The sequence below is a fragment of the Triticum dicoccoides genome, chromosome 2A (genome assembly GCF_002162155.2).
Source record: "Triticum dicoccoides isolate Atlit2015 ecotype Zavitan chromosome 2A, WEW_v2.0, whole genome shotgun sequence".
Lineage (NCBI taxonomy): Eukaryota > Viridiplantae > Streptophyta > Magnoliopsida > Poales > Poaceae > Triticum > Triticum dicoccoides.
Window position 1 is genome coordinate 429,256,644 of NC_041382.1, and position 72,089 is coordinate 429,328,732.

A 72,089-nucleotide genomic window follows, 5' to 3' on the forward strand; every position below is an offset into this window, starting at 1 on the left:
TTTGCTTATTTTAAACTTTTTTGGCACAACCCGTTTTCAACTCAGTTCCTCTCTTTCACAGTTGAACGTCGCGCGGCGCCCGTCCAGGATACGGCACAACGGAGACACAGGCGCAGACGTGCAGTAGGGACCCGTCCTAAAGGATTCCTTTTAGATAAGACCCTGCGTAAACCTTTTTTACTGTCTCTTGTTGCTACACATCCCCTGGTTTTTTTCTTTCTGATATAACCAAGGAGGAGGCTGGCGTCTTGGCATGTGGCCACGTCAGAATTTTTGCACGTACCTGGACACTTGGGGCTTTTTTAATAAAGAGTGTTGTTTCGCCCGCACTCATAAAGACCGAACACCTTAGGGAGTGTTCGACGTCGCGAGTTTTGGCATTATATGCATCAGCTCCGAATCATGTCTTTAGTCAAATGTTGGGTTGCCCGGCTCCTGAGTTCGGCTACCTTACGTTCCGCTCTATCGGCTAAGGTAGCACCAGGAGAACTACTCCGATTGTGCCCCGGTTCGGCCAGGCGAGCACCTCAGTAGAGAAAGCCGAAAACTGACTATCATGATGTAGCGTGAGACTGGTCAGCCACTCGATGACCTATCAGAATCTATCGAATTCCTCCGCTTTAACGAAGGGCCGCTTCCCGGTCAGGCACATACGCGCCCCGAACTCGGACAAGCGCAGTTGCCACCAAGGAGATACCTAAATAGTCTCATTGTCAAACTCCTATGGCTAAGTGAAAGTGTTAAAGCATTATAGTCCGGTTGCCTGGCCCGCTGCGCTATCACCTCCTTTGTAGGACCAAGACGTTGGGTTAAGCGTGAAAATGCGTCTTCTGCGAGCACCCCCGCACTATGTGCGTGGGGGCTGAAGCCAACGACTGCCATCTTTCAGATTCTATATATATATATATATATATATATATATATATATATATATATATATATATATATATATATATATATATATATATATATATATATCTTAAAACGGCCGCACAGGAGGTGTTCCCAATACTTGGAGGCTCAAGTATAAAAAATGCCACTACAGTTTATCAAAATATTACTTTATAATTACATATGCTATCATAACATAGCATCTTTCAGGCACTGCGTCTCTATTACACGAGCGCCTTCAAGAACTTCCTGAAAATAGTGCTCGGAGGGTACTCGACTTTTGTCCAAATCTCGGGACGCAACAACGGTGGTCTCCATCTCTGCCCAGTATGTCTTAACACGGGCAAGAGCCATCCTAGCGCCCTCTATGCATGCTGACCTCTTCATTGCATTTATACGCGGCACCGCGTCAAGGAATTGCTGCACCAAGCTGAAATAACTCTTCGACTCCGATCTCCCCGGCCACAGGTGACCCATGACGTACTTCATGGCGAGTCCAGACAACCTATTCAGTTTGGCCCATTGAGCCAAACGATCATCCACTGCCAATGGACGCTCTGGATTGTGGAACTGTGACCAGAAAAGCTTTTCCACTTCGCGATCTTTTAGATCTCGAAAGTGTTTGGTCGCATCAGCAGCACTTGCTGCCAAATCTAGATAGGTGTCCTCCACACTCCACATCCGGTCCAACGGAGCAAACTTCGGATCACAAAACTTCCTCCACAGCATAAAGGGCTTTCCAGCCGCAATCTGTTCGGCCTGACGCAGCTCCTCCTTCGCAGCTCTCATCACAGAGCGAGCGTCCTTGGCATCGGCAACGGCCTTCTCTAAGTCCGTCTGTCTCGCCCGGTCTTCTTTCTCAAGAAGTTTGCAACAGTCTGCAGCGCTCTTTAACTTCTCGGCCATCTCGGCCATCTCTTCTTTGCTTCGGTAGTGAGCAGCCTGTTCGGCTCTCAGCTCTTCAAGGGCCTTCTCGGTAGCCGCATCGCTTTTTCTGGCTTGCTCCTTAGCTCGGGCAAGTTCTGCCCTAAGATTTTGCACGGTGGCCGTACCATCTGCGTCAAGCACACACATTGTAAGACACTGGCATGAAGCTCCTCTTACCTGATGTCGGCATACCTTGAGCCTCATCAAGCCGCTTGTTGACAAGCGTGATGTCGGCATCTGCCACGTCCAGATGCCGCTTTAGTTCGGCCACATCATCAGTTCGGCTTGATTCTAGACACCTCGTCACCTACATTCAAAGGCGACATCTTAGACCTGGGACTATGATCCTCTGCTTGCCATCATTTCTTGACAGCGCGTAGAGTCTCAGGGGCTACTATCTACACAGGGTGAATCTTACTTATGCGCAACTGACAAAAGTGTACATTATCTAACGTACCTCAAAACCCGTCAGTAAACTTTTGACGGCCTCATGCAATCCGCTTTCTGCGGATGAAATCCTTTCAATCATCGTGCCCATCAATGCATGGTGCTCCTCTGAGATAGAAGCTCCCCCCAGCAGAATCTTTAGCTCCTCCAGCCGAGCACCAGACGGTGCCGGACTTGTCCTATGGCCTCTTTCGAAGGCCGGACGTGGAGAGCCTTGGGGGGCCACATAGCTATCTTTCGCCCCTGCCGGATTCAGAGAAACCCTCCGCGACGACACCTCAGGGTCGCCCGCCTCGCTAGGCGGTACGGCAGGGGGAGGCGTCCCGCTCTCCATCATCTCCGGAAGAAGATCCCCCGAAGACGAGCTCTACTGAGAAGGGCTGAGGTACGAGCTACAAGGTAAAATTTCGGTTAATCTTCTCAGCTATAAATCAAGGATTTCTCTCATCCCTCAAAAGGAACACCTCTCTCTACTTACGGCTCGCTGGAGGGCTGATCCCTTTGAGGGCGTAGTTTGGCCGAGGAACTCCCCGGCGTCGGACCCTCTAACAAGGATTTTCTCCCCCGCTTCGGGGCCATGGTCTCCGGGTTGTCAGAGGCGGCCCTCTTCTTCCCCTTGGGAGAGGAATTGTCGGTTCCTCCCTTCGGAGCAGCCTCCTTCGAGGAGGCCATAGTTCCCTTGTCCTTCCCCTTACTTCCCTCCAAAGGCATTATCTTCAACATCCTGACAAGCACGGGATCCAGCCTGGTTTCGGGAAGGGGAGTCGGACACCTGATCAGCTTTGCCTTCGCTATCCACTCCTGTTTAGAAGGACAACTCTTTTAGGGGCAAGTTTATGACGATTATATGGATAGTAGGTCCGGGCACAAGGTTACTTACTTGGGTATCCAGGCGATTTCAGCTTAGGCCTGCGTCCTCGGTCAAATCTGGACACATCATTTGTGATCCGAAGAACAGTTTATACATCTCCACGGGCGTTGCGCCCATAAAATGCTGGAGAGCTCGTGGTCCCTCCGGATTAAACTCCCACACACGAAGGGAGCGAAGTTTGCCAGGCAATGTTCGGCGAATCAGCATGACCTGCGTCACCTTGACCAGGTTGAGGTCTCCTTCTAAGAGATCCCTAATGCGGCCCTGCAACATGGGCACGTCTTTGGATAACCCCCAATCTAATCCTTTGTTGACCCATGACGCTAGCCGTCGTGGGGGACCCAAGCGAAAGGCAGGAGGCGCCACCCACTTGGCGCTCCTAAGAACGGTGATATAGAACCATTCTCGTTGCCACAAGCCAAGCTCCTCTTGATAGGAGCCCTCGGGCCATGGAGCATCAGCATTCTTACTTATGATAGCGCCTCCGCACTCTACGTGTCGTCCCTTGATCATCTTCGGCTCCACTCCAAAAGTCTTGATCCATAATCCGAAGTGAGGAGTAACACGGAGGAACGCTTCGCACACAACGATGAATGAGGAAATGTGGAGGATGGACTCCGGAGCTAAGTCATGAAATTCCAGCCTGTAATAAAACAGCAGCCCCCTCACGAAGGGATCCATCGGGAAGCCTAACCCCCGAAGGAAGTGACACATGAACACTACGCTCTCACCGGGCTGGGGACTGGGGATAGCCTGCCTTTGAGCAGGCAACCTGTGCGGAATTTCGGCGGTCAAGAACTTAGCCTCTCTCAACTTTAGCACGTCCTCCTCCGTGACGGTGGAGGGCATCCATCGGCCTTGAAGGTCGGAACCGGACATTGTCGAAGGTCTGAGGCGCCCGGAATCTGGAGCCTAGGGTGTTGGAACTGGAGGCAACGGGCGAACTTGTTTTGGGATTGGAGAAAAGGAGTAAGGCCCTGGTCTCTTTATAAGAGGTTGAATACAAGGAGCCCTCCCCGTAACCGTTTGGGACTCGCCTTTAATCGAGAAAACATGCTAACGGGCACGATTGGGTTACCCACGTCCGTATTGATGAGAATCCCGTAAAAGGGGGGCACACGATCTCTGCTTTGACAAGACGTGCCAAGGAAACCTCCTCGCAAAACACGCTGAGGTGGAAAAGTGAAAATGATTCGAGTGAATTACTTGGCTGTAGTGTGATGACGCACTGCGGAATACGTCAGCAGATTTGATTTGTTTTAATATTATTCTCTCTATGGCAATATGTGGAAGCTTATTTTGCAGAACCGGACACCACTCTTGGTGTTTACAATCTTCTATGAAGGACTTGGAGGAGGAACCCGCATTGCAATGCGGAAGACAATTTGTGTGCCGGACTCATCATCGTTGAAGCCTGGTTCAGGGGCTACTGAGGGAGTCCTGGATTAGGGGGTCTTCGAGTAGCCGGACTATACCTTCAGCCGGACTCCTGGACTATGAAGATACAAGATTGAAGACTTCGTCCCGTGTCCGGATGGGACTTTCCTTGGCGTGGAAGGCAAGCTTGGCGATGCGGATATTCAAGATCTCCTACCATTGTAATCGACTTTATGTAACCCTAACCCTATCCGGTGTCTATATAAACCGGAGGGTTGTAGTCCGTAGGCAATAAACTTCATATACAACAATCATACCATAGGCTAGCTTCTAGGGTTTAACCTCCTTGATCTCGTGGTAGATCTACTCTTGTACTACCCATATCATCAATATTAATCAAGCAGGACGTAGGGTTTTACCTCCATCAAGAGGGCCCGAACCTGGGTAAAACATCATGTTCCCTGCCTCTTGTTACCATCCGGCCTAGACGCATAGTTCGGGACCCCCTACCCGAGATCCGCCGGTTTTGACACCGACAGTCCCCCTTCAAATTAGCCCGCCATTGTTGGCTCCCTTCCCGCTCGATATTTGGGAAGAGGACCAGGGCCTCTATAAATAGGACCAGCCACCCGCAAGAGAGGGACACGGACAGACATATAGAGACACACACGGACAGAGAGCCGAAGGGTTCGGATAAGGAGGCTCTTGAGAGAGGGGTTTAGATCAGATAGAGAGAGGGGGGGGGGTGACTGAGCTCCTCCTAGCAGTTCATCGCCCCAGCCAAGAACAGACCCTCGCGAGGCTGTTCTTCCTTGTATTGTTCATCATCATCAGCCCAAGAGGCAATCCACCACGCCACACACTGGAGTAGGGTATTACACCACAACGGTGGCCCGAACCAGTATAAATCCTGTGTCTCTTGTGTTGTTTCTTTCCTTAGTTTAGATCCTAGCAAGGCGAAGGGGTGCAGGTAGGTAGGAGGCGAAATCTCCACGCGCACCCCAGTGTTCGAACCTCAAGGGTCTGCCGGAACCCGAAATCCGACAGGCTCGACCCTGCACATACCTCAGCCGCCATTGGGCCGACCGGATCACCAGGACGGACCAAGGAGTGAGGGGCTACGTGACCACTTAGGCTCCTGAGTCGCGATGCTCAGGAGTCCCCCTTGACGCGCAAACAGCTTACAGAAAAGGAGATCTGGGTGTAGGTATAGTGTTCTACGTCGGCAGGGCCCGACCCCGCGCATACCTCAGCCGCCATTGGGCTGACTGGATCAGCAGGACGGACCAAGGAGTGAGGGGCTACGTGGTCAGTTAGGCTCCTGAGTCACGATTGAGGGAGTCCTGGATTAGGGGGTGTTTGGATAGCCGGACTATAACTTCGGCCGGAATCCTGGACTATGAAGATACAAGATTGAAGACTTCGTCCCGTGTCCGGAAGGGATTTTCCTTGGCGTGGAAGGCAAGCTTGGCGATACGGATATGTAGATCTCCTACCATTGTAACCAACTCTGTGTAACCCTAGCCCTCTCCGGTGTCTATATAAACCGGAGGGTTTTAGTCCGTAGGACAAACAACAATCATACCATAGGCTAGCTTCTAGGGTTTAGCCTCTCTGATCTCGTGGTAGATCTACTCTTGTACTACCCATATCATCAATATTAATCAAGCAGGACGTAGGGTTTTACCTCCATCAAGAGGGCCCGAACCTGGGTAAAACATTGTGTCCCCTGCCTCCTGTTACCATCCGCCTAGACGCACAGTTTGGGACCCCCTACCCGAGATCCGCCAGTTTTGACACCGACATTGGTGCTTTCATTGAGAGTTCCTCTATGTCATCACTTTTAGTCCCGATGGCTCCTCCGATCATCAACGACGATGCGACCCAGGGTGAGACTTTTCTCCCCGGACAGATCTTCGTATTTGGCGGCTTTGCACTGCGGGCCTATTCGCTTGGCCATCTGGAGCAGATCGAAAGCTATGCCACTGGCCGTCAGGTCAGATTTGGAAGTTTAAACTACACAACGGACCTCCGCAGAGACTTGATCTTCGACAGATTCGAGCCGCAGCCAAGCGCCGCACTGTCGATGGGCATGATCTAGCTCTGCCGCCGAACAGTGCCCTGGAGGCCGCACCCGCATCAGCTCCGACCCTTAATTCGGAGCCAACTGCGCCAATCGAGGATGGTTGGTTGGACACCGCCTCGGGGGCTGCAATCTCTACGGCGATCAAGCTGAACACCAGCCCTATTCTTTGGGAAGCCCGTGAATCCAAGGAGCTGGACTCCTCTCCAGACTCCGAGCCTCCGCGCCCCTACCGATTGAACCCGATTGGGTGCTGGTCATGGAGTTCACCGCCGCGGACATCTTCCAGCACTCGCCCTTCAGCGATATTCTGAATTCACTAAAGTCTCTCTCTTTGTCAGGAGAGCCCTGGCCAGACTATGGTCAGTGAGGTTGGGATGTGGATGATGAAGAAATTCAAAGCCCACCCACCACCCACTTCGTACCCACTGTCGATGATTTAACTGACATGCTCGACTTCGAATCCGAAGACATCGACGGTATGGATGCCGATGCAGGAGACGATCAAGAACCAGCGCCTATAGGGCACTGGAAAGCCACCTCGTTGTATGATATATACATGGTGGACACCCCAAAAGAAGGCAATGGCGATGGAACAACGCAGGATGACCCCTCCAAGAAGCAGCCTAAGCGCTGGCGTCAGCGGCGCCGCTCTAAATCCCGCCAAAGCAAAAACGATGATTCCGGCACGGGAGATAATAACACCCTGGATAGTGCCGAAGACAACCACCTCCAGCAAGATTCGGCACAGGAGGATGGAGAAGCCAGCCCTCATGAGAGAGCGGTAGACAGAGAGGTCGAGGACGATAATTATATGCCTCCCTCCGAAGACGAGGCAAGCCTCGACAACGACGAATTTGTCGTGCCGGAGGATCCCGTCGAACAAGAGCGTTTCAAACGCAGGCTTATGGCCACGACGAGTAGCCTCAAGAAAAAATAGCAACAACTTAGAGCTGATCAAGATTTGCTAGCCGACAGATGGACTGAAGTCCTTGCGGCTGAAGAGTACGAACTCGAACGCCCCTCCAAGAGCTACCCAAAGCGCAGGTTGCTACCCCGACTAGAGGAGGAAGCACCTAAACCTACATCACCAGCGCATGATGCGGCCGATCGGCCACCCCGTGGCCGCGACAGAGAAGCCTCTCGGCCCCGCACTCAAGCCGCACCCCGGCGCCGCTCAAGAAATACCAAGGCACGGGAAAATGCACCAGACCTGCGAGATATATTGGAGGACAAGGCAAGGCGAACAAGATCGATCTACGGATCGCGTGGGCGCCCCACGGCATGAGACGGTAATCGTCACTCCGGATACAGTCAATCCAGCCGGGCCGAACACAGTAGACAAAGCTCGTTTGAGCTGCGTCGTGATATAGCCCAATACAGAGGCGCCACACACCCACTATGCTTCACAGATGAAGTAATGGATCATCAAATCCCTGAGGGTTTCAAACCCGTGAACATCGAATCATATGATGGCACAACAGATCCTGTGGTATGGATCGAGGACTATCTCCTTCATATCCACATGGCCCGCGGTGATGACCTACACGCCATCAAATACCTCCCACTCAAGCTTAAAGGACCAGCTCGGCATTGGCTTAACAGCTTGCCAGCAGAATCAATTGGTTTTTGGGAGGACCTGGAAGCCGCATTCCTCGACAATTTCCAGGGAACTTATGTGCGACCACCAGACGCCGGTGACCTTAGCCACATAATTCAGCAGCCAGAGGAATCGGCCAGACAATTCTGGACACGGTTCCTAACCAAGAAAAATCAAATCGTCGACTGTCCGGATGCAGAGGCCCTAGCAGCCTTCAAGCATAACATCCGCGATGAGTGGCTTACACGGCACCTAGGATAGGAAAATCTATGGCAGCCCTTACGACACTTATGACCCGCTTTTGCGCGGGAGAAGACAGCTGGCTAGCTCGCAGCAATAACATGACCAAGAGCCCTGGTAATTCGGATACCAAGGAAAATAGTGGTAGGTCACGTCGCAACAAGCAAAAGCGCCACATTAACAGCGACAATGCTGAGGATACAACAGTTAATGCCGGATTCAGAGGCTCTAAACCCGGTCAGCGGAAAAAGCCATTCAAAAGAAATACTCCGAGCCCGTCCAGTTTGGACCGAATACTCGACCGCTCATGCCAGATACATGGCACCCCCGAAAAACCAGCCAATCACACCAACAGGGATTGTTGGGTGTTCAAGCAGGCAGGCAAGTTAAATGCCGAAAGCAGAGACAAGGGGCTGCATAGCGATGACGAGGAGGATCCCCGGCCATCGAACAACAGTGGAAAGAAAGGTTTTCCCCCACAAGTGTGGACAGTGAACATGATATACGCAACCCACGTCCCCAAGAGGGAGCGGAAGCATGCGCTAAGGGACGTATACGCGATGGAGCCAGTCGCCCCAAAGTTCAACCCATGGTCTTCCTGCCTGATCACTTTTGATCAAAGGGACCACCCCACTAGCACCCGTCATGGCGGATTTGTCGCATTGGTTCTAGACCCAATTATTGACGGATTTTACCTCACTAGAGTCCTTATGGACGGCGGCAGTAGCCTGAACCTGCTTTACCAGGATACAGTGCGGAAAATGGGCATCGATCCCTCGAGGATTAAACCCACTAAAACGACCTTTAAAGGCGTCATACCAGGTGTAGAGGCCAATTGTACAGGCTTAGTTATACTTGAAGTGGTCTTCGGATCTCCGGATAATTTCTAAAGCGAGGAGTTAATCTTCGACATAGTCCCGTTCCGCAGTGGCTATCATGCACTGCTCGGGCGAACCGCATTTGCCAAGTTCAATGCGGTGCTGCACTATGCATACCTCAAGCTCAAGATGCCAGGCCCTCGAGGCGTCATCACGGTCAATGGAAACACCGAACGCTCTCTCCGAACGGAGGAGCATACGGCGGCTATCACAGGGGAAGTACAAAGCAGCCTCTCAAGGCAATTCTCTAGTCCGGCCATTAAACGTTTGGACACCGTCAAGAGCGCCCGGAGTAACCTACAACAAGACCGCCTGGCACGTTCAGAGCAAGCGTAGAAATGCGGCCCCAACCCCAGCCCTCGCGAACTTGCGAAACCAGTGTTACGCGTACATAACTACGCTCTGGAAATACCATGGGCACAGGGGGAGGGGCACCATCACGGCACGCCCGAAACGTGGCTTAAATCGCACTAGGGGCTGCCGATTTCTTAATTTTCTCTTATTTTCAGGACTCCATTCTTCGGAAGGCTTGTCCGGCAGTACAATTGCCGCACAAATGATACAACCAGGGAAGCAGAAAACTACGCCGCACTATGGAACTCTAAGGTGGTCTCTATAATGAGCAGTATACCTGTTTCGCATAACATTCCGCAGCTTGCCCCTGGAAATGACATGTTAAATAGTCCCATCTTTTGCTTATTGCAGTATTTGTATCGTTCTGCTTTGATCGCAGTTTTTTAAATAAACAATGCATAGCTTCCGTCTATTATTGCATTACTCTTTTTTACGAATATATGTTCATGAATGACATGTTGCACCCGTACACTTTGGTACGGCCAATACGCCAGGGGCTTAAGTACCCCACAATACGGTGTGAGAAATCTGAACACTTTCACAAGTGCGGCACCCCGAACTTATAGCATTATATGCATCGGCTCCGAATCATGTCTTGGGTCAATAGTTGGGTTTGCCCGGCTCCTATGTTTTGGTACCTTACGTTCTGTTATATCGGCTAAGGTAGCACTAGGAGAACTACTGCGATTGTGCCCCAGTTGAGCTGGGCTAAGCACCTCAGTAGAGAAAGCTAAAACTGACCATCATGATGAGGCGAGAGCTGGTCGCTGTTCGAGAGGTTTTCGAGTCCCCAAAGACTTATGCCGCTTAGAGCGAGGAGTCGGCTTTGTCCGGCCTAGGCGTGGATAGCACCCCGAACTCGGTCTTCCGAACACTAGGGGCTTCGCCGAAATTTAAAATTATAGAATTCTATGGCTAAGTGAGAGTGTTCGAGCATTATAGTTCGATTGCCTTGTTCGTTGTGTTGAGCGCCTCCCTCGAAGGACCCAAGAATGGGAAAAAGAGCGCTCTTGTTTATCCCGAACACCCCAGCACTCGTGGCATGGGGGCAGAAGTCGATGACTCGCCATCTCTCAAATTTGATAAACGGCCGCACAGAAGATAATATTTTAAATTCAAAAGCGTTGCTTAGCGCATATGAACAAGTTTTCAGCGTACAGGACCACAAATGCGAGTTTACTCAAATATTACATCGTTGGAGTATTCATCCGCTATAAGGCGGGCACCCTTTAGGACGCCCTCATAATATGCTTCCGGGGGTACATGGGTGCCCCCGGGGGTTTATATGGGTGCCCCGGGGGGTTTATATAGGCCTACCCTCCGGGGGTACAATGGTAATCCGGCTGGGCGCGGGGCCCAGCCGTCTGTGTCTACACTCGCCGGCTTCTGCGCCGGCTGCTGGGGCCCGTCGGCTGGTGGGTCCCGCCGGCTGCCGGCTCCTTGGTCGACAGGTAGGCCCCACTGTCATGGGCCTTGTCGGTGGCTGGTTACTGTTGCTCAATCCTGGTGACGAGGGCTTCGTCGAGGAGGGCGTGGCGACAGTGCCGCTGTCCTGCAGGTGATCGCTGTAGCCTTACCGCGTCTTGTCTCCTTAATGGGGCGTCTCCTTCGAGGGAGGTGGCAAGCCGGCTATAGGGAGCCGGCTCCGTCTTGGGCCGACTGGGGGAGGCCTGGCCGCCTTCGGGTGTCTCTCTGCCTGAAGGGACCCAGCGCCCGTGGGCCGCGCTGGCAGCCCGTCGTGGATGACATCAGGGTCAACATGGCAACAGTGCCACGCCGGATGGGTCATGGCCACCCGTACGGCGCACTGTGCCAGGCGTGCTCCGGGATTCGGGGGTGGCAGGCTTTACTGTAGCCACGCCCCGTCACATCGCCATTATGTGGATGTAGACTTCGAGGGTACGATCTTGACCGCTTTGTGGGAGCCGGCTTCTCGGAGCCAGCCTTCTCGTGGCCGGCTTCTTGGAGCCGGCCCTCCCACGGCTTTCTTCATGAGGGCTAAAGTCGGGACGCCCTCCGTTAGTCGTCCTGGGAGACAGCCGACAAGGGGAAGGCGGCCCCATGTCTTGGATTCTTGAGAGCCGGATCGGTTCGTAATTTTTTCAGAAGGGCCAAGGGGAGCCGACTAGGCTACCCGTGGTTATTTACTCCGACAGTAGTCCCCGAAGCTGATCGAGCTTCGAGGCTGTCAAAGGGACGAGAAGCTTGGTCAGCTTCCTATCCTGAGGGGCCGGCTTTGCTTGTACGCGCCGTCTTCGGAAAGCTCCATTTCTCGTAGGCGGGAACACGGGTCGGCCTGCGAGCTGACCGCGCGCCATCCCGCGGGCCACGTGGCAAGGAAATCCTGCCAACGCACGCACGCAACGGGACGCCGCCGCAGGCCTGGGCCCGCCACTCCTAGTCCTCGGCCCGAGCACGGATCTTCTGCGGCCCACACGGACCGCTCGCCTTCCCGCGGCGGTTTTATTACGCTATCAGGGCGCAATAATCGCGGGACGTGGGGGGAGTGGGTGCAGTCGATCCCACGTTCCCCCACGCCATGCCTCCTCGGCTCCGCCGCGCGGGTCTATAAGTAGGGGGAGGAGGGGGAGAGACAGAGGATCGCACACTCTCCCTCGCTCCGCCCCTTCTCGCCTTCCTTCTTCTTCCCTCCGCCGCCGCAGCAACCCATTGCCGCGCCGTTCCGCCGTCGGACCTCTCGGTTCCTTTGGTCCCGCCGTAGCGGGGTCGTGCGCGTCTCCGCCGTCGCATCGTCCTGCTCCTCGCCGCGTCGCTCCCATGGCGTTGTCGAGCTCGTGGGATGGCTCCAACGTCCATGAGGACCACGTCGAGTTCCTCCGCCGGACGCGGCGCCTGCCGGGCGAGAACTTCGTGCGAGTTCGTCAGGCACCGGCAAGGGAGATTTCGCCGGCACCGGAGGAGGGCGAGCGGGAGATTTCGCAGGCACTGCGCGGCTTCGGCCTCCCGGCGAGCGGATTCCTTCGAGCTTTCCTTGAATTCTACCACCTCTAGCCGCATCACCTCACGCCCAACGCGGTGATGCTGCTGTCGGCTTTCGTCACCCTGTGCGAGGGCTTTCTTGGGGTTCTCCCCACTCTCGAGCTCTGGGGGGAATTCTTCCAGAGCAAGCTCGACACCGTCGTCGCGGGCGTGCCCGCCCCCTGCGGAGCCTTTATTGCCATGAGGCGGACGGGCGAGAACAATCCGTTCCCGCCCATCCTGCTGATCCAGTCGGTGAAGCTCTGGCAGAAATCCTACTTTTACGTGAAGAACGTCGCTTAGCAAGGCGACTACGTCAACCTGCGGGCTTACGTATCCGGCCCGCCGGCTGGGAGGCAACCTTCGTGCAGCTACCAGGCCAGGTTGTTGTCTCAGGCCGGGAACGCAGCCGTCTCCCGGCTCCGGGTGATGATCTAGTCAGAGGGCCTGACCGGAGCCGACTTGGTGGCTGCCTTCGTGGAGCGCCGAGTACTTCCGCCCCAAGGCCGGCCTCACATGATTTGCCAGATGAGCGGCCGCTTCGACCCGTGCCGGCTGAGCACCAGGGAGATGCCTCATGCAGAGGTGTCTTACATGGTGAACACATCTCCAACTGCAAGCTCGCCGAGGATTGGCGATACGGCAAGGGGCCGTATTCTCGCGCCAACCCTCCGCCTGCCGTAAGTTTTTCTTCTTTTCTTCCTTTTTGAAGACGGCCTCATGATGGCCGACCTCTGACCAGTTGGTTTGCCCTTAGCAGAACCCTCTTCTTCCGCCGACGGCCGGGGCCGCAGGGGTAGAGCGCCAGCTCCTCCTCGATCGCATGGTGGATGACACTGATGATCCGGAACTGGGAGCGGCCGCCATGGAAGATGCCATCATGGGGGAAGGCGACGAGGCAGGAGGCGCGGGGCTCGGGGCCGGCTTCGAGGACTGGCCGGACGACGACTAGGTCGAAGCCGCCCCGCACCGCCAGCCGGCGCTTGATCATCAAGGTGCAGGCCCGTCTGCCGCGCCGGCTGCCCGCGGCGGCGCGCAGAAGCGCCGGGCCGCGTCGACCTTCTTCGGCAGCCGGCCGAAGAAATCCAAGGCTTCCACGGCGGCGACCAAGCGGGATGAGGCGGCCGTGAAGGTGGCCCGCTTCCCCAAGGCGGTGAAACAGCCGCAGGCGATCTCGGCGTAAGTCGTCAAACGTCTTGTATATATATATATATATATATATATATATATTTGTTGTCCTTTTCGATTGAAGCTCTTCTAAACCTTTCTTTGCTCGCCGGACAGGGCACCGCTTTCCCTTGAGCGAGGTCCTGGCGGCTCCGTAGTCAGGCCGACTGGAGGGTCCTCAGGCTCCCGTCGCGTGGATCCCCGCGCCGACCTTAGGGAGGCCACGGAGCGAAACGCACGGGAGGCGCGGGAGGAGCGGGAGGCGGCGCAGCGAAGGACCGCCCAGGAGGCGAAGGAGCAGGACGACGCGGCGGCCAAGGCCCGGGTGGAGGCGGCAGCCACGGAGACGGAGGCGGAGGCCTCGCACAACCAGCATCCGCTGCTCGTCGTTCCCCTCCGTGCCGTGGCCCCCGACATCCCCGTGCCCCCATCAGAAGAGGTCGACCAAGCCCCGCCGGTGATGGAGAGGAGGGAGGACCACGTGGTCTTCGTGGAGGGGGCGCCACAGGCGGCGCCGACTGGAGCGGGCCAAAGCTGCCAGTTAGCCGCGGCGCCAGAGCGGCCGGCCGGGGGCGAGCCGGAGGCAGGGGCCGGCCTCGAGGTACAGCCGGCGTTGCGCCGGTGCACAGGGGGAGGCACCTCCGCGCTGGAGCCGCACCGAGCTGCGGGCGCCAGCCAGACGGCGGAGGCCTTGGAGGCGGCCAGCGCCAGCACGTCCGAGTGGACTCCCAGCGGGGGGACGGGCGAGCTGATCGCGGCGGCCCAGGAGGTCCGGAACCGGCTGCAAGCCCAGGCCGCCTCGCTGCAGCGATACACCCAAGAGTTCCTCACGACGCGGGCTGTCATCCGGGTGAGCCTCCTGGCCTTGGTTGTTTTGCTCTTTTGATTTCTTCCGTGGGGGCGCGTCAGCGCACCCACTGGGTGTAGTCCCCGAGTTCCGAGTCGGCTGCTGCGCAGGCGGCTTGGAACTTACTAGGTCCTGACAACTATCTTATCCTGGCCTCCTGACTGATCTTCCAGGAGTATCATAACCTCCGCGCTGCCGCCTTCAACTCCCAGGCTCAGGAGCTGGGCCGGAAAACCGAGGACCTGACCAGCAGCCGGAGTGCGTGCTTTGTTTCGTTCATCTCCTGTGGGGGCGCGTCAGCGCACCCACTGGGTGTAGTCCCCGAGATTCGGGCCGACTGCTGAGCAGTCGGGTCGGATCTTCCTTGACGACTTCTTCCTTATTGATTTTTCCTTTGTCTTCATGCTTGCAGGAGCCAATGCCGACTTGAGGGGGCAGCTCAGCGGGGCCCAGGCCGCCCTTCGCGCCAAGGAAGCCGAGTACAATGCCTTGGTCCTGGAGCGTGACCGCCTGGCCAAGAAATTGGCCGACCAGGAGGAGAGCCACAAGGCGGCCCTGAAGAAGGTGCAGGACAGCGAGGACGCCCTGAAGGCCGAGTTCGAGACCGAAGCGGCGGGCTGGGCTGAGACAAAACAAGCGCTGAGCGAGGGCTTCGGTCGTATTGAGGATTTGATCGATGGTAAGCCGCCTTCCTCACTCCTTGCTTGCCCCTTGCTCCCTGATTTGTGTTCTAACTTGTGCTGCTTTTGTTCTCTGTGCAGACTACTTTCCCGGCTACTGCGTCTTCGCCACCCAAACCATCGAAGCCCATCGCGAGGCGCGCCGGCAGGCGGGGGCTGAAATCGCGCCGGACGCGAGTCGGACGCTTGAGGAGCAACTCTTGGCGGTCCAAGCCCGGATGCAGCCGGCTCACCATATGCTCCGCCGCCTCCAGCGCGCCGGGGCGCAGGTGTTGGCCACCCTCTGGCCAGGCGAGAAGATTCCCTGCACCCCGAGTCAGACTGCCGACTGGCTGGAGGTTGACTTGATTATGTTAGACTCCTACGAATGTTATTAGATCCTCTATTCGGCTTTTCTTTCTGAACGCCGAACAGAGCATCAGGGGCTACTGTCTATGTGGTAATATTTTTACATATTCTTTACTTACCTCAAAGCCTGTTAGAAGGCTGGCACAGGCTTCAGTCAGTCCACCCTTGGCGGACTAAACCTTCTGGATCACCGCACTCATAATAGTATGGTGCTCCTCGTCGATGGAGGCGCTGTTAAGCACCTCCAACAAATTGTCCGGTGCCTCTGGTTGGACGGAGGTCGCCGGCTCGGTAGGCTTGCTCCTCTTGGAAGGAGGCTGCCTACCAGAGTTCGGAACCGTTGAAGGTTCCGGCGCGATGTCCGGCTCAAGGCCGGACTTGGAGCCCTTGGGGGTTCTATCCCCTTTACGCCTGGAGTCCGGGAGGTCGCCTTGCGGCGCCTCCAGGACCACCTCCTCCTGGCTTGGAACATGTTGGGACGCCACCGCGGCGTCGTCCGTAGGATGGGGGGAGGTAGCCGGCGGAAGCGAATTCACATCCGACGAATCCAGGGAACCGCTCGACGACACGTCAAGCCGGTCTTTGGGTGGACTGCATAAACATGTTCGACGTAAGGAAAAGCTATGCAATGGGGGAATACTATGAATCACTCTGGTATCCGGATACTTATGATCTCGCCAGGGGCTTGGCCCTGTGCGGCCACTCCTCTTCGCCGTCATCGGCGTTGGTGGAGTAGTCCGGAGCAGGGGTCTTCCCCTTCTTGGACCCTTCGGCCTCCCCAGTTGGGGCGGCCTTCCTTTTCTTCCCTCCCCCCGCTGGAGGGGGAGAGTGAAAGTGCGTTATATCGACTAGAGGGGGGGTGAATAGGCGATTTTTATGAAAGTCTTCAAAACGTGGAAGTTATGAAGACAAACGATAGAAATAAACCTATTACCCTGCAGCGGAAGGTAGACTACACTAGGCAAGCCATAGTCAAGTATTCAATAGAGTGAATGCACAATGACTAATAGCAGCAATGTAGTAAGGATCAGGTAGGAAGATATTGTGAAGCCACACAGAACATGCAGTCACTCAGTGAAGACAAAAGATAGTGCGAACATACAATGACTTCACAAGGAGTAACAGTAAGTAAAGGGAAGGGAAGATGAAACCAGTGACTCGCTGAAGACAATGATTTGTTGGACCAGTTCCAGTTGCTGTGACAACTGTATGTCTGGTTAGGGCGGCTAGGTATTTAAACCTTAGGACACACAGTCCCGGACACCCAGTCCCGAACACGCAGCATAGGACACCCAGTCCTCACCGTATTCCCCTTGAGCTAAGGTCACATAGACCTCGCCCAATCACTCTGGTAAGTCTTCAAGGTAGACTCCCAAACCTTCACAGACTTCGTTCATCGGCAATCCACAATGTCTCTTGGATGCTCAGAACGCGACGCCTAACCGGCTGGAGGATGCACAGTCCTCAAGTGTAATAAGTCTTCAGATCACACAGACAAGAAGACTTAAGTGATGCCTGATTCTCTTTGGCTCTGGGTGGTTAGGGCTTTATCCTCGCAAGGAATTCTCTCTCAAAGGCTTCGAGGTGGGTTGCTCTCAAACGACAAAAGCCGTACTCTAAATCTGAGCAGCCAACCGTTTATGGTTGTAGGGGGTGGGCTATTTATAGCCACTTGGCAACCCGACCTGATTTGTCCGAAATGACCCTGGGTCACTAAGGAACTGACACGTGTTCCAACGGTCAGATTTCAAACTCACACGGCAACTTTACTTGGGCTTCAAGCAAAGCTGACTTGCCCGACTCTGGACAAGATTCGCTCTCAAAGTCTTCACTCGAAGACATAGGTTTTGTTTAAGCATCACTTCAGTCATTCTGACTGGTTCTCTTGGACCCCACTTAACAGTACGGTGGTTCCTATGACTCAACACAGAAGAAAGAGAACTATGAAAGATCTAAGTCTTCGAGCTCCAGAGGCTTCATGTGGTGTCTTCTCTTGTCATAGTCTTCAATGTGAATATCTTCATATACCACCTTTGACTTCAATGCCTTCATACATTTTTAGGGGTCATCTCTGGTAGGAAAACCGAATCAATGATGGACTTCTACCTGTGTTATCCTGCAATTCTTACAAACACATTAGTCCCTCAACTAGGTTTGTTGTCAATACTCCAAAACCAACTAGGGGTGGCACTAGATGCACTTACAATCTCCCCCTTTTTGGTGATTGATGACAAACTAGTTGATGTTTTCAACGGGGAATATAATCTGTGAAATTATAAAGGATAAGGAATTGTCTTCATAAGTTGCAAGGGCTCCCCCTGAAGATGTGCATATAAGTAATTTGCTTTTGGAATGCAAATGCACATGGCAGGTTGTACTTGTGGAGATCCACTTCAACTTATGATGACAATCCACTATGCATGTGAAAGTATATGAAGATAATGACATGCATAATGGAAAATGGACGTCTGTAGAATGATCTAAGTGCGGAATTTATCGCCGCACATGCGGAATTTATCATCGCAACACAAGGTGGCAGATAAGTAGCAGACAACCATCGAGTTTAAGTGTTACAACTCAAAGAACCAAATGTAGCAAAACAAGAGTTGTAAGCATGAAGCAAAATATAAAGCACCCGCCCATATGGACCTGCTTGAAGACTATCAACCTCATATGCTTCTCCCCCTTTTGTCAGTAAGGACCAAAAAGGTTTGAAGACATAGATCATCTACTCGTTCCCATGAGGAGTAGGTGAAGCAGCAGGGTCGTTGGTGGTGTTTGGCGGTGCTGAAGAGCTTGGAGCAGAGTCGAAGCGTGCTGAAGGAGGTGGCGGTGAAGTAGCATCGTCTTCATTCTCGATCACTCTCGCATTCACAGTTGCAGCAGAGGAAGAGAACTCAGAGTCTTCAAGGGATGGAGTTCATCGCAGCACTGCCCTTCGAGGAGGTGTGGAGTCAAACTTGAATCGCTCAGTGAAGCCATCCTCTTGAAGATCATCTTCAGAACACATCAGCGTTAGCCCTTTCCATGTGCGGCGAGAGGTTTCATGGGCAACAAAAGCATTCTTGATGGCAAGATTGAGAATGCGATTAACATCCACCAAGAGGCTTTGCATCTGACGCTTCAGCCAGTCATGATGCCTATCCTGTTTCTGATGAAGAGCCACAAGAAGCTCTCGGTCGTTGAGAACACGAGTGCGCTTCTTGGGTCGTGGAGCAGTTGTACTGTCAGTGGCTTCAGTGAGAGCAGGATGCGGTGCACGTGTAGTGCCAGCCAAAGGATACACACGAGTTACGGCTTCCACGCCTTCAACATTCTGAGTGAAACTTTGATGCTCTGCATTCTGAAGACTGAGAGGTTCCTTGGCAGGCTCAGGATAGATGGCTTCAATAGACATATCCACATCAGGCAAAAAGATCCGATGGTTGCGGGCCGAGGGCTAATATGAGATAGCGGAGTGAAGTTTGATCAGCCGCATCACCCAAGGGACGTAGAACTTCAAACCAAACAGATCAGAGCCAGATGCAGCAAGTTGGCGAATGAAGAAATATTGTGTATTGAAGCATTTTCCATGAAGAATGTAGAAGACCAAAGTCTTCATTGCACCTTCCAGCTTGGCATGGGGAGAATGTCCTTTGATTGGCCAGAGAGTTCGCCTTATGATGTGATAAATGGTTCTTGGCAGATACTCAAGGTCTTCAATGAAGAACTCCGTGGGATAAGCAGCATCTTGGGGCAATGGCTTCATCATACTGAGCATCTGACTCATATTAGGTTTAGTCTTCTGAAAGATGCTCTCAATAGCTTCACTATGAAGCTGACAGCCATGCTCGTAGAGATCGCCAGGAGTGGGAAAACCAGTGAGCTCAATGATGTCAAAGGCTTTGGCTTCGTGATGAACGTTTCCTATCATCCACTCCAGGACCCAAGTCTTCGGATCTCTGCTATACCCACGGATGTGAAGTGTGGCATAGAATTGGAGCAGCAACTCTTCATTCCAATGCTCTTGGTCAGTAATGAACGACAGCAGTCCAACTTCCTTGAAGCAATCCAAAGCTTCTTCCAGACAGGGCAGACCAGCTATAGCTTCAATCTCAAGGCGCTTGTGTGGGAAGATGCGACCTTGGTTGTAAAGAATGCATGAGTAATAGCTTCGTTGCGGATAGCTCCAGAACCGATCAGATGATATCCTTTCCCTTCAGTAGGGGTTCCTGGAGCTATTGAAGAATGTGTTGTCTGCTCTGAAGCCATTGATATTGAAGGAGTCAGGTGCTGATGCAGGACCTGGGAACCTAGGCAATCTTGGGATTGGCTTCTGTACCTGAGGCCTGTGCTCAACATGATAGTCGAACTGGAGACCGGCAGCAGACTCAGGAACAGAAGTGGCGGGATCAGTGGCTTCGCTGACTTCTGGTGCTTTTGTTGGTGAGGGCTCCACATTAGCTTCAGCCATGACAGCGTCAGTGGCTTCAGTGGTGTTGGTGGTGGCAGCCTCAAGATGTTCAACCTCCACTTGACGAGCAGGAGGCGGTCACGATCACGTTCTCCTCGAGAATTGCTTCTTGGTGGGACAGGGGAGTGGCAACTTGTGGGACATCTTCTTCCGTGGCTGATGCAGCCGGATTGTCTTCAGCAGAGACTTGAGGCCTTGGACCTTTGCGAAGCCTGCGCAATGCGGGTGACGCCTGTGGAGTTGCTGTTGGCTGGGCCTCAAGGTCTTCATTCTCTTATGGGCAATCCGCCCATGAAGCATCCTGTGCAATTGGTGTCAGTGGAAGACCAATGCTGATGAGTTCGCTGTGCGTTAGCACAGGCGATGATACCTGTTGGTGTTCTAGCTGAGGAAGGGCTGCATCATCTTCAACATGGTCATGATGACCAATGTCTTCAGCAGCGATGGGATCAGCTGCTGGAAAATCTTCAGCTTCATGAGCCTCTGTGAAAGCAGGCTCATGGACAGTCAGTTGACGTTCTTGTGGATCGGCGTCAGGGTGAACCATGGAAATGGGTTCAACAATCAAGGGCTCTGTGGGAGCAGCCCGTTCCTTCTTGGTCATTCTTTTCTTCTTGGCGGGGGCAGTAGCAGAGGCTTCAGGATGTTTTCTCTTCCTTGCTCCAGCCTCAGCAGTCCTGGTCTTCTTCAGTTCTGAAGCGGTTGACCTAACCTTTGGCTTCGGGCCAGTCATGCTAGTTGGGAAGACAAGGGGATCTGCCTCCTGCCTTGGTGCTTCAGGTTCAGCCATAGCGGGCTTCTTCTGCTTCTTGGCAGCCATCCTGGGGTCGATGCCAGGACGCCCAATGGCCTTGCGCTTCTCATCCTCATTGTAGGCTTGCACACACCTATCAGCCAGGACTTTCATGCGCTCACGAGAACCCTGAGCTTCTGCACGTTTCTTTAGAAAGGCTTCATTGAGTTCGTGCAGCATAATCTTGAAATTCTTCACGTCTTGCATGCTGAGCTTGGCCATATGCTTCTTGAACTGAGATTTCTCAAAGTCAATCTTCTGCTTCAGTTCAACAATGCGCTGGGCGATAGCTAACTCTGAAGCAATGGCGCCATGGAAGGCGACACTGAGGCCAATGGGTAGTTGGAGATCGTCGAAGCTGATGTTTGGCGTGTCAAACCATTCATCAATGAAGTTGTGGATGATTGTTACATCAAAGAGAGGCAGATCATTGAAGATTTCTGCTTCTTCTTTGCTCTTGATGAGTTGCTCAAGAGCGTCATCTACAAGATCTTCATCACTTGACAGATCAATGGCATCGTTGCGCAGAATGGCAGCAACTGTTAGCTCTTGGCCGGTGTGTGGCAGAGGCATCTTGACCTTCTGGGGCTTGGAGATGCGTGATAAATCTTCGGACTGCACACTGTCTTCAGGAGGTGCAGTTGCCAGTGGCTTCGCCCGTGAGATTTTTGGTGAAGGGGCAGGCTTTGAAGCTTTAGGCTTCTTCAACTTCTTTGGCTTTGGCGCTGTAGGCACTTCATCTGATTCAGCGTCAGCTGCAGGCTCATTCACTGCAGTCCCTTGAACCAAGATATGGGTGATGAGGCCTTCAAGGTTGTAGAAAGGACCGACGACATTGGGTTCTGCATCTCGTGTGCCATCAGCCCTTGGAGCTGAGGGACCAGGGTTGAAGTCTAGTCCCAATGTCTTCTTGTTTTGCTTCGCCGAGTTCTGGGCAAACTGGAAGTTGCGCTTGAACAGAATGTCGTCACGACACCATAGTAGTGACGATGGGTGTGCATCAACAGGCTGTGGCCCATGGACCATACATGGATAGAAGCCTTGTTCAATGGCTTCATCTCTGGACCTGGGTTGAAGATTCTTGTATAGGATGTCTCCCCACGGTCTCTTGATGGCATTTTTCTCAGCATATTCCTGGGTTACAAATCAGTATTTGAACCATTGTTCTGCCCAATATCTTCGAATCCATTGGATTCGGGTCTTGCGCTGATTGTAATCCTCTTCAGGATCTGTCTTGTACAGTTCTGAGAGGTCATCTGGCAGATCTCTAGATGTTTCTCCACGACGCTTTCTGCCACCCTTCCTTGCTGATTTCTCTGAAGCCATGAACTTTAAACTGAAAGGCTTCAACATGTTCAAAGGCTTCAAAGATTTTCGCTTGCTGGACAAACAGGAACTTGCTTCGGGAGAATTTATATGATGCTGTAAGAATTCTGCAAATGAATGCAGACTATGAGAACCAAGGGATTCTCTCACGGACATGTACCTGTGACAGCATTAAGGTGCGAGGGAAGGGGAAGAGGTCATATGCATACTCAGAAGATTTGACCTCATCGTGCGAAGACATTCACTCATAGATAAGGAGTTGGTTCCAGATTTGTATGAATCCAGAGATCAGTACAAGTGAGGAATCTAACTACTTTGTGAAGCATAAGTGAATATACTAGGCATGTTATGAGATGCAATATGAGAGAGATCTAACTTGTGTGAATAGAAACAGCTTGTGGTAGAAAGTGACAAAGCCATAGGATTAACGGTGCCGTAAAAAGGAAGTTTTATTTACCACACTAAGAACTGCTAGACGGAGTGGAAGATGAGGCCGAGCAGTTCGATCTTCCGTGCCCTAACTTGGCGACGGAGGACACCTACGGCGACGGCGGAGAGGACGATGTCCGCGGTCGGCGTGAAGATGGCGTCGGAGAGGTTGCGGCAGCGAAGCGCTTCGTCGTCGGCGTCGTCGAGGGCTAGCGGTGGCGCTAGGGTTCGTGCGAGAGTGGAAGAAGAGATAATGACCGCCGTGAAGTGTGTATTTATAGGTACAGGGGCGGCACTGCGTTATTACACAGGTGCCCCTGGCGATTCGCATCTGAGGAACACATGGCCATCATGCAGAATTTTGGGGTTTGTTTCGTGTCCCACGCACGCCTGGATTATCGGGTGGTCGTTCCTACTTCTCCGGGTTTCATGTGGAGGAATGAGAGGTTTGTCTTTGTATCTTCTGCTGACAAGGACGCAGAGAAGACATTCGACAGTTTCAATAGAATGCATATGATTTGGAGAGATAGAGTTTGAGATAGATAGCATAGAGAGGTTAGGGTCCGATCACATTCACTTAGTTCAAAAGATTCAACAAGAAGACATAGCTATAAGTGAATGCTGTAGAGGATAGAACACTAGTATATATATATATATAATCAACATAGTGAAGATAATCATGAAGACATGTTGAGATTGAAGCCAAACCAAATGTGAAGACATAGCAAGGTAACGCCATGAGTGAAACACTTCAAAATAGAACATTTGGTGGTGGCGTTACCCACCGTATAGGAAGTATTAGACCCAGACACGGCGCACAATTATCGTGGCGCTCCGAAGTCAAATTCCACATTAATGTATTCACACTTAGAATGTATGTCTTCATTGATTGAAGATATACTTTACTTCATGTGTTGCACATCTAAGTCATCAATATGCATAAGGGTTAGGATGTGTGCCTGATCATAGGACATTTGAGGATTCCATGATATTTAGCTCACACCGTAACTTGCAAAATCTCTTCTCATCCAAGGGCTTGGTGAAGATATCTGCCAATTGCTCTTCATTGTTGACGTGTATGATATCAATATCTTCCTTCACAACATGATCTCTGAGAAAGTGATGACGAATTTCAATGTGCTTTGTCTTCGAGTGCTGAACTGGGTTGTTGGCAATCTTGATGGCGCTTTCGTTGTCGCAGTAGAGTGGCACTTGCTTCAGATGAATGCCATAGTCTTTGAGCGTTTTCTTCATCCACAGAAGCTGAGCGCAGCAAGATCCAGCAGCAATGTATTCAGATTCAGCAGTGGAGAGAGATACACAGTTCTGCTTCTTTGAAGACCAACATACAAGTGATCGTCCCAGAAAGTGACATGTGCCTGATGTAGACTTGCGATCAACTTTGTCACCAGCATAATCAGCATCCGAAAATCCAACCAGATCAAACTCTGAGCCCTTTGGATACCATAATCCTAGAGTTGGGGTGTGAGCCAAATATCGAAGAATTCGCTTCACAGCTAAGTGATGCAACTCCTTTGGTGCCGCTTGAAATCGAGCACACATGCAAACACTAAGCATAATATCTGGCCTAGATGCACATAGATAAAGTAAAGAACCAATCATGGAGCAGTATACCTTTTGATCGAACTCTTTACCATTGTCGTCAGGACCCAGATGATGCTTGGCTGGCATTGGCGTCGTGAAGCCTTTGCAGTCTTGCATACCGAACTTCTTCAGGCAATCTTTGAGATACTTCTCTTGAGATATGAAGATGTCGTTGCGTTGCTGTCGTATTTGAAGACCAAGAAAGAACTTCAGCCCTCCCATCATAGACATTTGATATTGCTCTTGCATCATATATCCAAACTCTTCACTATACTTCTGATTGGTGCAGCCGAACATAATGTCATCCACATATATTTGGCACACAAACAGTTCACCATCATATGTCTTCGTGAAGAGAGTGGGGACGAGAGAACCAGGTATGAAGCCTTTGCTCTTCAGGAAGTATTTGAGTGTGTCATACCAGGCCCGAGGGGCTTGTTTGAGGCCATACAGTGCCTTGTTGAGCTTGTATACCATGTCGGGATGTTTTGGATCTTCAAAGCCAGGAGGTTGTGCAACATACACTTCTTCTTCAATCTTGCCATTGAGGAAGGCGCTCTTCACATCCATTTGATAAAGAAGTATGTTGTGATAATTTGCATAGGCCAGCAGTATGCGTATGGCTTCAAGTCTAGCCACAGGAGCAAATGTTTCATCAAAGTCAATGCCTTCCACTTGAGTATATCCTTGAGCAACGAGACGAGCTTTGTTTCTGACAACTTGACCATGCTCATCTTGCTTGTTGCGGTATATCCATTTGGTGCCTATTATGTTGTGCTTCCGAGGATCGGGACGCTTGACCAGTTCCCATACATTATTCAGCTCAAACTGTTGAAGCTCGTCTTGCATAGCTTGAATCCATTCAGGTTCCATGAAGGCTTCTTCAACTTTCTTGGGTTCTGTTATTGAGACGAATGCGAAGTGCCCACAGAAATTTGCTTGGTGAGTTGCCCTTGAACAAGTGAGTGGACCGGGTGCATTGATGCTATCAATTATTCTTTCAATCTGCATTTCATTGGCAACGCGAGGATGTACAGGGCGAAGATTTTGCTCTTGCTGATCATTGTCGTTGTTAGGAGGAATGTCTTCAGGCTGAGCATTGTCTTCATGTTGATCAGGTACTGAGATGATAAGTTCTTCTTCAAGATGAGCTTCAGACGGTATAATTTCTCCAGTTCCCATTAGCTTGATTGATTCACTGGATGGAACTTCATCTAGCACATTTGGCAGTTGCTCTCTTTGTGAACCGTTGGTCTCATCGAACCGCACATCCACTATTTCAACCACTTTGTAATGAAAGAGATTGAAGACTCTGTAGGAGTGCGAATCCTTTCCATATCCAAGCATAAAACCCTCATGTGCTTTTGGTGCAAACTTTGAGGTGTGATGTGGGTCCTTGATCCAGCACCTGGCGCCAAATACTCTGAAGTAACTGACATTTGGCTTCTTGCCAGTAAGGAGCTCATAAGATGTCTTGTTCAGAAGCTTGTGAAGATAAACACGATTGATTGTATGGCATGCAGTATCAATGGCTTCAGGCCAGAATTTTCTTGGAGTCTTGTATTCATCTAGCATCGTTCTGGCCATCTCAATGAGTGTTCTGTTCTTGCGTTCGACGACCCCATTCTGCTGTGGCGTGTACGGGCCTGAGAATTCATGTGTGATGCCCAAGGTATCAAGATATGTATCAAGGCCAGTGTTCTTGAATTCAGTGCCATTGTCACTTCTGATATGCTTTATCTTGGCGCCATAGTTGTTCATTGCTCGATTGGCGAAGCATCTGAAGACATCCTGCACTTCAGTCTTGTAAAGGATTATGTGCACCCAAGTATATCTAGAATAATCATCAACAATGACAAAGCCATAGAGACAAGCAGCAGTAGTAAGAGTTGAGTAATGAGTGGGACCGAAAAGATCCATGTGAAGCAGTTCGAAGGGTCGAGTAGTGGTCATGATTGTCTTCAAGGGATGTTTGGCTCTCGTCATCTTTCCTGCCTCACAGGCACCGCATAAGTGATCTTTCTTAAACTTGACGCCCTTGATGCCTATGACATGCTTCTTCTTTGCCAGGGTGTGGAGGTTCCTCATGACAGCATGCCCAAGCCTCCGATGCCAGAGCCAGCATTCTGAAGCTTTTGCTAGAAGACATACGGCAAGCTGTGGTCCTGCTGATAAATCTACCACGTACAAATCATCTTTTCGATACCCTTCAAATACTAGAGATTTGTCAGATTCCATTAGAACAAGGCAACGATATTTTCGAAATATTACGATCATGTTTAAATCGCAAAGCATTGAGACAGACATTAAGTTGAAGCCAAGGGATTCAACAAGCATGACTTTATCCATGTGTTGATCCCTTGAGATTGCAACTCTACCTAGACCCAATACCTTACTTTTACCAGTGTCAGCAAATGTGATGTGGCTCTTGTCGGATGGACGTAAGGTTGAGTCCATAAGAAGGCTTCTTTTGCCAGTCATGTGATTTGTACACCCACTATCAATAATCCATTCTAAAGACGCTGGTATCGTATCCTATAGTGCAGTTAGGGGGATAGGCTTCACGAAGAGCATTGTGAAGCAAAAACATTTGACGAACCAGTGGGTTATGAAAGCTTAGATCCAGATTAGGACTAATAGGGAGAGTAGCAAGCGATTCAGGAATGAAGTACATAGTAAGACCATTCGGGCATTTGATCGTGCGCCCTACAAGAAGTTTAAGGTCCCCAGCAATAGCGTCAGACGATTTTGGTTTTCTGCTGGAGACCTTTCCCTGCAAAAGAGAGTTAAGCTTTCTTAGCCACCCACATCTTCAAGGGTGGCTTAGAAGCAATAAGTCTAAGTGCAGCATCTGAGAACTTTGGCTTTGGAGCCCTAGCAAACAGTCTTGCAGGCGGACAATAGTACTCATAAGAATAAGCAGAATAGTTCTTGGTCTTATGAACATGGCGGTTTGATGAACCGCTATCATATTCATATGCCTGAGTATGGTTTCCCTACAAAACATTTGTGTTAGTGCGACTCAGGTGAGTCCTCTGTCTGTATGAAGCCTTTGGACCGTATGAAGCCTTTGGTCTGAGGTTTGTCTTCTTCACGTGAGGTGTCATGATGACATTCACAGGAAGATTCTCCAGACACCTTTTCGGAACCCAGATCTTCTTCATAGGCGGTCCATTCCTGCAGTTAGTACCAATGTACCTGGCAAACACTTCACCATTCTGATTCTTAAACAGTTTATAGTTTGCATCAAGGGATTCATCAATGATAATGGGGTTAGCACAAGTGAAGCCAGATAGATTGGATGGATCTGCTGAAGGTTCCTTTGCAGCAACCCACGTGGTTTTGGGGTACTGCTCAGGTTTCCAGTAAGAGCCATCAACATTCATTTTCCTTACGAACCCAACACCCTCTTTCCTCGGGTTTCGGTTCAGAATCTGTTTTTTGAGGACATCACATAGTGTCTGATGCCCTTTAAGACTTTTGTACATCCCTGTTTCAAGCAATGTCTTCAACCTAGCATTCACATCAGCAATAGCAGTGGTATCCTCAGCAGAGGGGTTAGTTACCACATCAACAGTTGAAGATATTGCAATAGTAGTAGCAGTAGAACATTCAGCAACAGAAGTAGCATTATCACGCTCAATGCATTTAAGACATGGTGGTTCAAATCCTTCCTGAGCGGAACTGATCTGTTTGGCGCGAAGTGACTTGTTTTCCTTTTGAAGATCTTCATGAGCCGCTCTCAATTTCTCAAGATCTTGCTTCCTTTGAAGATAATCATAGGAAATCTTTTCATGAGTTGTTGAGAGAGTTTCATGACGAATTTCAAGTTCCTCATACTTAACATGAAGATTTTTTATGTCTTCAATTAAGCATTCAGATCGAGTCATTTCAGCACCTAACAGATCATTGCTCCTGTCTAAAAGTTTTTTAATATGTTCCATAGCTTTCTGTTGTTCAGTTGCAATTTTAGCAAGTGTTTTGTAGCTGGGTTTTGAACCACAATCAGAGTCATCGTCACTAGATGTTTGATAGTGAGTAGTGCGTGTGTTTACCTTGGCACCGCGTGCCATGAAGCAGTAGGTAGAAGCGGAGTAGTCCTTGTCATTTGCATCGGTGTCGGTGATGAAGTCATTGTCTTCAGTGTTGAAGATGGACTTGGCAACGTATGTTGTAGCCAGACTCGCGACGCATGAATCGGACTCCTCCTCAGACTCCACCTCCGCCTCCTCAGAAGCTGACTCCTCCTCTGAATCCATTTCCTTGCCAACAAACGCACGTGCCTTGCCAGATGAGCTCTTCTTGTGTGATGAAGACTTTGAGGAAGTCTTGGAAGAAGACTTTGAGTATTTCTTCTTCTTCTTGTCGTCAGAGTCATATTCCTTGCTCTTCTTCTTCTTTTTGTTCTCATTGTCCCACTGTGGACACTCAGAGATGAAGTGGCCAGGTTTCTTGCACTTGTGACATGTTTTCTTCTTGTAGTCGTGAGCAGAAGCTTCATCATTCCTTGAGGTTGATCGGGAAGACTTTCTGAAACCTTTCTTCTTGGTGAATTTTTGGAACTTCTTAACAAGCATAGCAAGTTCCCTTCCAATGTCTTCAGGATCATCCGAACTACTGTCAGATTCTTCTTCAGATGAGGAGACAGCTTTTGCCTTCAAGGCACGAGTTCGCCCATAGTTTGGACCGTAGATATCTCTTTTCTCAGAAAGCTGAAACTCATGTGTGTTGAGCCTCTCAAGTATGTTAGAAGGATCGAGTGTCTTGAAATCAGGACGTTCTTTAATCATCAGGGCTAGGGTGTCAAACGAACTATCAAGTGATCTCAGTAGTGTCTTGACGACTTCATGTTTGGTGATCTCAGTAGCGCCGAGGGCTTGAAGCTCATTTGTGATGTTAGTGAGTCGGTCAAATGTGAGCTGGACATTCTCATTGTCATTTCACTTGAAGCGGTTGAAGAGGTTGCGAAGGTCACTGATTCTCTGATCTCTCTGGGTTGAGATGCCTTCATTGACCTTGGAGAGCCAGTCCCAGACCAGCTTAGATGTTTCCAAAGCACTCACACAGCCATACTGTCCTTTGGTCAGATGACCACAGATGATATTCTTGGCAGTAGAGTCTAGTTGAACGAACTTCTTGACATCAGCAGTAGTGACACCTTCTCCAGCCTTGGGAACGCCGTTCTTGACGACATACCATAGGTCGACGTTAATGGCTTAAAGATGCATGCGCATCTTATTCTTCCAGTAGGGATATTCAGTTCCATCGAAGACGGGGCACACAGGGAGACTTTAATTATCCCTGCAGTCGACATAGCTAAAACTCCAGGTGGTTAAACCGAATCACACAAAACAAGGGAGCACCTTGCTCCGATACCAATTGAAAGTGCGTTATATCGACTAGAGGGGGGTGAATAGGCGATTTTTATGAAAGTCTTCAAAACGTGGAAGTTATGAAGACAAACGATAGAAATAAACCTATTACCCTACAGCGGAAGGTAGACTACACTAGGCAAGCCATAGTCAAGTATTCAATAGAGTGAAGGCACAATGACTAATAGCAGCAATGTAGTAAGGATCAGGTAGGAAGATATTGTGAAGCCACACAGAACACGCAGTCACTCAGTGAAGACAAAAGATAGTGCGAACATACAATGACTTCACAAGGAGTAACAGTAAGTAAAGGGAAGGGAAGATGAAACCAGTGACTCGCTGAAGACAATGATTTGTTGGACCAGTTCCAGTTGCTGTGACAACTGTATGTCTGGTTAGGGCGGCTAGGTATTTAAACCTTAGGACACACAGTCCCGGACACCCAGTCCTGAACACGCAGCTCAGGACACCCAGTCCTCACTGTATTCCCCTTGAGCTAAGGTCACATAGACCTCGCCCAATCACTCTGGTAATTCTTCAAGGTAGACTCCCAAACCTTCACAGACTTCATTCACCGGCAATCCACAATGCCTCTTGGATGCTCAGAACATGACGCCTAACCGGCTGGAGGATGCACAGTCCTCAAGTGTAATAAGTCTTCAGATCACACAGACAAGAAGACTTAAGTGATGCCGAATTCTCTTTGGCTCTGGGTGGTTAGGGCTTTATCCTCGCAAGGAATTCTCTCTCAAAGGCTTCGAGGTGGGTTGCTCTCAAACGACAAAAGCCGTACTCTGAATCTGAGCAGCCAACCGTTTATGGTTGTAGGGGTGGGCTATTTATAGCCACTTGGCAACCCGACCTGATTTTTCCGAAATGACCCTGGGTCACTAAGGAACTGACACGTGTTCCAACGGTCAGATTTCAAACTCACACGGCAACTTTACTTGGGCTTCAAGCAAAGCTGACTTGCCCGACTCTGGACAAGATTCGCTCTCAAAGTCTTCACTCGAAGACATAGCTTTTGTTTAAGCATCACTTCAGTCATTCTGACTGGTTCTCTTGGACCCCACTTAACAGTACGGTGGTTCCTATGACTCAACACAGAAGAAAGAGAACTACGAAAGATCTAAGTCTTCGAGCTCCATAGGCTTAATGTGGTGTCTTCTTGTGTCATAGTCTTCAATTTGAATATCTTCATATGCCACCTTTGACTTCATTGTCTTCATACATTTTTAGGGGTCATCTCTGGTAGGAAAACCGAATTAATGAGGGACTTCTACCTGTGTTATCCTGCAATTCTCACAAACACATTAGTCCCTCAACTAGGTTTGTCGTCAATACTCCAAAACCAACTAGGGGTGGCACTAGATGCACTTACAGAGAGGTCTCTTCTTCCTCCTCCTCGTCTTCATGGGAGGAGTGCACCTTGGAGTCGTCGGATGATGAATCCGACACCTCCTGGCGCCGGGCACTCTTTCGAGTCCCCGTGGCCTTCTTCTTGGCCTTCTTCTCTGGCACCACATAGGGTGCCGGAACCAGCAGCTTCACCAAGCGAGCGTCCGCTGGGCCTTCGGGCAAAGGAGCTGGACATTTTATCTGTCCGGACGTCTCCTGCCAATCCTGTCAAAGGTAAGGGAGCTTAGATCCCGCATGGAGTCAAACTATGAAAAACTAATACCCTGTAAAAGGTAAAAACAGCTTACTGCACGAGCGTGACGTTGTGTACTGAATCCGTGATCCTCGGTAGCGGATGCGGGGGCCTCGGCGCCCTTGAAAAGCACCTTCCAGGCATCTTCGTACGTTGTGTCGAAGAGCCTACTCAGAGTTCGGTGCCGTGCCGGTTCGAACTCCCACAGGTTGAAAGCCCGTTGTTGACACGGGAGGATCCGGCGGATGAGCATAACCTAGACTACGTTGACAAGTTTGAGCTTCTTGTCCACCAGGGTTTGGACGCATGTTTGGAGTCCGGTCAGCTCTCCTTTTTTACCCCATGACAGGCCCGTCTCTTTCTAGGAGGCGAGCCGCATAGGGGTCTGGATCGGAACTCGGGGGCTGCGACCCATTCAGTGTCGCGCGGCTCGGTGATGTAAAACCACCCCGATTGCCACCCCTTTAGGGACTCCACGAAGGAGCCCTCGAGCCATAGGATGTTGGGCATCTTGCCCACCATGGCGCCTCCGCACTCTGCCTGGGTGCCGCGCACCACCTTCGACTTGACATTGAAAGTCTTGAGCCATAGGCTGAAATGGGGGCGGATGCGGAAGAAAGCCTCGCACACGACGATAAACGCCGAGATGTTGAGGACAAAGTTCGGGGCCAGATCATGGAAATCCAGGCCATAGTATAACACGAGCCCCCGGACAAATGGGTGGGGAGGGAAGCCCAGTCTGTGGAGGAAATGGGGGAGGAACACCACCCTCTCATGGGGCCTAGGGGTGGGGATGAGCTGCCCCTCTTCGGGAATCCGGTGCGCAATGTCGTTAGACAAGTATCCGGCCTTCCTCAGTTTTTTGATGTGTCCCTCCGTAACGGAGGAGACCATCCACTTGCCTCCCGCTCCGGACATGGCTGGAGAAGGTTGAGGTGGGGTGTGTGGACTTGGGCACTTGAGCTCGAGTGCACGGAAATGGATAGGCAAAGGAGGAAGAAGGCATGGATGAAAAGGTGGATCCTTATCCCCTTATATGGGTGGACGCGACTATGCGTCCCCACCAGCCTGGTAAAACTCGCTTATCTCCCAAGCGCTGTAATCAATGGCGCGGTTGGGTTACCCACGCCCGTATTGATGAGAATCCCGGAATAAGGGGACACGATCTCTGCTTTGACAAGACGTGCCAAGGAAACCGCCTAGCTAAACACGCTGAGGTAGAACAGTAAAACGATTCGAATGAAGACTTGGTCGTGGTGTGATGTCACGCTACGGATTACGTCAGCAGATTAGATTTGTGTAAATATTATTCTCTCTATGGCAATATGTGGAAACTTATTTTGCAGAGCCGGACACTACCTTTGTGTTCAAAATCTTCTATGAAGTACTTGGAGGAGGAACCCGCCTTGCAATGCCGAAGACAATCTGCGCGCCGGACTCGTCGTCATTGAAGCCTGGTTCAGGGGCTACCGAGGGAGTCCTGGATTAGGGGGTGTCCGGATAGCCGGACTATACCTTCGGCCGGACTCCTGGACTATGAAGATACAAGATTGAAGACTTCGTCCCGTGTCTAGAAGGGACTTTCCTTGGTGTGGAAGGCAAGCTTGGCGATACGGATATGTAGATCTCATACCATTGTAATCGACTCTGTGTAACCCTAGCCCTCTCCGCTGTCTATATAAACCGGAGGGTTTTAGTCCGTAGGACGAACAACAATCATACCATAGGCTAGCTTCTAGGGTTTAGCCTCTCTGATCTCGTGGTAGATCTACTCTTGTACTACCCATATCTTCAATATTAATCAAGCAGGACGTAGGGTTTTACCTCCATCAAGAGGGCCCGAACCTGGGTAAAACATTGTGTCCCCTGCCTCCTGTTACCATCCGCCTGGACGCACAGTTCAGGACCCCCTACCCGAGATCCGCCGGTTTTGACACCGATAGCGATGCTCAGGAGTCCCCCTTGACGTTCAAACGACCTTTGTACCTTAGCTCCGCTTGGGAGGGTGCGTGACCACCAGGCCCGAGGGACCTGGCAGGGTGGCGTACGCTTGGGCGTGGCCCGAGCGCAGCCCCCGTGCCCAGCCCCCTCGCGCGACTCTCCCGAGGGGATGTGTTGCGATAAGGCCGAACACCGAGCTCGGAGGCTCCCTGAGGTTGATACGGCTGTGGGGCCGCCCCACAGATGTTTATCACGAGGACGGAACATGGCGCTTCCACACTTGCACGGGCATAGCCACTCCTCGGCAGTGTCGACTGCCAGTGCGGAGCATGGTGCTTCCACTGGTACGTGGGAGGGGACTCCCTACTGCGGAGAGCCTCCGGGGCGTGTACAGCCCCGCCCTGACACGTGGCTTGCACGGCAGGGCTAGACGAGGTGTATCTGTGCACTTGTGAGTCAGCGCGGGACTCACGAGGCCCTACCTCAAGGAGGGTTGCGCCTGGTCTTGGTTCTTGACGGCTGTGGCATTCCTGCAAATTGGTTAGGCAACCTGCGCTGAGTGGATTTTCTGAGGCTATCACACGAGAAGGCCAAGCACCAACAACCCCAGGAGGTGATGTGAATGGGGCTGGCCCGCCAGACAGAGCTCAGCCATTGGATTTATCGACGCTGCAGGGACGGGCCCGAGCACAGACACCGTGCCTAGCATTCTTATGCGAAGGATCTTGAAGAAAGACCATCGGCGCGCGGCTCCCTTGGTGGGTGACAATCAAGCAGGTGACAACCGTAGACAGATTACGCATGAAAAGCAACAAGCTTAGGTAAATGCGAGAACGATACATGCCACTGGGTTGGACCCGAGCGGACTGGGGTTGATGCAGTGATACGTCTCCAATATATCTATAATTTTTGATTGTTCCATGCTATTATATTATCTATTTTGGATGTATATGGGCTTTATTATACACTTTTATATTATTTTTGGGACTAGCCTATTAACCCAGAGCCCAGTGCTAGTTTCTGTTTTTTCCTTGTTTTAGAGTATCGTAGAAAAGGAAAATCAAACGGAGTCCAATTGACCTGAAACTTCACGGAACTTATTTTTGGAAAGAAAGCAATACATGAGACTTGGAGTGCACGTCAGGGGATCAACGAGGAAGCCACGAGGCAGGGGGGCGCGCCCACCCCCTGGGCGCGCCCTCCACCCTCGTGGGCCCCTCGTGGCTCCCCTGATGTATTTCTTCCGCCTATATATATCCATATACCCTAAAACGATCGCGGAGCACAATAGATCAGGAGTTCCGCCGCCAGAAGCCTTCGTAGCCACAGAAAACCAATCCAGACCCGTTCCGGCACCCTGCCGGAGGGGGAATCCCTCTCCGGTGGCCATCTTCATCATCCTGGCGCTCTCCATGACGAGGAGGGAGTAGTTCTCCCTCGGGGCTGAGGGTATGTACCAGTAGCTATGTGTTTGATCTCTCTCTTTCTCTCTCGTGTTCTTGAGGTGGTACGATCTTGATGTATCGCGAGCTTTGCTATTATAGTTCGATCTTATGATGTTTCTCCCCCTCTACTCTCTTGTAATGGATTGAGTTTTCCCTTTGAAGTTATCTTATCGGATTGAGTATTTAAGGATTTGAGAACACTTGATGTATGTCTTGCGTGGGATACCCGTGGTGACAATGGGGTATTCTATTGATCTACTTGATGTATGTTTTGGTGATCAACTTGCGGGTTCCGTGACCTTGGGAATCTATGCATAGGGGTAGGCACACGTTTTCGTCTTGACTCTCCGGTAGAATATTTGGGGCACTCCTTGAAGTACTTTGTATTGGTTTGAATAGATGAATCTGAGATTGTGTGATGCATATCGTATAATCATACCCACGGATACTTGAGGTGACATTGGAGTATCTAGGTGACATTAGGGTTTTGGTTGATTTGTGTCTTAAGGTGTTATTCTAGTACGAACTCTAGGGCTGTTTGTGACACTTATAGGAATAGCCCAACGGATTGATTGGAAAGAATAACTTTGAGGTGGTTTCGTACCCTACCATAATCTCTTTGTTTGTTCTCCGCTATTAGTGACTTTGGAGTGACTCTTTGTTGCATGTTGAGGGATAGTTATATGATCCAATTATGTTATTATTGCTGAGAGAACTTGCACTAGTGAAAGTATGAACCCTAGGCCTTGTTTCAACGCATTGCAATACCGTTTGTGCTCACTTTTATCATTAGTTACCTTGCTGTTTTTATATTTTCAGATTAGAAAAACCTTTATCTACCATCCATATACCACTTGTATCACCATCTCTTCGCCGAACTAGTGCACCTATACAATTTACCATTGTATTGGGTGTGGTGGGGACACAAGAGACTCTTTGTTATTTGGTTGCAGGGTTGCTTGAGAGAGACCATCTTCATCCGACGCCTCCTACGGATTGATAAACCTTAGGTCATCCACTTGAGGGAAATTTGCTACTGTCATACAAACCTCTGCTCTTCGAGGCCCAACAAAGTCTACAAGAAGAAGGTTGTGTAGTAGACATCAAGCTCTTTTCTGGCGCCGTTGCCGGGGAGATGAGTGCTTGAAGGTATATCTTTCGATCTTGCAATCAAATCTTTTTGTTTCTTGTTTCAACACTAGTTTAGTTTATAAAAGAAAACTACAAAAAAATGGAATTGAGTTTACCTCATATGCTTCATCTGTTTAATATATTCGTGAGTATGATGGGAAGGAAAATTGTGCCAAAGTGTTAGAAGAAGAATTCATTAAAATGTTTGGCACTAAATCTTTGAATGATGAGCATGATTGCAATGTTATTAGTATGAATTCCTTGAATATCCATAGTACTAATGATGATTGCACTAGTTATGATGAAAATGTCTCCTATAAACATGTCAATTTTTGTAGAGTGCATTGGGTTTGCAAGTACACACCAAATAGGGAAGATAGATATTGCAAGAGGCATAAGCATTTAGAAACTAAATTTTTGCAAGAAAGGCTAGATATTTGTGCTGAAAATTTAAATTTTCTTAGCCGTACCTGTGAACTTTGCAATGAACGTGATCATTTCAGTACCCAATGCAAATTGTTTCATGATCGTATCGTATCCAAAAATTGTGATGACTTGATTTCCCTTGCACATCATAATGAACTTAGTTTGCTCTTGGGTTATGAAGAAATGAAACATATAACTAAGGATATTCCAGAATTTGCCCTTGATAGAGTTCTTCATTTTGATCTAGAGGGAATTTATATGTATTGTGCGGTGAATTGTATTGAAAATCCTTATATTGCCAACTACATAAAGAAAACAAAACAAATATAAGATGAAGAGAATACTAATGAAAGGGAAGAGATTTCCCAATACCCTTCTATTATTTCTTATGATGAATCAGGTAACGAGGAGGAGCATCCTATTCAACCAATCTCATTAATAAGGAGCTCCAAAAAGAGGATTGAACCCACACATGGTGTGGTGAAGAAGAAGAAAAGAAAAAGGAAGAGAGGTAAAAAGATATCTCTCCCAAATAATGCTGCTCCTATTAGTATTGTGTCTCATGAAAATATAATGGTGGAAAATAATGATACTTCTTATGATCTTGAAAATCTTTTTGGCACTTGCTTGGAAGAATACGATAATTGATATACTATTGGTGCTATCCATACTATTAATTATGAGAGTGATTATGCTTATGATATGAAAAGGCCCAAGCTTGGGGATGCTATGTTTGATGAAGATGATGTTTTTGAGAATATATTTGCTGCAATTAATGTTTGTTCCAAGCTTGGGGATGCTACGTTTAATGAAGATGATATTTTTAGTCTCCCTTTTTGTCTTCTCCACAACCACCATTCTATTCCACCTATAGTGCTATATCCATGGCTCATGCTCATGTATTGCGTGAAGATTGAAAAAGTTTGAGAACATCAAAAGTATGAAACAATTGCTTGGCTTGTCATCGGGGTTGTGCATGATTTAAATATTTTGTGTGGTGAAGATAGAGCATAGCCAGACTATATGATTTTGTAGGGATAACTTTATTTGGCCATGTTATTTTGATAAGACATGATTGCTTTGTTAGTATGCTTGAAGTATTATTATTTTTATGTCAATATTAAACTTTTGTCTTGAATCTTATGGATCTGAATATGCTTGCCACAATAAAGAATTACATGGATAAATATGTTAGGTAGCATTCCACATCAAAAATTCTGTTTTTATCATTTACCTACTCGAGGACGAGCATGAATTAAGCTTGGGGATGCTGATACGTCTCCAACGTATCTATAATTTTTGATTGTTCCATGCTATTATATTATCTGTTTTGGATGTTTATGGGCTTTATTATACACTTTTACATTATTTTTGGGACTAACCTATTAACCCAGAGCCCAGTGCTAGTTTCTGTTTTTCCTTGTTTTAGAGTATCACACAAAAGGAAAATCAAACGGAGTCCAATTGACCTGAAACTTCACGGAACTTATTTTTGGAAAGAAAGCAATACAGGAGACTTGGAGTGCACGTTAGGGGATCAACATGGTAGCCACGAGGCAGGAGGGCGCGCCCTCCATCCTCATGGCTCCCCTGATGTATTTCTTCCACCAATATATATATATATCCATATACCCTAAAACGATCAGGGAGCACAATAGATCGGGAGTTCCGTCGCCAGAAGCCTCCGTAGCCACCGAAAACCAAGCTAGACCCGTTCCGGCACCCTGCCGGAGGGGGGATCCCTCTCCGGTGGCCATCTTCATCATCCCGGTGCTCTCCATGACGAGGAGGGAGTAGTTCTCCCTCGGGGCTGAGGGTATGTACCAGTAGCTATGTGTTTGATCTCTCTCTCTCTCTCTCTCTCTCGTGTTCTTGAGGTGGTATGATCTTGATGTATCACGAGCTTTGCTATTATAGTTGGATCTTATGATGTTTCTCCCCCTCTACTATCTTGTAATGGATTGAGTTTTCCCTTTGAAGTTATCTTATCAGATTGAGTCTTTAAGGATTTGAGAACAGTTGAGGTATGTATTGCGTGGGATACCCATGGTGACAATGGGGTATTCTATTGGTCTACTTGATGTATGTTTTGGTGATCAACTTGCAGGTTCCGTGACCTTGGGAATCTATGCATAGGGGTCGGCACACGTTTTCGTCTTGACTCTCCGGTAGAATCTTTGGGGCACTCTTTGAAGTACTTTGTGTTGGTTTGAATAGATGAATCTGAGATTGTGTGATGCATATCGTATAATCATACCCACGGATACTTGAGGTGACATTGGAGTATCTAGGTGACATTAGGGTTTTGGTTGATTTGTGTCTTAAGGTGTTATTCTAGTACGAACTCTAGGGCTGTTTGTGACACTTATAGGAATAGCCCAACGGATTGATTGGAAAGAATAACTTTGAGGTGGTTTCGTACCCTACCATAATCTCTTCATTTGTTCTCCGCTATTAGTGACTTTGGAGTGACTCTTTGTTGCATGTTGAGGGATAGTTATATGATCCAATTATGTTATTATTGTTGAGAGAACTTGCACTAGTGAAAGTATGAACCCTAGGCCTTGTTTCAATGCATTTGCAATACCGTTTGTGATCACTTTTATCATTAGTTACCTTGCTGTTTTTATATTTTTAGATTACAAAAACCTTTATCTACCATCCATATACCAGTTGTATCACCATCTCTTCGCCGAACTAGTGCACCTATACAATTTACCATTGTATTGGGTGTGTTGGGGACACAAGAGACTCTTTGTTATTTGGTTGCAGGGTTGCTTGAGAGAGACCATCTTCATCCTACGCCTCCTACGGTTTGATAAACCTTGGTCATCCACTTGAGGGAAATTTGCTACTGTCCTACAAAGCTCTGCACTTGGAGGCCCAACAACGTCTACAAGAAGAAGGTTGTGTAGTAGACATCATGCAGCCCGAGGGGCGCTCCCAGCAGAGTGAACTAAAGATGCAAGTGGATACATGCCACACGGATGGGCCCACACGGCCTGGGGATGATGCAGCCCAGGCCGCTCCCAGCAGAATGAACTTGGAAAAATGTCACCTAGTATGGTTGCCGAAGGAGTGTCAGGTTAGCTGAAGACATGTAGCGAAGAAGCCGCTTCTCACGAGCTGCCGAGACCCTGAGCCTTGAGAGGCTTTGGCAGCCTCCGGAGGACCGTCTCCATCTCCGCCAGGACCGCATGGTGCCTGGCCTCCTGACCTACCAGGATGCTCCGTAGATTGCACTAGAAGGCGGCAGCCACGCTCGGCAGGCCGAACGACATGCGAATGTAGCTGTGAGGCAGGCCCTCACACCGTCTAGCACGCGAAGGCGAGAAGCGCTCCTAAGATGCGTCCCTGTTGAGCCCTGGGATGTCGACCAGACGCGCAGCTCACTACCCTCGCCTTGGTGGGGAGCAACGCTAGGTGGGCAGCGGTCACCGCGTGTTGCTCTTGCTTCCTGAAGCTCCTGAGATGCCTTGGTGATGAACTCCTGAATGCCGGGCGCTCCTCGCTCGGTGTCCTGCTGAGGGAAACGTGCCTCGAAGCACGCCTCCCTCGTGATGCTGGCCAGGTCCGAGGCCCTCGAGAAGAGAGCCCCCGAGCCCTGCCTGAGGAGGGCGTCGGGCACGCCTTCCTATGCGAGGGAGGGAGGCGCCCCAGGCGCTGGCACGGATCCTGAAGTGGCGCCGCTGGAGGTGCCCCTCCCCTGAGGCCCAGCGTGGAGTAGCTGCTTCTTCTTCTTGGGGTTGGCCTCAGGAGTGTAGTGCGCACCCGCGTTGTCAGGGTCTTCGATTGATGCAGCTTGGAAGGCGCGCTTGAGGGAGCACACCGCGTCTCTTTCTTCGCATGGGACCGTGATGATTTCTCCACTTCCCGGCATGTTGAGGGCGTTGTAGCTATGGTGGCTGACTGCCATGAATTTGGCCAGTCCTTGGTACCCGAGGATGGCATTGTACGATAGGGAAATGTGGGAGACATCGAAGTCAATGAGCTCGGTGTGGTAGTTGTCACGCTGACCAAAGGTGACAGGGAGGAGAACTTGCCATATCGGGGTGGTGGAGCCGTCTGTCACTGCTACCTCTTGAGAACTTTTGTTGGTTTTCCCTTGAAGAGGAAAGGGTGATGCAACAGAGTAGCGTAAGTATTTCCCTTAGTTTTTGAGATCCAAGGTATCAATCCAGTAGGAGGCCACGCACGAGTCCCTCGTACTTACACAAACAAATAAATGATCGCAACCAACGCGATAAGGGGTTTTCAATCCCTACACGGTCACTTACGAGAGTGAGATCTGATAGATATGATAAGATAATATTTTTGGTATTTTTATGATAAAGATGCAAAGTAAAATAAAAGGCAAAGGAAATAACTAAGTATTGGAAGATTAATATGATGGAAGATAGACCCGGGGGCCATAGGTTTCACTAGTGGCTTCTCTCGAGAGCATAAGTATTCACGGCAGGTAAACAAATTATTGTTGAGCAATTGATAGAATTGAGCATAGTTATGAGAATATCTAGGTATGATCATGTATATAGGCATCACGTCCGAAACAAGTAGACCGACTCCTGCCTGCATCTACTACTATTACTCCACACATCAACCGCTATCGAGCATGCATCTAGAGTATTAAGTTCAAGAGAACAACGTAACGCTTTAAGCAAGATGACATGATGTAGAGGGATAACCTCATGCAATATGAAAGAAACCCCATCTTGATATCCTCGATGGCAACGATACAAGATGTGCCTTGCTGCCCTTATTGTCACTGGGAAAGGACACTGCAAGATTGAACCCAAAGCTAAGAACTTCTCCCATTGCAAGAAAGATCAATCTAGTAGGCCAAACCAAACTGATAATTCAAAGAGACTTGCAAAGATAACCAATCATACATAAAAGAATTCAGAGAAGATTCAAATATTGTTCATAGATAAACTTGATCATAAACCCACAATTCATCGGTCTTAACAAACACACCGCAAAAGAAGATTACATCGAATAGATCTCCACAAGAGAGGGGGAGAACTTTGTATTGAGATCCAAAAAGAGAGAAGAAGCCATCTAGCTAATAACTATGGACCCGTAGGTCTGAGGTAAACTACTCACACTTCATCGGAACGGCTATGGTGTTGATGTAGAAGCCCTCCGTGATTGATGCCCCCTCCGGCGGAGCTCTGGAACAGGCCCCAAGATGGGATCTCGTGGATACAGAAAGTTACGGCGGTGGAATTAGGGTTTTGGCTCCGTATCTGGTAGTTTGGGGGTACGTAGGTATATATAGGAGGAAGGAGTACGTCGGTGGAGCAACAGGGGGCCCACGAGGGTGGAGGGCGCGCCCCTACCTCGTAGCCTCCTGGTTGCTGTCTTGACGTAGGGTCCAAGTCCTCTGGATCATGTTCGTTCCAAAAAACATGGTCCCGAAGGTTTCATTCTGTTTGGACTCCGTTTGATATTCTTTTTCTGCGAAACCCTAAAATAGGCAAAAAACAACAATTCTGGGCTGGGCCTCCAGTTAATAGGTTAGTCCCAAAAATAATATAAAAGTGTAAAATAAAGCCCAACAATGTCCAAAACAGAATATAATATAGCATGGAACAATCAAAAATTATAGATACGTTGGAGACGTATCAATCACTCCTGAGAAAGGCTTGGTGGGCTGGAGCTGATCATATGGTACTTAGAGGTCGTCAAACGTCTCGACGGACAGGACACTGAGTCCTGCGCCGCCGTCAATGAGGGTCTTGGTGACTAGGACATTGCTGATGACGGGTGAACAGAGCATCGGGTGGACGCCAGCGGTTTCCGTACATTTGAGCTAGTCCACCGAGCTAAAGGTGTTGGCGTACTTGGACCACCAGAGCAGGCACGTAGCCTCGAGCTTGGGGAGGGCTGCATTCACTTCGCGAGAGAACAACTTGAAGATGCGTTGGGAGGCTGGGGCCTGAGCGCCACCCAAGATGCAGGCGTTGGTGCGCGGCTCCTAGAAGCTCCCAGCCCCTTCGTCCTGTTGGTGGTCGTCGTTCCTTCTTGGCAGCAGCGGTAGAGGGGGGCCAGGGTTGCCCTAAGGACGATCCTCACGAGGCTGGTCCCTCCAGGCGCCCTCACGAGACTGGTCCTGCCAACGATCCTCGCGAGGCTGGTCGCGCCACTCTTGGCGGGGCCCATGGTCGTCCCAACGTCCTCCACCTCATCCACCTCCTCGGTCGTAGCCCCGGTCGTTGCGCTCGGGGCATCGACCGAAGCACCCATCTCGATTGGCCCTGAGCTCTTGACAATCGTTGGTGTTGGGCATGCGTATATTGTGGAAGGCGTATAACGTGCGACTGCCCATGGACGAATCGGGAAGATCTCGGCCGCGTTTGGTGTCTGGTTCTACCATGAGTACGGCCACTCCTTTGCGCTACACGTCCTTGACCTTGGCCTTCTTCTCCTCCAGATCTACTGCAGGGAGCTCGAGGAGGGAGAGACGCCCCTCCTTAGCCCTTGCGCATTGCTATGTTGAACAGATCCAAGGTCGTGCACAGCTCCTCATGGATGTGAGCTCCTCCTTCATCTTGATGTCGTGGACGCCGTCAAAAAACGCTGAGATGATGGCCTCGTCTGTCACCTTGGGGATCTTTATACACGCGTTGTTGAACCGCTCGATGTACTTCTGTAGGATTTCTCCTGGTTGTTGCTTGATATGGCACAGGTCACCCGCGACCGAGGGGCGGTCGCGAGTGCCCTCGAAGTTGGCGATGAAGTGGCTGCGCATCTCCTCCCAGGAGAAAATCGAGCCTGGGGGCAGGTTCAAGAGCCATGAGCGGGCGCCGTCCATGAGAGCCATGGGAAACCAGTTCACCATGACCTTTTCATCGCTGTTGGCTGCCTCGATGCTCAGCTCATAGAGCTGCAGAAACTCCACATGGTCAGGGGTGCCTTCGTAGCGAGGAGGCAGATCCGGCTTGAACTTGCCCGGCCAGACGACGCTACGCAGCTCAGGAGTGAAGGCGCGACAGCCCGCCGTGGCCACCGGGGCCCGTCGTGGAGGCGGAGCTTGACCTTGGCGTCCCTGCGCTGCCACGACAAGTGGCACATGGCCCTGCTGTAGCAAGCGGTCCTGACATGGTGGTGCTGGAAGTGGTGGAGCATCTTCTTGCAGACGGGGAACCTCCTGGCAACTTCCTTCTTCGCGCACGGGCACACGGCGTGACGGATCACGCCGTTGGGCCGCGCATCTTCGAGCGAGGACGCCGTCTTGACGCGGGGGAGGCTGAGGCACTCCATGAGCCGCGTGCCTCGGCGCAATGGCGCCATCTTGGTGCTAAGGGGGCGGAGGCGCTCCGTGAGCCACATCCCCCGCACCCCTCCCCCACCCCCTCTCTCTGCTTTTTCTTCCTCTGCCATGTTAATTAGCAGTAGTAGTAGATGTTAATTAGTACTAGGGTTCATAGATAATGTTTTTTAGTTAGGGTAATAATAGATGCTAGGTAGTAGATAATGTAGATGTTAATTAGTTCAGTAGGGTTTAGTTTTTGAATTGAGTTTGTTTAACTAGATGTTAATTAGGGCAGTAGGGTTTAGTTTAGAGTAAAGTTTAGTTCAATAGTTAACTAAATATAATCTATATTTGGTTTTTGAATTTAGTTTGAGAGAGCATGAGATTTGTGTAGATTTTCTTGAAGTGTCAAACACTAGGAGATGCAAATTTGAAGTGGTCAGGATATATGCAAATTCCTCAATTGTGTTTGCACATGTTTCGATTGTGCCGAAGTGGCTTTGTTGTTTCTAGGGAATGAAGCCGAGTGGCCTATGTTTTACTGGAATGTTGATTCATTTCTGTTCTGGCAAATTTCAGGTTCTCGATTTGTCCACTTTTTAGAAAAAGTCATGCTGAAATTTTCCGTGAATTTCGGCATGACTTGTGCTACAAACTAGGACATATCGAGTGCCCGGGATTTGCCGCACCGGGAAGGAGTCAACGTTCCTGCAAAGCATAGGCCTTTTTGATGTCATTATTCATTTTATTAGGTCTAGAATTAATTGACTAGATTTAATCGTAGGAAACATGGCTAGCAACGATGAAGGACAGGGTTCTGGTGACTGCCACAACGTGTACCTGGCGGCAGAGGAATTTTTGAGGGAAGCCGGCGATCAACAGTTGATGTTGCTGGGTCCACCTGTCACATCAGAGACTGAGACCGACATCAAGACCGGCACTGAGACTGAGACCGGCGCTGAGACTAAGACCGGCATCGAGACCAGTGCTGAGACTGAGACCGGCATCGAGACCGGCGCTGAGACTGAGACCGGCGCCGAGACTAGCGGAGCTGGCATAAAACCGAAAGAAAAGAGGCGATGGCTTCCTAACAAGCTCAGGACTACTAGACTAGTGGTCACGGAGGTGGACGACGACAATTTTCAGCCAAACGCACCCGAGGGAAGTGCGTGCGTGCTACGGCAATCAAATAGGTTGGATCATACGAACAACCGCCAGCATCAACGATGAGAAACTAAACAAGATAGATAATATGAGGCCCTCCCTCCTAAAGAAGCTGCACCAGATATTCTTGTTCCTGGGCCGGAATGAAAAGGATCGTAAAGATCCAGATAAGAACCCGACAATGAAGAAGATAAACAAACACGCCATGAGCAAGTTTAGCGATGCGTTGTCCGCCTGGGAATCAAGGGTGAAATATTGGATCGTCAACGAAAACGAACCCTACCCCAAGATTGTAAAGGATAATCCGACATCACGGCAGAGCACTTTCAAATATTCAAGGCGGCTTGCAAGGCCGAAGCTGCCAAAAAAAGTCAAAGTACATGAAGGGGCTTCAATAGAAGAACATTGGGTGCCACCACCTCGGATGCCATGGTTAAGGCGGGAAGAGGTCCATATGGGCCAAGGAGGACGTGGAAGCCTCGAGTCTGGGCATCCCAGACCCCTTGGCGGAGTTCACTGTCCCGCAGGAGCATGACGTCCTCAAGGCCCGGCACCGTTGGGACCCAGTGAAGAAGGTTTTCGATAAGAACGCGGTCACGACGGAGTTCATGAGACTGCTGGTAATTTTAATTTCTGATCAATTCAACTGCATGTTAGTCATACTTGTAAACGATCCTTGTGCCTTTTACAGAGAGAGCGGCATAGGATTGCGATCGAAAGCGACTCGCCGTCTGAGGCATTGGCGAGGCCCAAGTGGGACACTCCATTCAACCGGGCGTTGAACATATTGAAAAGACTCCCAGTGGAGACTCGACCGTCGTATGGACGCGTGCATGGTGTCGGAGACGGCGCCACATGGAAGAAGTACTACTGTGAGACCACGGAGGAGAGAAAGGAAAGACGGAGGTTAACTAAAGAAACCATCGACAAGAAGGTTGAGATTGCGGTTGAAACGAAATCATCTGAGACAGTCGCAATAGCGGTAGCTGCCGTAAAACAGGTGCTTGTAGATATGTCTACTACCTTGGTTCCGGCCGTTTTCAATTAGAGTAGGCAAAATCCAGAAAAAAATGCAGCGGACTTTCCCCTTGCTGACTTCCTCGGGAGCAGCTCGACTAGTGTTGCACCAGCACCTGCAGCTGCACCTGCTCTCGCACCGGCTCGTGCACGTGCTCCGGCACCGGACGTGCTCGGCGGTGCTTCGTCTTTGGCTGAGCTCCACGCCCTGACGGTATCTGTCACACCGCCTCCTTCAATAAATGTATAATTTCCCGTTTTCGTTGCCTTTCGGATGTCTCACATCGCAGACTTTTCTTTGCAGGCCGACGAAACCCCATGCACCATATTGTACACCATCGGCGACTAGAAAGTGGACGTGGGGAAGGCAACGATAATGGAGCCGAACGAACCATTGTTCCACAGCCGGCCGATTCCCCGAACATCTTCAAGGTTTCCGTGGCCAGTGTCAAACTGGGCCACGAGAATTTGGCTCCTCTGGTACTAGTGGGGGATGATGACGAGACCCCGTGACAGCTTGGTGATTGTTGCGATGGGTGAGTCCTGTTGTGGCCAAAGAGTCTACTTCGTCTGGAGGCAGCCGGGAGCACACCCACGAGCACGCGGTTAGGTATGAACATCAACACCTCACCTACCCAATTAGCGTCGGTTGTCGTGCTGGGTGATAGCAGAGGGGGTGAGGAAGAGGCTCCATTAGTCGCTGGTGATGTCGCCATAGATGAGGATGAGGATCAGGGTGAAACTCAACAGTATGCCAATACTAGCACCTACTTAGGGTTTGAGCGTCATGAGTCGGTGCCTGAATTGCCGCCTCCGGAGTCTGAACGTATTATGGACAAACTTCCGGTAGTAAAGAAGTCTAGGAAGAGACCGAGGAAAGGCAAAAAAAGCTGCTTCTATGATCCAGCCGCCTCAGCAGCCTCGGGTTCAAGACCGTATAGATATCCCCGGTGCGGCAAAATGGCATATCCCCGGTCAACCAATCCTACCTAAAGCAGCACTAGGGGCCAATTCGGTGATTTAAGGAGACTTCATGATGATGTGCTGCGGATAGAGAAAGGCCTCATCGCCTCAAAAAAATCCAGGATACCCACTAAGGGAGTCCTGGATTAGGGGGTATCCGGATGGCCGGATTATATCCTTTGGCCGGACTGTTGGATTATGAAGATACAAGATTGAAGACTTCGTCCCGTGTCCGGATGGGACTCTACTTGGCGTGGAAGGCAAGCTAGGCAATACGGATATGTATATCTCCTCCTTTGTAACCGAACTTGTGTAACCCTAGACCCCTCTGGTGTCTATATAAACCGGAGGGTTTTAGTCCATAGGACAACATACAATCATACCATAGGCTAGCTTCTAGGGTTTAGCCTCTTCGATCTCGTGGTAGATCAACTCTTGTACTACTCATATTATCAAGAATAATCAAGTAGGACATAGGGTTTTACCTCCATCAAGAGGGCCCGAACCTGGGTAAAACATCGTGTCCCCTGCCTCCTGTTACCATCCGCCTTAGACGCATAGTTCGGGATGCCCTACCCGAGATCCGCCAGTTTTGACACCGACATTGGTGCTTTCATTGAGAGTTCCCCTGTGACGTCGCTGTAAGGAAGGATGCCTCATCTCGTTGTTAAAAACGACATTACCACCGGGGGAGCCCTGGCTGTCGGCCAAACTCTCCGGCTAGGCACTTTCGTCATGACCGCCTGTTCGGCTGCTGCACCGATGATGACTTCTCGGGTCATCGAAAACAGCCTCCACGTCAGCTCAGAATTCACGGAGCAGATGGATCCAATGGAGCTCTCTTCCCTAAACGAGCTCTTGGATCACATCGCCGCCTTGGGAGTCACTACGGACTATGATCGGATTGGGCTTAAACCCGATCAAAGGGAGATTAACTCTCCACCGGTCACCCATCATGTTGCGGTGGTGGAAGAACAATGTGGCGATTCCTCCTCTATCTTGAGGACTAACTTTGTCCGAATTCCTAAGCTCTTTGAGCCAGATACCCGTTTATGGGAGGACATCACCCAAACCCTGAACCTAGAGTCAGGTAGCGGGCCAGACTCATCGGGCAACATCCCGGAATCCGAACTTCTAAGATCGGAAACTCCTCGGCCCCTGGGTCTCAGATCAGGTAGGGGTTCGGAGTCAAAACCACCCACCCACCCAGGCATAAATGATCTTTCCCACATCAAGCAAGAGCCCCATGAAACAGTACATCATTATTGGGCCAGATTCCTCCTTGTGATGAACAAGGTTAAGGACTGCCGTGAGGAAGACGCAGTCTCACTTTTCTGCAATAACTGCACGGACAAGGGAATCCTTAACGCCATAAGTCACTGTGACATATCACGCTTCGTCGACTTGGCGTCTATAGTATGAAAGTACTATGTGATGGAAAGTGCCCGGAAAACCAAAACGAAATTTTGGGGTAATCCGGCTCCAAATATACACCCAGTCCGAGGTAAAAGGGTGCACTATCATAAGACACCCGAGTTAATTACAAAGAAGCAAAAACCCTCTACAGGGAATGGAACCGTATTGGAGGGATGGCTTAACGGACCCTGCAAAATTCATAGCACAGCGGATACCATACCAACGCACAACCTTAGAGCATGTTGGATACTCCGGCAGGTGGCCAAAAGTGGTGAGAATCTTCTCATCCCAAATACCACAAAGCACCATCCCGTGGATAACAATATGGTATTAACAGTTTTTGAAACCTTCTCATCAAATAATAGGCGCAAGCGAACACTCTGCAGCCTCGCCAAAATCTGCCACGTAGCAGCAATGAATCCATGGAGTGACACGGCTATTACCTTCAATGCCAGTGATGAACCTAAATTTCGAACTGCTCGAGCACCAGCTGCACTGATCCTCAGTCCAATTGTGGATGGCTTTCGACTCACCAAAGTACTCATGGACGACGGCAGTGGATTAAACCTCATCTACGAGGAAACTCTTCAAAAAATGGAAATTGACGGGAACCGCATTGAGCAAAGCAGCACAACCTTCAGAGGAATCATCCCCAGTCGGGAAGCACGCTGTGCTGGGAAAATCACACTAGATGTGGTATTCGGCACGCCGGAGAACTATAGGTTCGAAGAAATTATATTCCAAGTGGCCCCGTTCAGTAGTGGATATCACACCCTTCTAGGATGGGAGGCGTGCACGATCTTCCAAGCCATACCCCATTATGGGTACATGAAGCTCAAAATGCCTGGGCCCAACGGAATCATCACTCTCGCTAGTGATCCGGACACAGCACTCCGCGCCGAAAACAAAACAGCCGCATTGACCCTCAAAGCATTATCCGAAGCCCTTTCGGCCGAGGAATTAACTGCGCTACGCTCCACGGTGGATAGGGACGACGTAATACTTGACAAGAGATCCAAGTCCACCTCTTCTAAACCAGCGGATGAAATAGTCAAATTCCAAGTCCACCCAACGGACCCTACAAAAACAGCCTCCATCGGGGCACAGTTAAACCCCGCCATGGACGCTGCACTACGAGATTTCCTGCGCAAAAATTGGGACATATTCGCCTGGCACCCCTCAGACATGCCAGGAATCCCACGCAGGCTGGCCGAGCACAGCCTCAATATCCTAAAGGGATTCAAGCCGGTCAAGCAGGCTCTTCGGCGTTTCTCTGAACCTAAGAGACATGCCATGGGAGAGGAACTAGCCAAGTTATCGGAGGCCGGATTCATTAGAGAAATAAAACACCCGGACAGGCTAGCAAACCTGGTGATGGTACCAAAGAAGGACAAATCCTGGCGCCTATGTGTTGATTTCAAGGACCTCAACAAGGCTTGCCCAAAGGATCCCTTCCCCCTCCCCCACATTGATCAAATTATTGATGCTACCGTAGGACACGAGTCATTGTGTTCCCTCGACGCATACTTCGGCTACCACCAAATCAAGATGGCAGAGTCCGACCAAGATGCAACGGCATTTATAAGACCGTACAGCCCCTTCTGTTTCAACACAATGCCTTTTGGGCTCAAAAATGCCGGCGCAACATATCAGCGCATGATCCAGACATGTCTGGAGAAACAGATCGGCAAAACAGTAGAGGCATACGTAGATGATGTGGTCGATAAAACCAAACATGTCGACTCTCCAATAGACGACTTGAGGCTCACATTCGACAACCTCCGAACATACGACATCAAGCTCAATCCGGAAAAATGCATTTTCGGCGTACCAGCAGGAAAGCTCCTGGGCTTCATTGTCTCCAGTAGAGGGATTGAAGCTAATCCGGCCAAAATCTGAGCTCTGTCACAGTTGGCTATCCCAACGGACCTCAAACAAATCCAGAAACTAACTGGATGTGTGGCGGCTCTAAGCCGCTTTATCTCCCGCTTAGGAGAAAAGGCATTACCCCTTTATCACCTCCTTCGGCGCACCGAACACTTTGAGTGGACGAACGCTGGCACAGCCGGATTGGAAGAAATAAAAGCCATACTGGCAACCAAACCAATCCTAGCCGCGCCAAACATCGGCGAACCAATGCTGTTGTACATCGCGGCAACTCATCAAGTTGTAAGCACAGTACTCGTCGTCGAACGAGAAGCTGACGGACATAAATTCCCTCTTCAAAATACGGTATACTATGTATCAACTGTCCTTACTCCATGCAAATAACGGTACCCACATTATCAAAATATAGCCTATGCGGTATTCATGGCATCCCGGAAGCTGCGACACTACTTTCAAGAGTGTTCGATTACAGTAGCCTCGGAAGTGTCACTTAACGATATTATAAACAACCGCGACGCTACGGGCTGGATTGCCAAATGGGCCATTGAGCTCCTCCCATTCCACATAACATACAAACCTCGACGAGCCATTAAATCGCAAGTATTGGCCAACTTCGTCGCCGAATGGACGAAAGCCGAACTCTCTAAAGAGTACGGCGCATACTCCAATTGGATCATACACTTCGACGGTTCCAAAATGCTGGCTGGTCTAGGGGCTGGTGTCGTCCTGACGTCCCCAACCGGAGATACCGTTCAGTACATATTGAAAATATTGTATACAGACTCCAACAACGCAGCCGAATATGAAGCTCTGTTGCATGGTCTTCGGATGGCAGTCTCCATGGGCATTCAACACCTGGACGTGCGTGGGGATTCAAACCTCGCAATATCCCAAATAAATGGAGACTTTGATGCCAAGGATCCGAAAATGGCGGCCTATCGAAACACCGTCCTAAAGATGTTAGCTCGGTTCAAGGGGCTCGAATTTCACCATGTGGCTCGGGAAAACAATCAACCAGCGGATACCTCGCCCTCATCGGTGCAAAACGCGATGCGGTTCCCCCAACATCTTTTTGGAGAGGTTGTTTAAGCCATCGGTGGTATGGGAAGGGGACACCGGTAACAATAGTCCGGACCCGGCCAAAACACCCGATACCGAACACTCTGACATAATCGGAGGCTCTGCCACCGAAATAACACCTTCAGCCCATGTAATAATAGTCGTCATCGCCCCGTGGACAGAACCATTCCTGGCCTACCTAACTAGGCAGGAACTTCCCGAGGACCAAAATGAGGCACACTGCATAGTGCGGTGATCTAAAGGCTACAGGGTCCACGAGGGAGAGCTATATAAGAAAAGCACTACCGGAGTCCTTCAAAGGTGCATCTCCGAAGAGGAAGGGTGGAAGCTTTTGGCACAAATTCATGTCGGACTTGGCGGCCACCACGCCGCAACCCGGGCCCTTGTAAGCAAGGCCTTCCGTACAGGTTTTTATTGGCCGACGGTCCGAGCAGACGCACAGGACTTGGTCCAACACTGCACCGGTTGCCAGCTTTTTTGCAAACCAAAGCCATATGCCACCCACCGCCCTCCAAACAATCCCCATTACCTGGCCTTTCGCGGTCTAGGGGCTTGACATGGTTGGACCCCTTAAAGGGGGAACCCATAAGAAAAAATACTTACTGGTCATGGTGGATAAATTCACCAAATGGATAGGAGCCAAACCTGTTAAGATGGCCGAATCCGGACTGGTGATAGACTTCATATCCGGGGTCGTACACTGTTACGGCGTCCCTGACAGCATCATCACTGACAACGGCACGAATTTCACGTCCGACGAGGTAAAACTCTGGTGCAGCAACATGGGCATCAAGCTCGATTATGCTTCCGTCTATCACCCACAAACCAACGGCCAAGTTGAGCGAGCAAATGGTCTTATCATGAGCAGCATTAAACCCAGATTAAGGCGGTCCTTAACGGAGTCTAACATGCACCGGGTAGAGGAGCTTGACTCCATACTCTGGGGGCTGCAGACCATGCCGAATCGTAGTACCGGATATACACCCTTCTTTATGGTGTATGGCGCAGAGGCAGTCCTGCCCTGCGACATAATTCATGACTCACCTCGAGTTCGCATGTACGAAGAAAGAGAAGCCGAGCTCGATTGGCAGGACAGTCTGGACACCCTGGAGGAGGAGCGCGACGTGACAAAAGCCCGTTCCGCATTTTATCAACAATAGGCTCGTAGTACCAAAGTAGAGAAGTACGGGCCAAAACTTATAACGTTGGCGAATTTGTTCTACGCCTGCCGGAGAAGAAAAAGTCCAAGCTCGAGCCCAAATGGGAAGTTCCCTTCATTATTGACCAAGTTCTCACCGGTGGAGTGTACCGTCTGCGGGATGCATCGAATAATCGACTTGAGCCAAACCCATGGAACGCAGCCAGGCTCCAAAAGATTCTACGCCTAGCACCGGACTCTATGTTTGTCTCCTTCCTCTGTCCATTTTTTGAATATATATTATCTGTCTTTTTTTCTCTTTCTTTCTTTTATTCTTTCTCATGGCCTTCAAGGGCCAGCTTGTGCCTCGTTTGCACATTATAGATGCGCTAACCACGCTCATTATACCTGGGGGCTTCTTACACAGAAGCTTAATTATCCATCCAGGCTTCATGCCCAGCACATGTGTTATTCTTCCACATGTATCTTTTCTTCGCCATTATATGCATCGATATGACTTAAGTTTTGGCCAAGCTGGGTTGCTTGGCTCTTGTATTTATGCCCTACGTTCCCGTTAATTCGGCTAGGGCATAAGGGGAGCACCTCTTCGATTGTTACTGCCTGGTCAGCCGAATGTGTACCTCAGACTGGGTGAAGCTGAAATCTAGTGTTCTTAAGGGAATATTCGGTCGGTGAACAAAATATGATTTTGATTTATTTACTTTCCATATGTGCCCCCAGATGTTTTTCCTGTGTTTCCTCTCGCAGTCCGCACATGCATTTTAGGGCATGCGTACCCAGGGAAAGGAACCCTTAACGGAACTATTCTCCCTGGAAGATGTTTCTTACTACCCATGTAATATAACATAACTAGTTTGGCACTTGTCTGTTCAAGCACTAATGACCCCTACGCCTGGTCTCCACGCATACCCCGGTTCTTATATAATTGAGCGGGTATTTGGATACACTCCGGACTATCGGGTCCCGAGGTTGAAGCGAAAAGGTACGCCATGAAAAATGATCTACAATCCGGCTAGAAGACATTATACATGTAATTTTAATTACATAGTCATGTAGACTGACTAAATTCCTCTTCTATACCATCCAACAGGAGGTCTAGCCTACAATCATGTTGGGAATACTTTGCGGCTAATTCTACTTGCCCATAGACTAAGCTAACGGGGATCTCTTTCCCGTCGGGCCCCACAGGTCCGACCTCGGCCATGTGATTTGGGTCAGCCTTGGTATATCGCGTCTTCACCATGGCCCAGGCATCCCTGGCACCTTGATGGCAGGCAGATATCATCCATAATCGGAAGCGTCGCCGTGCTCCCTTGAGCTTCTCCACAAGCTCTCCAACGCCTTCTGGCAGGGAGACAGATGGCCACAAGGCCTGGGCAATACCTTGCATCACCTGCCGAACTTGTTCGTGCAGTTGTGAGAGCTCGGATAGAAGATCACCTGCAGACCCGGGCATCTCCTCCGCGGGACGACCCGTCAGCATACCTGCAGACATAACTCTGTTAGCCGGCTTCTTCGCTGTCCCCTTTATTAAGGGTTCATTCAGGCACTTACTAAATATGCCGCGTCAAAGCCGTTTATTCTCCTTCTCGGAGTCCGCCAGCTGGGCTCGAACATCTTTTAATTCCCCACTCAGCTTGGTATTGGCGTCTTGGAGATTGTTTTTCTCCCGCCCGACCTCAGTCAGCACGCGTTCGCCAGCCTTTAGCTGTCATACAGCATGCTGCTCCTCCAGATTCTCTCCCGATTTATCTACAACATCTATTATTAGATCTGCAGCCATGCCGCATGCTATATGTTACCTATCATTCTTTGAAAGAAATGTCACGAGCTGGGGACTTTTTAGGTTCCTTCAATGCGGCAACAGTGGCCCGAAGTTGGGTCTTGCATTCCTCCAGCTCCTGTGACAGTCGACTATTCTTCTCTGTAAGAACCTGCACAATAAGATGATCCTTAAATCAGTTCTGCTAACTGTTTCAAGTCTCAAGGGCTACTGATACATATAATCGTCAGATTTTCTTACCCGTACATCCTTTTCATACTGGTCCGTGGCTCTGGCTAGACCACTTTGAGCAGCACGAGGTACGCCTCTCCAGAATTGAAGGCATCAAATGCCTCTGGTGAGAAGCAAGTGTCGCGGAGTATGGCCCGGCGATGCCTATGATTCATGGCGCTCTCCACTTTTGAATGTGTAGTGGATAGCCTATCCGCATCCTCTGTAGGGGGACAATCCGGCGTCCGCCCCATGTCAGCTTCCGCCTCTATGTCCGGTCCTGGAGCCCGACTGGTGGAAGCATGATCGGCAACCTCGCCGGACATATTCCGGCGAGCGTTTTTTCTGTTAAAGAAACATGGACGTCATTACATTTCAAGAAAGACGACAACCACGGAGCGGGGTTTTTGTCATACCTCTGCGCCGGCGTCTCCGTCTTAACCGCCTTCCTTTTTGGCTTGCCCGGCCTTGGTGCTTCTTGTTGGCGAGTTGCTGCGGGTTCGGCATGGCGTCCCGAATGCCTTCCCTGTAAAAACACCATATGTATATGGTAGGTGAAGTGTCTAAAAGGGGATCCTAGTTTTAGGAGTTGGGATTTTTGGTTTTTCTTACATGCGACATAGGAAGCAGTCCGGGATAGTCGGCCGTAATGGCCACCATGGCGTCATCACAACTTAATTGATAGAACTGCCGGTCTATCAGCTCCATGAATATGACCGGATCTTCCTCTAGTCCGGCATCGAGAGCCTAGTCCGGGTCCTCTGGTTGTGGAGATGGGCTGCTGACCTCCCTTATGGCTTTTCGCAGTTCCTGCCGCAAAATGGCAAGGTGAGTATGTACGACGAAGAATGCGGGAAGAACGAGAGTAAGGAGATATAACTCACCCAGCTTGGGGGGGTTGTACATGGAGAATCCATCCCGTGGCTTGATGCGGATGAACTCCTCTTCCTCTCCCTTGAACAATTCGGACAGAATTTTTGCTAAAGTGGCGGTGTTGTCCGGACCCTTACGCCCGCAACGGTTTGCGTCATCTTCCCCGTTAAAACACCACAAGGGGTGCCCTCGATATTGAAGTGGTTGCACTCCCCACATTATGCATATTGACATGACCTCGGTTACTGTCAATCCCTATTGAGCCAGCGCTTTAATACGGTTCATCAGGTAAAGAACTTCTCCGTTGTCTTCGTCCTGGGGGGCTCCGTGGGCGCCAACTTCGGCGTTTCTTCAGAGGAGCATTGCTGAACTCAGGAAGACCCCGCCGAACAGGATCGGAAGGGGGACGTCCTCCATATAAAACCATTCCAAAGGCCAGTCTTCGGACGTCTTCTTCGGAGTACCGGACAGGTATCTGGTTTCGGCGATGCGCCATATTTCGGCTCCGCCCACTTGATAAAGTGACCCCTTCTGTGTGTGAGGAACGAGGCAAAATAACCTTTTCCACAGCTCGAAACGAGCCTCGCAGCCCAGGAACAACTCACAGAGGGCAACATAGCCGGCGATGCAGTTGTAGGCCGTAAAACTCTAGGAGCCCGCGGAGGAACGGATGAATCGGAAATCCAAGTCCCCTCAATAAATAAGGGACAAGGCATACCCGCTCCCCCGTAGAGGGGCTTGGGAAGCTCTCCGCTTGCTCCCCGCCATTGTAGGTGGCGAGCCCGGCTCGGACGGGCACCATATACGCCGGAGGGAGAAATCCCTTGGTCTGCAGTTCGACTAATCGACTGTGTGTGACTGAACACCTCTCCCAATCACCGGGCTTAGGGCTACGGGGGCGGGAGGAGGAGCTGCGGAGGTCAGCCGTGCTGGAGTGGATTTTTCCGAAGCATGCTCCGATGGATTCTCGCTGGGGGAGGATGGTATGGATTGGATCTAAGAATCCCCATCCCTTTAATACACAATTTATTTATCTGGCTAGGGGGCGTATGTAAAAATGCCCTGGCGCCTCGCATTCATTCGACGCGTGGGAGAAATACCTTATTGGGTGCGGAAGCCAAGAGGTTCAACATTTATGGGACCGAACACTACTTAACAAATGTTTAAAATTTGGAGAAGAACCCGCCTTGCAATGCCGAAGACAACACTGCGTGTCGGACTCATCGTCATTGAAGCCTGGTTCGGGGGCTACTGAGGGAGTCCTGGATTAGGGGGTATCCGGACGGCCGGATTATATCCTTTGGCCGGACTGTTGGATTATGAAGATACAAGATTGAAGACTTCGTCCCGTGTCCGGATGGGACTCTACTTGGCGTGGAAGGCAAGCTAGGCAATACGGATATGTATATCTCCTCCTTTGTAACCGACCATGTGTAACCCTAGCCCCCTCTGGTGTCTATATAAACCGGAGGGTTTTAGTCCGTAGGACAACATACAATCATACCATAGGCTAGCTTCTAGGGTTTAGCCTCTCCGATCTCGTGGTAGATCAACTCTTGTACTACTCATATTATCAAGAATAATCAAGCAGGACGTAGGGTTTTACCTCCATCAAGAGGGCCCGAACCTAGGTAAAACATCGTGTCCCCTGCCTCCTGTTACCATGCGCCTTAGACACACAGTTCGGGACCCCCTACCCGAGATCCGCCGGTTTTGACACCGACACCCACTCTACGTGGTTAACGTGCCACGGCAATTGTCGTACGTCGACGCATTCCCCGCGAAGAAGTTCTTCCTTCGATTCGATTACATCTTGGACATGTTTCACTTGAAGAAGCTGGGTTTTACGTTTATCCCCCTTTATGCCTTGCTCATGAACTACCTCATCAGGGTTGAGAAGATACCTCATATCTGTGTCGCTGACCCGTACTTCATGCACGAGGGCTTCTTGGGAGTCTGCGCAGAGCACCGTGAATACGCGAGGGAATACATCGCCAATTTCATGCTCGCCAATAAGGACAAGGAGGCGATTCTCGTGCCTTATCATCCCTTGTAAGTCATCCGCGCGGATATCCTTCCTTTGATTTCAATCATTCATTTGCATGGTGGAGGCTAATTAATTTGATGTCACTAGTAGATAAAGGGCCTTTAGTCCCGGTTCATAAGGGCCTTTAGTCCCGGTTTTGGAACCGGGACTAAAGGGTCGGTACTAGTAGATTTTTTTTTTATTTTCAAATTTCTGAATTATTTTAACCTCTAATCTCTAATCACCCCTCATCATTCCAAATCATCTAACTTCCCGAATGGTCACCCATCCTCTCACTACTCCAGCCTGAGCACGCTTAACTTTCGAGTTCTATTTATCCCTCGTTTCCAAGTCTGCACTTGTTGTTTTCCTGACAATAGTAAGATGTCAATCCTATTAACCCTCAGGAATTTAGCTTGAGCATGAAGTCACACATTTCACTGTTTGAGTTTGAAACTATTGTTCTAAAAAACAATAATTATTTAGTAACACTAATATTTCTTGAATAAGTAGTTTGACCATAGTTTGACCAGATTTGACCAAAATTCAAAAAATTGAAATAATTATTTACTAACACTAATATTTCTTGAATAAGTAGTTTGACCATTGTTTGACCACAGTTTGACCATATTTGACCAAAATTCAAAAAAATTGAAATAATTATTTAGTAAAACTAATATTCTTGAATAATTATTTAGTAACACTTATACTTCTTGAATAAGTAGTTTGACCATAGTTTGACCAGATTTAACAAAAATTCAAAAAAACTGAAATTTGAGCATAACTTTTTTCCCTTTTAGAATTTGAGGATTCTAAAAGTTTGCAAACAGGCCATAGGCGGTCAAAATCGGATGCGCATTTTCGTTCTGAACATTTTGATATATTATACGTTTTTTTCCGACATCGTATGCAAAAGTTATAGCCGTTTTACATTTTTCCCTACATTTTTTGCAAAACATGTCCAAATTTAAGTTTTTAAATTTTCCTAACTAGTAGATGTAGTAATATAACTACCTCTCGAAGGATTTTTTTTTTGAAGTTTTTATCATTTTCTTTTGATTTTTTCGAAACAAAAAAGGCGATCCATGGGGGGGTAGAGTTTGAAAATGGGACCTTTAGTCCCGGTTTGAGACACAAACCGAGACTAAAGGGCATTGCACCCTGTAGTCCCGGTTTGTGTCTCAAGCCGGGACTAAAGGTCTAATCTTTAGTCCCGGTTTGAGACACAAACCGGGACTAAAGGGCATCACACCCTTTAGTCTCGGTTCATGCTTCAAACCGGGACTAAAGGGCTCAGGTGAACCGGGACTAATGCCTTAGCCGCACGAACCGGAACCAATGCTCACATTAGTCCCGGTTCGTGACTGAACCGGGACTAATGGGCTGACCCGGCCTAGACCTTTGCCCCCTTTTCTACTAGTGTGTGTACCTATTTTGCGTAGCAGCGGGCGCGCCGTCCTCATCATCCTCTACCCCCGATACTCCCATGCTCTTTACTTGGACTCGTCGAAGAACATTAACAAAAAGGATTACACCCACATCAAGTCTGTTCTCGACAGTGCTATGTTTTACTACGATGCACAGGGTGGAGAGGTCAAGGACAAGAAGAAAAGGGATGGCAAGCCCGCCTTCGGCCATAAGACCGACTTCTGTTGCATCCAGCAACCGAGTGATTCTCTTAGTGATGGATTCTATGTCCTACACCACATGCTGGAGTACAGACGGGATCACCAGAACCTTCGCGTGTCACCTAGATCCGGCGATGCCCATATTCTGCAATGGGCAAAGAACTTAGGAGATATCGAGGATCATTGGCTTCGAGCTGAGTTCTATCACATCCAGCGCGAACTTGCCCAAATCATCATGAAGGAGGTCATCGGAAAAGCAGGGATGTTCTACGAAGAAGGACAAATGTCACGGGAAGACGTCCGAACATGCGTAGCCGCTCAGCGTCTCGACTTGAAGCCTTTCACTAAGCTCGGGGACTATCTCCCTGACTTGGATGGATGGCACAACATGGAGTGATTGTCGATATATGACGATGTGTCCGTTTAGTCCATACTATCTGTATGACGAAACTTTGAGTTATGCACAACGAAAATTTATTTCTGATGTAATTAAACCGTCCTCCTCGACTAGCAAAGATCACTCTAGTTAGGGCATTTTGGGTATGATGAACATTGTTATTTATGCTTATGATATGTTGCTTCTATTTTTGCCAAGTCTGTCTCTTTCTGTTGCTTAACTATATATGTTGCATATCATCGACTCATGTGACGATGCAGGTGTATAGATCATCGATGGCGAATAAGTGCTACGCCAGGAGTATACGACGAGTGGCCGGAATGTCAGGCTCAGGTGTATCGGTTTCCGGTTTCCGAGCGACAGCCAGTAGTTAGTTTAGGTTCACGCTAATGCGAGAGAGGGATACAAACTCATGTACTGCATAGTTTCGCTCTCACTCAAAGTGATAGCTCTTCTCGCATATATCATTGTTTAGATGGATGATGATGTAGTTGCAAGTTATCGAGACTTGTATCACTATTTTTGAGATGATGACGAGAGACCACTTTGTGTTGGATGATGATTATGATGATGACATGATTTGATGAGACTATTTGTATGTATATGCTATCATTACATTTGTATGTGTATGGTATGCTAAAGATTATTGCATAAAGCCTATTCAAATACAAAACAAATATGCAGAAAAAACCAGAAACTAATAAAACTAGCAGTAGTGAGGGGAACAAAGTTAGCAGTAGCGCTCCCTTACCAGTAGCGCTTCCTGCTAAAAAGCGCTACAGATATTAGCAGTAGCGCTCTCCACTAAAGCGCGCTACTACTATCCATCTATAGCGGAAGTGTGGGACGACAGGCGCTACTGCTACACATTAGTTGTAGCGCCTTATCAGTAGCGCGTCGTCCTGCGCTACTGCTAGGGTTTTCCCTAGTAGTGAGAGGTGTTCTTGTGCTTGGTGAACTTGTCTGGTGGCCTTTGGTGGGATGGATCTAGTCCAAGATGAGATGTCCAAGATGATCTGATCCAAGATCATCTCCCTCCCTATGGTGGTGGCTAGTCCTATTTATAGAGGCCCTGGTCCTCTTCCCAAATATTGAGCGGGAAGGGATCCCACAACGGGAAAATTCAAAGGGAGACAACTAGTACAAGCTATCCTGACAAAAGTAGTCTTCGCCTGCCAAAGGCTCTGGTGGTGACGCCATCTTGGGCTCCATGGTGACCTCCGTCCTGCCGTCCTGCTAGTCTTGGTATTGTTGCACCGACATGGAAACCTTTGCCTGATGCCTTGGGACTCCTCGTCTGCTCTTGCCCCTTTAGCACCAAAGAGGAAACGAGGACATTGCGTGCGCTGGCGCCTGCCTGGCGCCCGCCTGGCTCCAGTCGTCACGGCTTGTGTCACAGAAACCTCGTGAGGTGCCCCTTGCCTTGATCTCTCCGCCCCTCGCGAGCCATCCTGGTGAGGCCGCCCCTGAGGAGGTCTTGCGTCATCCGCATCGCGAGGCTTGGCCCCTCGCGAGGGTCTTGAATGTTTGCTGGTGAAGATGGACCGTACAGGGCCGTTGGTGGAGCCACGCTGCGGGCCGCAGGCAGGCAAGTCTGGGGACCCTCATTCCCAGAACGCCGACAGACATGAATTAGAGAGAATAATTCTAGTAGGAGCCTTTGTCTTAGGGCTTGGAAGGACATTTGTAAGTCAAAGCAAGAAGGTGGATTTGGTATGAGGATTTGCAAGCTATTAATGAGGGTTTGATTCTTGTAGCTACTTGGCGGCTGGTGATGTCTACTACACAACTTATTCTTGTAGACTCGTGTTGGGCCTCCAAGCGCAGAGTTTTGTAGGACAATAGCAATTTTCCCTCAAGTGGATGACCCAAGGTTTATCAGTCCGTGGGAGGCGTAGGATGAAGATGGTCTCTCTCAAACAACCCTACAACCAAATAACAAAGAGTCTCTTGTGACCCCAACACACCCAATAGAATGGTAAATTGTATGGGTGCACTAGTTTGGCGAAGAGATGATGATACAAGTGTAATATGGATAGTAGATATAGGTTTTTGTATCTGAAAATATAAAAATAGCAAGGTAGCAAGTAGTAAAAGTGAGCAAAATGGTATTTCAATGCTTGAAAACAAGGCATGGGGTTCATACTTTCACTAGTGCCAAATCTCTCAACAATGATAACATAATTGGATCATATAACAATCCCTCAACGTGCAACAAAGAATCCCTCCAAAGTTCCTATCACGGAGAACATAAGATGAAATTGTTTGTAGGGTATGAAATCACCTCAAAGTTATTCTTTCCGATCAATCCATTGAGCTATTCCTATAAGTGAAAAAAATAGCCCTAGAGTTCGTACTAAAATAACACCATATGATACACATCAACCAACTCTAATGTCACCTAGATACTCCAATGTTACCACAATATCCATGAGTTGATTATACGATATGCATCAAACAACTTTAGATTCATAATATTCAATCCAACATAAAGAACTTCAAAGAGTACCCCAAGATTTCTATCGGAGAAAGGAATATGAAAACATGTATCAACCCCTACACATAGATTACCCCAATGTCACCACGGGAATCCGCAAGTTGATAACTGAAACATACATCAAGTGAATCAATAGAACATCCCATTGTCACCACGGATATCCCATCGCAAGGCATATATACATCAAGTGCTCTCACATCCAAAAGATTCAATCCGACATAACAAAACCTCAAAGGAAAAGATTCAATTCATCACAACAAGGTAGAGAGGGAAGAACACCATAAGATCCAAATATATTAACAAAGCTCAGGGTATATCAAGATCATGCCAAATCAAGATCATGAGAGAGAGAGAGAGATCAAACACATAGCTACTAGTACATACCCCAGTCCCGAGCGTGAACTACTCCCTCCTCATCATGGTGGACGCCAGGATGATGAAGATGGCCTTCGGTGATGATTTCCCTCTCCGACAGGGTGCTGAATGGGGTCCCAATTGGTTTTTCGTGGCTACAGAGGCTGGCGATGGCGGAACTTCTCATCTAGGGTTCTTTTCGAAGGTGTTTGTATTTATAGAAATTTTTGGCATTGGTCTCACATCAAGGGGGTGCTCGAGGGGCCCACAAGCTCGGAGCTAGTGCCCTGGGGGTAGGGCGCGCCTAGTGAGCTTGTCGTGCCCTCGTGGGTCTTCTGGTCCTCCCATGAAGCTTCGGGGGTCTCTTTTGGTCCACAAAAATCACCTTAAATTTTCAACCCATTCTGAGAAGTTTTATTGCTGCACAAAAAATGACACCACGGTAGTTCTGCTGAAAACAGCATCAGACCCGGTTAGTTCTAATCAAATCACACCAAAACCATATAAAATTATTGTAAACATGGCATGAATACTTCATAAATTATAGATACGTTGGAGATGTATCAGCTGGCTAAAGCTCCTTGTTCCCATCTTCATCTTGTGCTCAAGTCCAAATACTTCCATGATGCCTCTATCTGGACTGCTAGTCCAAACACTCCAAAATCAGCTTTCTGGTCCTCCATCCTAAAAATATTGCCTAAACTCAAAGCTCATTCTTTCTACCAGCTGACACAAGGAAATATCTCTCTTTAGAGCACTCCTTGGTGTCCTCTTTGGACTTTTGTTTATGATCATCTCATTATTCAGCCTTGAGGATACATTTACTCTTCTCTTCTTAAGGATCTTTGGCTTCCCGATCGGAAAGTTTGGAAAAATAATCTCATTAGCTCTCTCTTTCAGCAGCCTCTAGCTTCTGCTACTATCCAGACTGAAATTATTCATGAGGATGGCCCAAATATTCTTTGTTGGGATCTTACTCCTAATGGACTTCTACTTTGAAATCCACTTACAAGTTTTGTTTGTAGGATATTCATGCCAATCCGAGATATGCTCCTTATCAAGTTTCTTTGAGGGTAAAAAATATGCTCAATGTGATTTAGAAGCAAAAGATGATGATTCCTAGGGTCCAAAATTTCACTCAGAGACTCCTTTGAAAAGTTCTCCCACAGGTTTGAGGGCTAGCCACTTCTCTATTCATATTTCTGAACTTTGCTACAGATGTGGTCAGCAAGAGGATGAGATGCACCTGTTTTTCCTTTGTGATTTTGCTAGAGCTGCTTGGTTTTCCCATACATGGTTCATTAAAATATATGTTTTAGTTCACAACTATTCTAATATTCATAACATTATCCTACCTTTTCTTAATATGAATCATCCAAATGCCTATGTTCCCAATACTCTCAATTTTATGTGGTGTCTTTGGAAAGCTAGGAATGACTATTTATTTGACAATAAAAAAGCTCTCCCTTACCATGTTAATATTGCTACTACTTCTCTGACTAATGAATCTTGGGTTGTTCATAATTCTCATCAGCTCCAGCCTCAAACTCTTATCTGTGCCTCAACTCCTACTAATTAGCTTCCTTTGCGAGGTCACACAATTAAGTTTGATCTTCTTGTAGCAAGACCAAGAGTATATTCTAATGCATCTTTTAAGCGCAAAAGAATTCTACGATTTTCATAGGGTTCTACTGCTAATAGAATTGGAGTATACCTTTCTTTGCCGTAGGAACTTATGGAAGTAAATGTGTAGATTCAGGCTTCTACCTTCATCACAAATACACCTTTGCAAGATGAAGCTTGATAACCCACAAGTATAGGGGATAAATTGTAGCTTTTTCGATAAATAAGATTGTCGAACCCAATGAGGAGCTAAAGGTAGGATTTATATTCCCTTCAAGTTCTATCGACCACCAATACAACACTACACACACTTAACGTCTGCTTTACCTAGAACAAGTATGAAACTATTTTGTAGGTGATAGTATATGTTTGCAAGGGTAAAACTAGATGTACTTAGCGAGAATAAAACTATGAGTAAATTGCAAGATAATATAAGTAAGTTGTCTAGTAGAAAGTTTTGTGACACAAGAAAGTTATTTCCCCCTAGGCAATCGATAACTAGACCCGTAATCATTATTGCAATTTTATATGAGGGAGATGCATGAACTAACATACTTTCTCAACTTGGATAAATGTGCATTTATGATTGGAACTCTATGTCGGGGAAGCGACACCTATGGGATTTCGTGGATCCCTTCTACGGTTGGCACGGAAGAGGGGTGCACAAAGAGCAGATCTAACGATCAACGCGAAGGATCTTTACCCAGGTTTGGGCCGCTGAGAAGCGTAAAACCCTAGTCCTCCTTGTAGTGTATTTCCGTGTTCTTGAGCTTTGGCTCGTCGCTATGCATGCAAACTAGACCGGAAAGCCCCCCTCCCCCGTATCGCCTTGGGCCTCCTCTTATAGCAAGGGGCGACCACAGTGGCATACAGGCACACAGGAGGTGTAAAGTGCTACAGTGCACATGCTTATCACTGACATCTTAGGACAAACACATTAAATGCGCTGCTTACGTGCCCTCTAACTTTATTGGGGATGGAAGAGAGCCCGTCCCGTTTGTCGCCGCCCCACCCCATCTTGACACGCATCCAGGATGACGAGGCATGCAACGCCAAGCTGACTGGCTTGCCACTGCGCTAGAGCGGTGGCAGGATCTTCACGAAGATCTGCATGCCACCACACAGTCCTTGCCTGGTTGGGAGGCTAGATGCTGTGCTGGAACGGTGGTAGGGTGTCAGAGCCTTGTCATGCATGAGCCTTGCCGTGGCCTCGCAATCGCCCCCATGAAGAATCTTGCCGGGCCCTCGCAAACGCCCCCGGCAAGAACCTTGCTGGGAATGTTGCCTTCTGGTCATCACAAAGATCTGCATGCCACCACGCAGGAGCCCCTGGGTCTTTTTCTTGTCATTGTCGATGGTGTCAGAGCTCTCAACCTAAAGGGTGGTGGTCTTGCCAGTGCTTCGCAAGTCGTCCTGGCAAGGATCTTGCCGGGGATTCGCGAGCCATCCCGGCAAGAATCTTGCCGGTGGTCCGGCTTGTCTTCTGCTTTCTAGTCACTGGCTTGGATGCTGATGTCGCTTGAAGCTACGTCGGTATTTCCCCAAAGAGGAAGGGATGATGCAACACACCGGTGGTAGGTATTTCCCTAAGATATGAAACCAAGGTTATCAAACCAGTAGGAGAACCAAGCAACACAACATAAATAGCCCCTGCACACAAATAACAAATACTCGCAATCCGACATGTTAAAGGGGTTGTCAATCCCTTTCGGGTAACGGTGCCAGAAATTGGTGCGTGGACAGGAGAAAGTTGTAATAGATTGAATAAATAGATCGCAAATAAACTAAAGTACAGCAAAGTATTTTTGGTTTAGTAGATCTGAAAATAAAAGCAAGGAAGAATAGATCGCAAAGGCAAATAATATGAGAAAGAGGCCAGGGGGCCGTAGGTTTCACTAGTGGCTTCTCTCAAGAAAAATAACAAAGTGGTGGGTGAACAAATTACTGTTGGGAAATTGATAGAACTTCAAATACTCATGACGATATCCAGGCAATGATCATTACATAGGCATCACGTCCGAGATTAGTAGACCGACTTCTGCCTGCATTTACTACTATTACTCCACACATCGACCGCTATCCAGCATGCATCCAGTGTATTCAGTTCATGGAGAAACGGAGTAATGCAATAAGAATGATGACATGATGTAGACAAGATCTATCTATTTAGAGATAGACATCATCGTTTTATCTTTAGTAGCAACGATACATTGGTGTCTGTCGGATTTCGGGTTTCGACAGACCTTGAGGTTCGAACACTGGGGTGCGCACGGAGATTTCACCTTCTACCTACCTGCACCCCTCCGCCTCGCTAAGATATAAGCTATGGAAAGAACAGCACAAGAGACACAGGGTTTATACTGGTTCGGGCCACTGTTGTGGTGTAATACCCTACTCCAGTGTGTGGTGTGGTGGATTGCCTCTTGGGCTGATGATGATGAGCAATACAAGGAAGAACAGCCTCGCGAGGGTCTGTTCTTGGCTGGGGGGATGAACTGCTAGGAGGAGTTTAGTTACCCTTCTCTCTCTCTCTTCTCGATTCTCTCTCTGATTTCGATCCCTTTCCGATTCCGTTTTCCGATCCCTCTCCCCTGGGGGTGGCTAGTCCTATTTATAGTTAAAGGCCCTGGGCCTCTTCCCAAATATTGAGCAGCAAGGGCGCCAACAATTGGCCATTTTGAAGAGGAACATCCGGTACACTTATCCTGACTAAAGTTGGTCCTCGCCTGCCAAAAGCTCTGGTGGTGACGCTGGCTTGGGCTCCACAATGACTACCTCCCTGCCGTTGGACTGGTCTTGGTCTCTGCACCGAAACGGGTGCCTTTGCTTGATGCTCTCGCCTGCGCTTGCTCCCTTTGCACCAAAGAGGAAAGGAGGACACTGCGCGGGCTGGCGCCCGCCTGGCACCCTTGGTCGTCATGGCTTGCATCACGGGCACCTCGTGAGGTACCCTGCCTTGATCTCTCCGCCTCCTCGCGAGCCAGCCTGATGAGGCCGTGCCTGAGGAAGCTCCGTGTCGTCCGCCCCGCGAGGCTTGGCCCCTCGCGAGGGTCTTGGGTCTGTGTTGATGAAGACGGGCCGTGCTGGGCCCCCTTTGAGCCACGCGCAGGCCACAGGCAGGCAAGTCTAGGGACCCCCGTTCCCAGAACGCCGACAGTAGCCCCCGGGCCCAAGCCGCACCCGGATTTGGCCGTGCAGGGAGGCGAAAGGGCAAGGGCGAAGCGCCGCGGGCCCTAACAGCCTGCGGCCTTGGGCGCCGCATGGCGGTTGATTGGGCGTGGGCGGCACTGTTCCCCCATGCCCCCTTATTTTGCGCCATGCTAGGCGGACTCGTGGTCGTACACAGCCGCCCCCCTTTCTGTCGCTCGAGCGCCCTCTGTCCTTCCTCCGCTCGAACTCCAGCTTCTGTTTTCAACCCAATCTCGAACCTTCCCCCCCCCTTCCCATCACCATGGCTCCGACGAAGAAGGGAAGAGGGAAGAAACCCATGCTTCCGCCTTGCTCGCCGCCGTTGGCGGCCCCCGCCGAGGGCTTGGGCAAGGTCAGCTCGGCTCTGGCCACTATCTTCAACGAATGCGGGAGGACGACGGCCTGGCCCGCGTCTCGCTTCTCCATCGACAGGATAGTCACCGAGGTCCAGTATTTCGCCGGCGCCCTTTGGGCGGGTCTGGTTCCCCCCTTTTCTGATTTCTTCAATGTCGTGCTTTCCCACTATCAGATCCACATGATGTATTTGGGTCCTGAATCCATCACCCTTCTTTCGGTCTTCGCCTTTGTTTGCGAGGCAATGATGGGCATCCTTCCTTCGGTTGCCTTGCTGCGCCACTTCTTCTCTCTACGTCTTGTCGACCCTACCCAATGTCGGGCGTGCGTGAGCTTCATTGCCGCGTCTGAGACAGCGGCCTCAGGGATTGACTTCGGGCTCCCTCTGCCCGCGGCTGGCTTCCGCGAGCGGTGGCTGTATGTGGATGCAGGGGTGCCCAGCCCCCTACTATCGGAGCCAACTTCGCCTGCTATCCCCAATTCGGGCTGGGGCCAGGAGACGCTTGAGAGCCCCCGGCTCGTCTTTGTCTGGCGCCGCTTCGTGTTCTTGAGGTCACTTGGCATGACAGCGCCCAAGATGGTGAAGGAGTTCCTCCTTCGCCGCATTGCTCCTCTCCAACGCCACTCCCGCCGGATGTGGGCCTTCAGCGGGCGTGATGATCGTATGAGGCTCCAGGAAGAGGACCTGATACCTGAAGTGTTGAGGACAGTGCTCTTGATCCTGACTGGGGACCCCAACCCTGGCAGCATCCAGCAGGGAGGGGCCTTGCTGTACCTCTGCCAGAACAGGGGCGATTTTGTGAATCAGATGCCTATCTTTGATGAGTGGGGGCCGCGCCCCGCCGGCCTCCGGGGGTCTTGCGAGAACCCAGTGACGGTGACTGCCCTTCCAGTCGGCCAAGGCGACTCTTCCTCAAGTGGCGGAGCAGGGAGGCATGAGGCGCCAGAGGCCGAGGGGGCTCCCGGCAGGGTGACAGCGCCGGGCGATGCTCATGAGGGAGCAGCTCTTGGGGCCCGTGCCGCTGAGGCTGAGGGTGGCAAGCAGCTGCCCTCAGCGCCTACGACTGAGGCCCCTGAGGCTCCAGCCGCTTCTCTTGGCGAGGCGACTGGCAGCGCGCATCAGGCAGGCGCCCCTGACGCGGACCGCCTTGACGCTCCGTCTTCGTCGCAGGTTGATCCCTGCGCTCAACTCTTGGGCCGCTTCCGCGTGGACTTTGAGGCCCTCCGGAAGAGAAGGGAGGCCCTGGGCGACGATTACCCTTGTCGCCTGCTGAAGCGTAGGAAGTACTTCGCCACTGATGAGTAAGCCTTCTCCTTTCCCAGCTCCCGATCCTTCTGTTGCTTTTACTGATCCTTGCTCCGCAGGCCCCTTCCAGCCGAGCTTGCGGAGATGGCTGAGGTGCCGTCCCCCTTGGCTTCGCCCCCTCCATTGTCCTCAAGCACTCCGAGCAGCAGAGCCCTTGTGGTGAGGGCGATCGGAGAGGCGAACCGTCCCGAGGCGCATCGTGGCCCTGCGCACCTCGCGATCCTCCTTCGCGGGCCTTCTCGTGGCATAGCCAGCCTGCCATGGGCTTCTCGCCTGGTCATGGACTGTGATTGGCTGAGGCGCTCCCTACGCTCTTCATCTGGGGACGGGCTGGCTCCAGGCCGGGCTTCTGGCGTGGCGTGCCCGGCCGTCGCGATGGTGCCAGCACCCAGCCCCCTGCCCGGAGGGGAAGTGCTGATTCGTGGCCCCCGGTGCTTGCTTGGGGTAGATGATGGTGTGGAAGATGTGCTCGAGCGCGCCCGGGAGCGTCACGCTCTTCGCCAAGGATTCCTTTGAAGGGCAGCTGACGCGGTGAGCCTTCTTGTTGAGGAGCTTGCTGATGAAGACGCGCGCCTTGAGGCCGAGGGCTTGCGCCTGGCTGTAGAGAGGCGCGAGCTGGAGGGCACCATCGCCCCTGCGCGCCGTCAGCGCGATCTTGACGACTCAGAGGCCAAGGCGTCGCTGGTGGCCTCTCGGGAGGCCCGATCTTGGGCCGCTGAGGAGGCCCGGGAAGCTGACCGGCGGCGAGAGGCGGCGGAGGAGCAGGCTCAGGAGCTCCAGGCCTGGTGCCACTCACTGGAGGAGCAAGTGGAGCTGCGCGAGGCAGCCCTCGCATCGATGAAGGTGGCCTCTGGCGACCTAGCAGAGCTCCAGAAGTGTGAGGAGGCGCTGACGCTGGAAGCCGCCGAACGTACCCGCGAGTACGAGCGTCTAGAGACGAGGGAGCGCTTGGTGATGCAAGCGGAGGATGATGTCGCTGCACGGGAAGCCCGTGTCCTGGAGGAGGTCGGACGTCGGGTGGCGATGGCGCGCTTGGACCTCGGGCACGAGTTCGAGGAGAGGCTGGGGTTGATCCGGGCCGAGGCTGAAGGTAGGACTGCTGCCTTGAGGGCCAAGCTGGAGGAAGCGACGCGGCAGGCCGATGCTTTTCAGGCCGCCCTTGAGGTAGCGCAAGGGGAGTCAATCACCTCCCAGGCCGAGGTGCTCCTTCGCCAGCGGGTGGAGGAGGCTGAGGTCGTCGCATGCCAGAATGCGGAGGAGATACATCAGCGGCGGATCCTCGAGCATGAGCACGGCCCCATGCTCACCACGCTCCGGGAGAGAGCCAACACAGCCTTGGGCAACATCTGCGAGGCGGCTGTTGGCAAACCGCACGCAGTCAACCACGCCGGAAACCTTCAGTTCTTCACCGACGTGGTGACGCAGCTAGAGGCGCGGTCGGTCAGGGCTGACAGGTTGGTGGAGGAGAGGAGCCGCGCCCTGCTCGGGCGCGCCTTTTCTCGCGTCTTTAGCCATCTCCGGAACATGGATCCCCACTTCGATTTCGACGCCGCCATTGCCCCAGTCCCCCAGGCCGTCCGAGACGACCTGGCGCACTGGGTGGAAGACAATGTGGATGCTCTTGTCAGGGCCTTCGCTTCAGACAACGATGGCGTGATCGTGGCTGCCGACGAGGGCGGTGTGGTGAACGGCCCTGCCGCCGCTGGCGGCGATGCAGACAGCGATGGCGAGTCCAGCGACGCCAGCAACGGTTCGGGTGGTGCTCCCGAGGACGCATTGGGATTTATCTGACTGATTGTGCATCGTTCCTGCTTCCTTACCCTGCATGAATAGAACTCACGTCTTGGCCTGATGGCTGTGAGAGCATTTTGGAGGGGGAACCCCTCATGTAAAACTTGTGTTCATCGTATTAGTAGACGCTACATTGCCCATGCACCCGCACCAAGTGGTTGGCTTAAGCGACGCGCTGGTCGGCTAGTTTACCTTTGTCCCGTGCGGGCCCTGAGGTAGCCTGTGGGAGGCTGTGGTGTCCCGAGTGTTCCCTGATCGAATCCGTAGGATCTGCAGTAAAAAACCCTCCTGAGAGGACGTGGCGGCGGCAGTCTGGGCTGCGCGCAAGCTGGGCCTGACCCGGCTCGCGAGGGGCTCACGAGGGGAGGCAGCTGAGGCGAAGTGGTGATCAAAACGCGAGAAATTGCTCGAACAAGACTAAGCACCCCTTCCCCGAACACACGCAAATCTCAAATTCGAATCCAACTTAAATCCAGCGGGGAAAAGTGACAACCAAAGGGAAAAGCAATGAAAGCAGACAAAAGGCCGCGTCCGGCACCTAATCTAGTCTTGGACGTCTTCTCACCAGCGCGGAGCTAAGTGCTGCCACTGGGCGTGGGAGGGAGCCCTAGGGCCTAAGGCCGGCACCCTTGAGACTCCGGGGCGTGTACAGCCCCACTCATTATTACGTGAGAGTGTCACGGGGCGGCGATCTTCAAAGGCACTGGGCCTTCTTCACAGGTACCAGGCTTGCTTCATATCGCCAGATGAGGGGCCCGCCTTGCGCCACACTCTAGTGCCATCAACAACAACCGAAAACCAGGACGCCGCCGATGGGGTAGAGCGGTCGCCAGCGGTTCCCCCGACGACCACGGGTCCTCCGCCAGGGGCAGGCCCTGAGGCACCTCCCCAGCAGAGGGCCTACCTCCTAAGAACACCTTGCTCCGAACGCCACGGTGGTCATGTCGGATCTCGGCCCCTCTCCTGCAGCCCCCTGCGCCCTCCTCCCGAGGGGTAGGAGACTGTGGGAGCGGGGCAGCTGCTCGCTGTGGTGACCTGCACCTCCTGCGATTCATGATTAGCGTATGCCTGCTCCTGAGGAATTAGCGGTACCCGATAATCGCTGCCTCCAGCGTGGCCGGTGGGACCGTCCCGGGGCTCCTGGAAGAGCTCAGCTTCTGGCGCCTCGTCCCCCCAGCTTGGGCTGAGGAGCGAGCCTTGTTCGCCCTCGTGAGGGTGCCCTTGGTCCATCAAGTGGGGCACGTATTCTTTTGGCGCCGTCATCCTGAAGGCCACACCGTAGTGCTCCGCGTGCCATGCAACTCTACTTGACGCGCCCACCGTGGGGTGGTAGCGCGGCTGTCCACTGGGGCCGTGGGTCGCATCGAGTCCTTCTTCTTCACGGACCGGGAGCGGGGGCAGCGCCGCCGCCGGTCCGGTGCCGACAGCTTTGCTGGCATTGGAGTAGCCTTGGAGTCCGCGGGCGCGCGCGGAGCCCCCGCACGGGCCGCCCTGGGCTTGAGATGGGAGCTGGGTGCAGAAGGGGTGAGCCCTCGAGGCGGCGAAGCCCAGGAGCTCTACCACCCACTCTAGCAGCATGTCACGGCCGCCCTCCAGCAGCCTGCACTGCAGCAGCTCTCGGGCCACCGTGAGCGCGGCCCTCGAGTTCGCCTGCTCCCGGCGGGTGTACGGTGTCGTGGTCGCGGCGTGATTGGAGGCCCTTGCTATCGACCGCGCCTGCCGCGGTGTGAGAGCTGTCGAAGCCTGTCCGCGTCGCCCGCGGCCCGCAGCGCCCTGCGGACCGCGAGTTGCCTGGGGCATGGGGTCGCCCGAGGCAAGCGGCTATGCGCTGGCGGGCCATGCCGCCCAAGGATCTG